Genomic DNA, 64,692 nt, shown 5'->3' with positions numbered 1-64,692 from the left:
CAGAATGCCGATTTTGTGGAGCATACATGCAAAGAATTTTAAGCCTGGGTTAAGTGGTGCCCACTCCAGACATCCTGTAAAATGGTGTTTTTCTCTAGTTTGTAGTTAGAGTCAAGTCTGACATAATCTTCTCTGTATATATTTTTAGATTTATTTATTTTATGTGTATGACTGTTCTGCCTACATGTATGTATGTATGTATGTATGTATGTATGTATGTATGTATGTATAACATGTGCATGCTTGGTGCCTGTGGAGATTGGAAGAGGGCATTAGATCTGGAAACTGGAGTTATAGACAGTTGGGAGGCAGCATGTGGGTACTGGGAACTGAACCCAGGTCTTTACAAGAGAGACAAGTGCTCTTAACCTCTGAGCCATCTCTCCAGCCTGGAAATTGACATAACTCTTGCTACTATATTATCTTGCACTGAAAATGGCCTTTAAGTTGTAACATTGTTTTTAGATGGCTTTAGTGATATTTTCTGAGCTCAGCTGTTATCCATGGCTGTTGTATAGGTGTGCAAAAGAGGCAACTCTCTCACTGTTTCCTGTGGACTTACTGATTTCATTGAATATGCCAGTAGAGATCTCATGGTGTATAGATACATGATACATGCAATATTCTTTCAAGTTTTTGCTTAACCAGCTTCCTTTGGCTGGAATTCTGAACCATTTTTGGGGGGGTCTGTAGGTTCGCTTTAGTTCACGTATTATTGTAAGTTAGAGGACGCAGAGAGAAAGAGAGTAACATGCAGAAGTAAATACTTTACCAAAGTTAATGTAGGAAAAGGGACACTGAGAGACAGTTATTTTTAAAATTATTTTATTTTACATGTATGAAACATTCTGCATGCATGTTTATCTACATATATCTGTGTACCAGGTCATGACTGGTGCCTGCAGAAGCCAAAAAGGCAGCATCAGATCTTCTGGAAATGAAATTACAGATGGTTGTAAGCCACCATGTGGGTGCTTGTAATTTAACCCAGGTCCTCTGGAAGAACATCCGGGGCTCTTTGGTTGTTGTAATTTGTTTGTTTGTTTGTTTGCTTTGAGACAAGTCTCTCTGTGTGGTGCTGAATGTCCTGGAACTTGATATGTGGACCAGGCTAGACTCACAGAGATTCTCCTGCCTCTACTTTTCAATGGATGGGATGAAAGGTGTGTGCCATTAGGCCTGGCCAGCAAGTACCTTTAGCTACTTAGACAACAAGTTAAAAATATAACGTTTAAGGTGCTGGAGAGATAGTTTAGCCCTTAAGAGCATACACTGTTTTGCAGAGGACCCGAGTTCAGGTCTCAATACCCAACTCCAGAGACTCTGTCACCCTATTCTGACATCCACAGGCATCTACAGTCACAGGTACACAAACATATATCCACATACAAACAATATGTGTGAGTGTGTGTGTGCACACACATGTAGTTTTTAAGGCTTCTATAGACTAATTATAAATGTAAATATCTCAATAATAGATTTCAATTTAGTAACTGGATAACGATTTTCCTCACTGTCAGGTCTATATTTAGAATGTTGTTGAACAGGAGTGGGGGAACCAGGGCTCTTTTATTACTTTTCCTGTCTCCTATGGGGAGCCTGAGGTAAAGTTGAGGTTTTAGCTCCGTGGTGTCTCATTTGTGGAAGGTCTTTATCAGTCTTCATCCAAACCTTTCAAGTCAGTGGAGGCCCTGCCTTCTCCAGAAGGGCTGATGTCTCTTTGCCTCACCCTGCTGGAGTCCTGTGATGTTACCTATGTGTGGACAGGTTAACCAGAAAGAAGCAGCTGGCTCCCATATTCTCTGTGAGCTTGACTACCACTTCTTCTCTGTGCTTCGGATGTCATTAACCCTTACGACTTATATAGAAAGGATGTCATTTCAATACACTTAGGCAATGTAGTTGGAGTATGAGAGAGACAGGAACTGTTCATATTCTAGTTGGTCAGTGAGAGGGAATTTGGCTTCTTGATTGGGTGTGAAGAAAGAAAAGAGAGGGAAGGAAGGAAGGAACACTGCGAGGAGAACGTTCCAGAGAACATTCCCACGAGTACTAGGAGTGGTGTGATTTTTTTTCCTTTGGAGATAAGGATTCACTCGGAATCCCAGGCTTGCCTTGGGCTGGTAGTGCCCATTCTTCAGCCTTGTGAGTATTGAGTGTTGGATTATAGGCTTGTGCCATCGTGCCTGGGTATGCGTTTGGTTTTTAGGAGTAGATTAATTGGATAAAGGGCCAATCACTCAGTGAGAAATTACTTGAGTTAATCTCCTTTCTTGTTGGCACAGCTATTTCTCACCCACACCCCAGTGTCTGGTGTCTTCTGTCCTCACAATACTCTAAAGAGTGGGTTTTTTTCTCCTCCAAAAGACATAGATTTGAATGAAGGAAGCAGAGAAAATAACCTACTGAGTATTTTAGTAGTACTCACAGTAGTTCTCGAGATATTGAACTCTCCCCAAACAATGGTTTAAAAATGGCTTCAGAGGATCTCTGAGACCCATCTACAGTCAGCCAGAGAGTAGATTTAAGGTTTGAACTTGGGATTTCTGATTCCTTTCATCGTCTACTTCTGTGTCCTGCCTACAGTGGAAACACCACTCAAGTTATTTGTTTCGCTTAGCACATGCCAACACATCAACGGAGACACCGGCATCCTCCCAAACCCAGCTTTACTCTCTCCCTGGCCCTTCTGCCATTTTCGTTTATCCAGGTCCTCTCTGCTCACTAAACAGTGAGTGTTTGAATAAGGTTTAAAAACACGAAGCTTGTACGTTCTGAGTGCTAGGTCAAACGTCTATCATTTTGTCTTTCTTGTCACCTCCGTCTTGAAGAACCTCGGACCCTGCCTGTCTGCTTTGCGCTCCTCTTAGCTGTCACTCCCACATGCTGTCACTTCTAGCTCTTCTCAAACTCCTTCATCATTCCTGATGCCAGCTTTGCTGGAGATCCCCTGTTACTTCTTCCTCCCACAGTATTGTTAACACACAATGGAGATTGTGCTTATAAATGAACAGGCCTTATGTGAAGTCACACTTATTGCTGTGGATCAGCATTTGTTACGCTTACATAAACGACTCTGCTTAGCTCTGAAATCCTTAGCTTCACCCAAAGCTTCCATGCTTCAGTGGATGTGATGATTCACAGTCTCTGCCTTCAGAATTCCCCAAATTGCTGCTCTATGTCTTTTGACTTCTAAAAATGATTTTTGCACGTTGGCATTTAAAGAGCAGAGTGGATTCTGGCTTCTTCTATTAGAGTTGTGGTTTGGGCATCTACAGAGGGTCTTCCTGGATATTATCCTCTTCCTATAAGAAAGTTTCTATAGAAATGGGGCGATTTCTTAGCTACCAAGTTCAGTGGGGCTGGCGATCTTTCTAGTGTCTAAACTAGATTCAGTATTGCCCGAATGTGATTCCCTAGGTGTTTTCTCTAAAGACTAATATGTTCCATGCTCCCCACAATCAGCTCTGATGAACAACCAAAAGGAGTGAGTGTAAGTCTGAGTGAATAGTTCACTAAATAATTTTTTAAAGGAGGCAAATGTAAGAGGGCTTAGTCAGGAGACATGAACTACACACATGATTCTCATTGAATTAATTTAAAACAATTTGTAACTAAGTTGTTGGTTAGGTGATGAAAAAAGGTTTAAAGAAACTCCTACGACATCACAAGTTTAGTAAATGCAGAACATGTGCATTTTAAAAGAAAGAAGGAAAAAAGAAAGAAAGAAAAAGAAAGCATACAGAGTTAGAGAGGGTGTTACCCTGAGAGTGAAACGCATTTTGGGAAAGGTGTGGCAGGCTTAGTTCATGCGATGGGCTGAGAAGAGCAGTGGAGTTAGTTCTATAGAGTGGAGAGAACTACACATGGAACCCAGGTACTGCCAGGGCAAGGATGCTTGCCTGCTGGAGCGAGGCAGCGAATCTGAGGTGATAACGCTGGCACCGGCTGGCAAAGGAGTAAGCAGAAAACAGTAAAGAGGAAGGGACAGGACCCTACTCTGCAGACGGCGCAGTTTTCCTCTCTTGCCACCTAGTGGTCAAGTCTAGCACAGCCACTGGCAGAGCAACAAAGAGGTTTACTGGGCATCACCGCAGGAATCTCAGAGATTGCCACAGAGATCAGAATGGAGGAGCTGAGAAATGTAATTTAACAATAGGCACATCTACACATTTCAAGACAGTCATCCTTAGGTATCCTGAATCTCCACACATCATTGACTTCTAGTTTCTTTCTCTAAATTACATCTATCTTCTACCTGTCTATCTGTCTTAGTCTCTCTCTCTCTCTCTCTCTCTCATCTATCCTGTTTATGTGTGTGTATGCACTTGTGGAGGTCAGAAGACAACTTTCAGGAGTCCATTTTCTCCTTCCACTGTGTGGCTTCTGGAGATCAAACACAGGTTGTCAAGCTTGGGTGTCAAGCACATGGTCTGCTGAGCTATCTCGCTGGCTCTCTGGCTTTCTTTTTGAGACAGGGTTTCACACTGTAGACCAGGATGGCCTGAAACTCAAAGCAGTTTTTCTGATTGAGCTTTTGGAGGACTGAGATGACAGGCCTGACTGTTTCTTACGTCATTGCCTCTTCCTGAAGTGGTACTCATGTTTGTATTGTATTGTATTGTATTGTATTGTATTTTTTTTACATATGCCTGTCTTGTGCATATGTACATATGTATAGATGTATGTGGAGACCAGATGTCAATGTGGAGTGTCTGCCTTTATCACACTTCATCTTATTTTTTGAGACAAAGGTCTCTTACTGAAAGTGAAACTCAAACAGACTGGCTGGCCAGTAAGCCTGTCCTATATTAGCCTCCCTATTATATATATATTTATACACATATATATACACATATATACACACATATATGTTATATATATATTATATATAACATATATTAAATATATAGCATATATGATATAATATATCTATGTAATATATTATACAACATTATATATAATAATACAATTATATAATATATCATATAACATTATATAATATATAATAATATAATTGTTATACACATACACACACACACATATATATACATACATATAAAAGAACTGAGGGTTCCAGAAACTGTGGCTTTTTGAAGATTGCTATGCTCAGCTTTTTATGGTGATGTTGAGAACCAATCTCAGGGCCGCATGCTTGGGCTGCAAGGATTTTACCAGGGGAAGCATGTACCTAAGCCTGTTCTTGAGCATTAAGGTTGGAGTTAGGTGGATATTTTCTCCCCCCCCCTTTTATAAACATGTGAGGGAAATCAAAATATTTACTCATCTGCAAAACCGTGATACCAGAATATTTCCTAAGATTGATCAATTAAGTAAAATTACATCCATGTGAAGTTAGTACCACAAAGGGAGGGGCAGAGGAGAAAAGCATGCAAAGACGGCAATATCCAAAGCATAACCTAGACTTTGTAAACAATGATTCCTTCAGTGCAGTACATCCCAAATGGTGCCACAGCAATCCTCAGCAAGCCACAGTTTCTGGAACCCACCGTCCTAACTAGTGATGGGTGGTGAGGATACGAATGGTATTTGTAATTCTTTTCTTCCAACACTCACTTTATTTCTTTATTTGGCTCTCAGATGGTTGGGTTTCTTAACCTGGGGGGTGATTTCAACTTTCATTCTTGAAGAGTCTGAATCCACAATGGGCCTACATTTTTGGCTTTTAATTTTCCATAATATTTTTTTTAACCAAGTTTCGGTTTAATAACCTGGCTTGCCCATTGAACCCTTTGTCACTGTAGTTGAGTGGCAGTAACCCAAAGTTCATTTTGAGGTTTAGGATCAAGGATAAAAGCCAGCAGAGTTACCCTGTCCTGTCCCCGAGAGTTCAGTGGCAGGAAGAGACCGAAATATCGAGATGGCAGTCTCCGTTTCTACTCATTATTCTGCCTCCTGGAGCAGGTGGTTGGTTTGCTTGTTTGTTTGTTTCCCTTCAGAACCAAGATCTGTAAAGCATCCGAGCTCACAGTTGTGGGACAAGAAACAAGGAAGAGTCTGCATTTAAAAGCTGTAGAGTCACTCTTGCTCCTCTTGTTCCAGAAGAACTAACTAGTTCCACAGGCATGGACTTATTCAAAACTGTATTTGCTTTGCTTTGAGACGAATTGTATGATCAGAATCAAGGTTGGGTGGGATAACACCACAGAAGAGAAAACCTTCTTTAAGAGTAGGCGTGGTGGGGTAGGCTCTACATGTCAAGATTACAGATCCTCTTCCACTTAAGTCGTTCTGAATATAACGGAAGGGATTGGATGCAGTAAGTTTGTCCTGAGTTGTGTAGTTGCTCACAACTAGCTGCCTTGTGGATGGTAATTAGATCAGGAGCTCATTGTTAAAGGTGTTTTTGACAGGTCAGGTATTCCCTAGTAGAAAGATCTAGTTTAATATTGGAGTGGGGGAAACTAGTGTTCTCAAGTCCAGTATTCCAGCACGTTCACCTGTAGGTTCCATTGTACCTGGTGCAAACACTGATACAGCTGAGGGAAAGAGCGGAACGGCACACTGAGAACACCTCATCATGTCCACCTGATTTTTGAGAGACTTCCCTGTTAGGGTCGTAAACACTTACGTTGGAGCTGGGTCTGGTGGTGCAGGTTTATAAGCCCAGTGGGCAGTGAATGAAGGAATCTTAGTCTTCAGCGGAAACACAGTGGTCTACGGACTGTCTCCTCAGTCTGTGGATGTTTAATGGAAATAACCACGTTTGACAACTGTGACAATTCCCACGTTTGTGCACAGACCTGAAGAACAAATTTCAGCCAAATGACAAGAAGTAGGAGCTGCTTGCTGTTCCCTCAGGTATTAGGATAATCGATCCAGAAATTTGACAGTTCAGAGGGCAATCCTTGAAGATGGATACCATTACGAAGGACATGAAACTAGCCAGGATGCTGGTACATTACCCATTTAGCTCACATTTTTTTTTCCTTCTGAGAAAGCAGACCAATTTGGGAGAGTAATAAAATAATTGTATACTATTATCTTAAAGTCATTCAGCTTGTGACCCCAATTGGTTCTGATATCCAAGATGTAGTATTTCTTTTTTTTTTTTTTTGATTTATTTATTTATTATATGTAGTTGTCTTCAGACACTCCAGAAGAGGGCGCCAGATCTCGTTACCGATGGTTGTTAGCCACCATGTAGTTGCTGGGATTTGAACTCTGGACCTTTGGAAGAGCAGTCGGGTGCTCTTACCCACTGAGCCATCTCACCAGCCCAAGATGTAGTATTTCTAATGGGATGAATTAACCCAGAGTGCAACTGAAAATGCTGTTTGGAAACATCCATCCTCACATCAACGTATAGCTTGTGTTGACCCAGTGCGATTAAACAGTAGTCTTCCTTTTTATTGCCTCAGGACTATACCAGCCCTCCTGCTCTGTCATAATGTACACTGCAGGAACTTAGTCACTGCAATCTTCCACTCACTCTATCAGTCTCTTAGCTGGATGACATCATGTTGACTACTTCTGATAAGCAGGAAGTAGAAATCAGTAGATCTCTTAGCAAAGAGGCAAATCCTCAAAAAAAATAACCCCAAACAAAAAACAAACAAACAAACAAATAAATAAACAAATAAAAAACAAAAGAGAAAGAAAGAAAGAAAGAAAGAAAGAAAGAAAGAAAGGAAGGAAGGAAGGAAGGAAGGAAGAAAGAAAGAAAGAAAGAAAGAAAGAAAGAAAGAAAGAAAGAAAGAAAGAAAGAAAGAAAGAAAGAAAACCATTACTGCAGTGGAGTTTCTTAGAGTTCAGTTGTACAGAGCATGCTGAGATCTCTAACACTGGAGACAAGTTGCTGTACTTGGAACTAACTTCAACTGGAAAAATACCCAACTCTTTACGAGATATTATGAAGTCAATGTCTACTATATTTGACCGTGATAGTCTTACCTGTTTAATGAAAACTCAAAATGCTACTGGAGCCTAGGCGATCAAGAGCAGTGGGAGGCATTGTAGTAAACTTCCATTTGCAATGCCGGTTGTTATTTTATTTAAACTTTACAAAGCAGCAGATCCAGCAGTGTCAGGGATGCACCGAGCAACACGACCACTGCGTGGAGCCTCTGGTGCAGCAGCAGGAGGGTTGAGAGTGGGCCTGTGGGGCTCAGTGAAAATGCACACCTCCCTCAGAAACTACGTACTTGCTGATAAACTTTTGGAATGCTTGTGAGCAAAACCTTTTTGAAGGCAACAAATGGCAGCACTTATAATGAAATCAGTGATATCTGGTCACTTAGCTGTAAGGTCGGGTACACACAGAAGTGATGCACAGAAATGGAAAGGGGACATGAGACTGCCCAAATGGTCCAAGTTAAGTTAAGTGAGCAATGGCCTGGACTTTTGATATATCATTGCCCATTCTCCTTCAGTCCATGTTCAGCCACATGGATAATTCTTCATGAGTAATCTGTTGAGAAGGAATCACGGGTTACAGGTGTTCCCAGATAACATTGGGGCGCAGCTGAACATAGATACTGTCAACATTCCCGAAAGGACAAGCTATCCTTTTTATGAAGAACAGCTCATCAGATGAGCCCTTCAAAAATAGAGCATCTTCTCCAGCTGGGAGCAGAGAGCAAGTTAGAGAGATGCTACCCAGCTGCTAGAGAGGTTCAAAGTGTAAAGAGGGACTTGTTGGCCATTTTTGGTTTGGCCGTGGAGGAGCTTTGAGAAAACGTGAAAAGGAAATGAATCCGAACAACTGTGAGCTATGGAAGAAGATCCCGGCTCTAGATGAGACTCATTTGACTGACTTCAGTTAGGCAACCGGATAAACTTTAGTCTTCAACTTTGGACAATGTCAGCTCTGTGGCTACAGGGAAGGAAAGACCTTTTAGACATCCTTTTGTTTGTTTGGTTTACATCTTTTATGGATCTCTGATAACAGCTTGGCTGGGTGTTGTGATCTCAAGTTAGTTATTTCTCTTCCTGAGAGCACCTGAGCACTGCCAGAGGACACTCTCTTCCTAGTGATCACCGCTGTCATCACCGTTGTCAAGGAGTCAAGAACAGCAGCCGGATGGAACCCCCCCCCCCAAGCCAATAGATTGAAGTAAAAATTGCGGTATGATTCTATTTCATTTCCTATCAACAAGAAATTTAACACAAAGTACAAGTTTAGGGATTCTGTTAAAGTAGCCACAAAATATGATTGTTGCTTTTTTTTTTCCTGGAATCACTCTTGATACCAACTTTTGTGTTAGCAAATACCTAATGAGGGGAAGAAGTGCTAGTTTACCCTTGACCTTGATAATTTAATATAAGCCATTATTAGTTAGCTATAGGAGGTAGCTTAGTAGTTAGAAAAGAAGACGGAAGAATAGTTTCTTATAGAAGAAGCAGCTATGGGAAGGGAAGAGTCAGAGAGCAATAAAATATACAAATCAAGGGGGATGTCCTGAAGGGATGCACTCATTGTGCATCTTCTTGATGTTTTCTAACGTCCTGAACTTGAAGGATGGCTCCAGTGGATTGGGAGCTCCAGGATGGGTGCTGGATGGCTTGAACAAAGTCTGTCATGGAAGCAGTGATGTGGTTTGCATAGTACCACCACCCAGCCTCCCCAAACAGAACATGGAAGGGGAGTGGCCAAGCTATAAGACGAGAGCCTATGTACCAGCATCTAGGAACTTCTACCAAAACTCGTGATTCCTAAAGTAAAAGTGTTTTCAATAAATAAATAAATAAATTAGGAATTTTATTCAGTTTACTATTTGCATTGTTATTAGTGTGTGTGTGTGTGTGTGTGTGTGTGTGTGGTTTGGGGACACACATGCTGTGACACACATGTGTAAGTCATAGTGTGTGGAGTAGCTGCTCTACTTGTACCTTTTTATTGGGTCCAGAGATTAAGCTCAAGTTGGTGGGCACCAAGCTCCATCACCAGCTGAGCCATCTTGCTGGCCCAGGCTTGTGAACCTTGACACACTCTCCATCCAATTTTTTTAGTTCCCTTTTAATGGAGTTTGGAGTTAGATAGAAGTGGATTCAGAAAGCAAGACATTTTACCGTTCTAGACCTAGTTATTCATGTACAAGCCAGGGTACACATGTCTATTTTGTAGGATACAAGGGTTACACAAATTAAGCCTAGCATGAAGTATCAATGCTAAGTACAAGGCCAGGTTGTTTCCATCTTTTCCTTTCCTGGGTATCTTTCTCAGGACTCTTTATTACCTCTGCCTCTTATCCCCCTTTCCTTCTTACTCAGATAAACTATTTTGTTCTTTTTTTCATCCTGTGATTCTTTCTCCATCCTTTATTTAATACCCTGTTTCCCGTCACTTGGTTGGGATGAGAAACATCAACCTTCCCATGGTGATTTTCCTCCTTTGAAGGAACATTCCTACTTCTGCTTTCGGATTTTAAACGTGTGTTCTTTTGCCATTACTTGACTGTTTATGGCCAGTAGATACTGTATGTAGGAAACTGCCACTTTTGAGAGATCATTACAGCCACTGGCACCATGTAACAGGAATATTCTAGACTTTCATGTTTGGAAATCCAAGAAGCATGGACTGGATGCAGGCATACTCACTCTCTTCAGGGGAGGGTAGCTGCTGGCATTTGTACAGACTCATCTACATAAGGACTAGGACTCTGACATTTCACGAGACTTTGTTCCAAGTATTAGGCACATGTTTCAAATAAGGAGAGTTGGCCGAGGTGGTGAGGAACACCTCAGGCACAGAACCATGCATGCTCCATTTATCTTAAAAAACAAAACAACACCAAAGCACTCACAAACTTAACCTACCACTTTGTAGGTTTCATTAGACAGCCCCCCGATTCTCTGTTTCTTTAACTTACTTTCTTTAGTCTTCCAGTGTTGGATCACAGATGACTCCACAGCACAGTATGCAGAACATTTAACTATTAATTGCTTCCGTGTCTTTGGAAGAATGATGTATAGTTGAATTACTTAGCATGTAACTTTCCCAGATTATCTTACTTCATTTATTTTATTATAAGCCAGATAGTATTGCATTGCATAGATGTCCCAGAGTTTGTCTATCCCGTTCACCTACAGAATCAACATTAGTGCTCAGAGTAGATATAAGGTTTTGTCTCATTTTTGGGTATATCTACAGGAGCACAATTTATGGATCCATTGGTAACAATATGTTGAGTTTTGTAATAAGGTACCAGACTTCCAAGGGCTTATGGCATTCTGCATCCCCATCAGCAACGGTGAGCTTTTCTCTTGCTCTACATCCTCATCAGCATTTAGTTGCATTGTTGCTTTGGATTTAGTTATTCTAAAAGATATGTAGGTTCTTTGTAATTTTTTTTTCCACTGGGAAGGGATTTCAAAGCTCTCTGTATGGACTCTCCTCTTTGTGCAGCCTCTCCTGCTGATGCCACCCCACCCAGACTGTGTTAGTCCCATGTTGAAGCAATTTCTTACGTTTTCCTGTCCTGTTGCTCACTTTCTGTCTTCTTTTCAGTCAAGAAACCCCAATATGTTATTTCCATTGTGGAGACCGTCTAGATCATTTCTGGGAGCTCTCGAGGCTTTATTTTCTTGTGGTTCCTTTGTTCAGTCAGCTCCTGGGTGACCTTTGTCTTCTTTTAAATTTACATGCAGAGGAAACCTAGTCCCTTTAATGCTTTTCATGGAAAGTCTCAAAGATTATCTGAGTTTGTTGGTTTAATGAGGAAGAGATCAGATAGCAAGAACCACGAGCTCCCAATGACATAATACTCTCTCTTTTTTTTCTCTATTTCTAGACCAAAAATTTCTTCCAGTCTCAGTTGTTATTATTCCACACCATTCTGGTGGGATTCTGGTGCTTCGTGGCCTGTAGGGAAACCTTATTGTTAATACCTTATTGTAAACAGGCATCTCTAGACATATTGGCCACAAACATGTCTGCCCACTAAGTTTACTTTTGTGAGCTGGGAAGAGGTTACAATTTATCACATTCCATAGTATTTGAGCTATGATTTTTGAGCATTATGATTTTTCTTTCTGTATAGCCATGTTGTCACAGGTAAGAATTGACTCTTCATCATCTGTCAAGTCTCTATCATCTCTTCCAACTTCCTGCCTTAAAGTGGCACTTAATACATTTTAATGGAATGAGTGATACATGAAACCTAAATGACTTCAGTCCCTCAGAGGGGAAAAATAGATTCATTTAAGTACATTTTCAAATACCATAAGCAGATGAAACACAAGTGGAAACAAACCATAGTTTCTTTGCCCAGGATATAAGCTTTATTAAGAAACATCAGAAGTCACAATGCTACAGATATAATGGAATGGCCAGCAGGCAAACTAATTATGATCCAAAAAAAAAAAAATAAGGAAAGGATCCAGTGGGAAATGTAGAATGGTCTGGCGTATTTCTTAGAAGCTGGAAGTTGGTTAAGGAACTTCCATTTTGCTCTGATGACATCTGAAGAATGTCTCTCAGCTGTAGGCTGGTGTCTTTGATGTTAGGAAAGCTTTAAGTAAACAGAAGATAAAAGTTGGTCACCAAGCAGGAAGAATAGGGTTACAGGCTGTTCTTAAGAAAATATTCTCCAAGATTTTGACAATTCTCAATTCTGCAAGAGTTTCAGATGCAATACATCCAGAACAATTTGGTGGTCAGCCTGTGGATTCTCAGCATTTCTGGATCCACTGTAGAGGGTCAAGGTATTGATTATAGAACAGACTCGGACAGGGCTGTGATGCGCTTGTATTCCGAGGCCTCATAAAAGACAACGAAGTAAAGGTTGGAGAACTTGTTACTGGTCCAGAGTTGGTTAAGGAGATGCACAATTCAAGAATACCATGATCTGGGCAATTGAAAAATTAGCTCTTAATAGGTGGATTAGCAGCAGTAGCAGCAACAGGCTGGGCGGCAGCAGGACTGTCCACAGTAGGATGGACGGCAGCAGGAGGCCTGGGCGTGGTGCAGCTGGCAGCAGGTTGGGGGTATACAGCTCACCACACAGCAGGGGGGCAGGCAGGTGCCCTCCACACGGCAGTCAGGGCGGCACCATCTAACACGGCAGCTCACGCCTCCAAAGCCACCCTCCTGGCCGCAGCCAATGCCACCCCCAATGCCATAGCCTGTCCCACAGCAGCTTGGCTGGAAGCAGCTGGTCCCACAACAGCTGGGCTGGCAGCAGCTGGAGCCACAGGTGCCACCAGTGGAGCAAGTGGGAAAGCCACAGAAGCTAGTAGCACAGCAGGCCATGTTGTCAGGAGTTGGTTGGATGTTGAGTAGGTTGGATGAGTTTCTGAGTTTGGGAGCAAACCTGAGCATGGGGCCTTTTATATAGTCAAGCAAGTTGCTGTTTATAAAATTCTTAACATATTTTTCTTGTTTTTGTTTAAATTTGTTCCTCAGTGGTCCTCTGATTGGCTTCCATTGAAATACTTGTGACATATTATGGGGATGGTTTTGTTTTATAAGGTCGCTGTGACTCGTTCTATTGGCCGCATACTCTTTGGAGTAGTGTTTGTGGTTTCCATGTTCAAAGAGTCTTCTCACTGTAGGTTAAGACAACACCCTTATTCTGAATAGTTGTCATTCCACTTGGCCGTCTAGCCAAACCTCGGAAGCAGAAGGCCATGAGATTGCCTTTCAAGCATTATTTTTCTCTCTTGCATAGATAGACTAAATTCTATTGAATTTAAAGCATCGGTGTATTTGCCAAATTGAGCACACCCCTGGTTACATCTAACATCTACCTCATTGACACTGTCACCATCGTCAAATGGTCTTTATAGCTCTTTCCATTTCAATAGATTGGAAATGTGTGAGCGTTATTTGTATTTCAGGCCAGAGAGTTCTTTCACTGTGAACTAAATGACTTTTTTTTTCTTTTTCCTTTTCAGAAAGTATCCAGACTGATTTTCGTATATTAAATATTATTGAATGTTATTTAATATATTTTGTATATTAAGTATTATTAAATGTTTACTGAATCTGATTCAGTGGTGATTAACCGAGGGGGGCGGAGTATAAGGTATGATTCACGAACGCCTGAACCACTCAAGAGTGAGTAAGGGCACTTTCAAGTTGTAGCGCCGCCCACGGAGACTTCTTTGCCGTGAAGACAGTAGGGAATGGTGAGGTATTTTTGTCTGAATTTAGTGGTTGGAAAAAGCTTGAGAAAAATATCTAGGAGCACAGTCATCCAATTCTCTCTTTTCTGGAATGTACCATTCTATTTGTAATCCATCGTTGCTGCCAATTTAATGAGAGAGGTAAGTGGTGGGGACTTGTAAATAACCTGAGAAAAATGTCTTAGGTCTTTATGTATTTTGTGTATTATAGTCAACTGCTTATATAAGAACTAAAATTACACGATAGACTCTACCTCCTTGTATTCTAGGTTTGTGTTAACTTCTTAAGAAAGGCATTTTTTTCAATTGGCTTGCAAATTATAAATTGTGATATTGCTGTTTGAGATTTCTAAGACATCTGTATGATGTGATGGTGGAATTCAGCAGTTATACCTCAAAGCTGCTTGCTCTACTCTTATCTAGTACAGATGTATCCCTCATACACCCAGCAAGTGCAGGTGAATACTGAGAGTTGAAGTTTATACAGCTGGAGATCAGCGGAATGGAGTTAGGCCAAGTTGTAGGAACTGAACCCAAGTTCTATTGGAAATGGTATTGGCAGATATTTACCAAAAGAGTTAGTAGATAATAATCTAGTTTCTTTATGTTGTGCATGGATAAAGAAAAATCATCTACTGTGTTAAATGGGACAAGGTTTGAGTTGGTATAAAAAGTCCATGCAGGGTAACTCTATTGGTCTGGGTTCTTTTTAATAAAACATTCACACATTTAAATAGCCATGAAGATTATTTAATGCACAGAACATTTTTATTAGCAGACGATTCAAACATAAGTTAATTTTCATACAACCATTTTGCTTTAGATTATGTGCCTATACCTGAAGATTACTATCATCTATAGATGGGCAGCTTAAAATTAGAAGGTGCACAGAAATCTATTCACTTGTGCATAAAACACTTTATTTGAGAGCATCAGGGTCTCTTCAAGTGGAAAGCTTGGTGGAAGATGTGTGGGGTCCGAGAACTAGGAAATAAAGTCCACGCCTCACTGGATGATGTACTGCTGCATCCTTGTGCATTATCTAAACAAAGAAGGGTCCCTGGAACATGCTGATTGAGTTGCGTGTTCAGTGGACTAATTCCAGCACGCCTGTGGGATCCTGATGAAGAGTTCCACCTCCATGAACAGGTTAACAACATGAAGATACTTAGCATCCACCACGCAGAACACATCCTCAGCAGTCCACACAATTCTTCAGTGCTTTCCGTTGCATTTCTAACTACTCAGAAACCTGGTTCTTAACAGCTGGGCTCAGAGCAGCTGGGCTTAGTGCAGCTGGGCTCGCAACAGTGGCAACAGCAGGCTGGGCGGCAGCAGGACTGTCCACAGTAGGATGGACGGCAGCAGGAGGCCTGGGCATGGTGCAGCTGGCAGCAGGTTGGGGGTGTGCAGCTCACCACACAGCAGGGGGGCAGGCAGGTACCCTCCACGCGGCAGTCAGGGCGGCACCATCTAACACGGCAGCTCACGCCTCCACTGCCACCCTCCTGGCCACTGCCAGTTCCACAGCAGCTGGTCTGGCAGCAGCTGGACTGGGTGCAGGTGGGCTGACAACAGCTGGACTGGGTGCAGGTGGGCTGACAACAGCTGGACTGGGTGCAGGTGGGCTGGCAGCAGCTGGACTGGGTGCAGCTGGATTGGGAGCAGCTGGGCTGGCAGCAGCTGGATTGGGAGCAGCTGGGCTGACAGCAGTTAGAACCACATGTGCCACCAGTGGAGCAAGTGGGAAAGCCACAGAAACTAGTAGCGCAGCAGGCCATGGTGTCTGGAGTCAATTTGGTTGTTCTGTGAGGAGAAGTTTCTGAGTTTGGTTTGTGTCTTCCTCACCTGGTCTTTTATATATTCCCTATAGCTGCGTATTCATCTAACATTTAGCATCTTCCCTTGACGCAAGTTGCAAAGTCAGTCTTTGATTGGTCAGTATCTGAGTAATTAGAAATGTATAAACAGTGCTTCCATCATCTGCTATAGTCAGTGATCAATTAAGTAGCCCCGTGCTTCCTCTTTCCCCTCTGGTCTAAGAGAAGGTATATTGCCTAACACAGCAGCCCTCTATAAAAGTCACATTACAAACACTACCCTGGCTTGCTTTGCGTCAGCTGACCTTTGATAACCTTAGGCACAAGTTTATCCAAACTGAAAATTTATTTCCTAAGCAGCCACTCAGCAACAATCATGATTTCATAAACAGTTTACTCAGACTCAGTAAGACTAATATTGATGTCATAAAAACATGAGCTATTAAACTGATCAGCATCCAAACAAAGTCTGCCTTCCTGGGATCAGTCTGAGCAGGTTAGAAGATCCTTAAGGCTCAATGCTACTTCCTTTTGGTCATCAATGCACACCTTACAAACCGAAGCTTTTAACGACTTTGTTCTACATTGTTTTCTGTCTTCATATATACTTATATATATGTGTGTGTGTATATACGTGTGTGTGTGTGTGTGTGTGTGTGTAAAATGATATCAATGGATATGTTTAACAAGGCAAAGAGTAATGGAGTCATACAGGAAAACTGATCTTCCCTTTCCCTAGTATCACAGACATACACATATGCAAATATCTCTTTCAAAACTAGTGTAACAGAGATAACCAATATCGGCAGTTGGTGTTTATTCTCTATTCATTCCTGCTTCTTGAAGTAATAATGTGTGTGTGTGTGTGTGTGCGTGCACATGTGTGTGTCTTCAATTTCAATAAAGTTTGGTTTTATGCATGTGTAAATTAAAATTTTAGTTGTGGCAAAGACTCACTGCATGAAATTCATGTCAATATTTTTAACATTATGTCAATCATTTTAACTAATTTTGTTCTTTAAGAAAGGATTGATCCTATTTTTAATTGTGTGTCTGCGTCTGGGTATGTACCCTGGCACCTGCAGAGGCCAGAGGGGATGGATCCCTCGAAGCTGGGGTACAGGCAGCAGTGAGCCGCTCAGTGTGGGTGCTGGGGAGCACTACAGGAGCACCATGGAGATTTCAATAGGATTGTCTACATCTGTAGATCTACCAGTAGTATGGTTATTCTAACAGTGTAAGTTTTGCAATTTGTGGACATTGGATATCGTTCCACTTATTTGTATCTTTTAAAATTTGTCTCAGTAATAGTTTGTTATTTCTGTTGTCCAAATATTTCCCTCAGTCAAGTTGATCCCTTCACAGCTGATTCTTTCTGTGGCCATTGTAAATTTAATTGTTCACATAGCTTTCCTTTTTGTATTGCTTACTGTTAGTGTATAGAAATTCAAGTGTGGTGTGTGTGTGTGTGTGTGTGTGCATGCATGCAAGCATAATATCCTATTATCTTTAGTCAGAGATAGTTCTATTTTATTTTATTTTTGCAATTTGGTGACATTTGTTTCTTCACTTTGCTGGATTTCTCTAGCTAGCACTTCTGGTGGTGTGATAAACAGCAGAGCAGAGTTGGCATCCTTGTCTCATTCCCAAGCTAACGGGAAACACTGTTTTCTGCTGCTGAGAATGTGGGCAATTGTCTTTTTAATTGAGGGTTTTTATTATACTGAGATAGTTTTGATTTTTGAGTGTTTTTTAAAGTCAAAATCTTGTTTATCTATCTATCTATCTATCTATCTATCTATCTATCTATCTATCCATCCATTCATCCATCCATCTACTTACTTACTTACTTGCTTACTTATTTGTGTGTGCACAGTTGTGTGTGCATGTATGGAGGTTCAAGGAAGACTTACAGGAGTCTGTTCTAGTCTTCTATCATGTGAGTCCAGGGAATGAACTCAGGTTGTCTGGGTTGGAAACAGGAACTTTTGTCTACCATGTCCTTAGTCCTACTGAGTGTTTTTTAAATGATGAAAGGGTTTTGGAATTTATATAAAAAATTTTTTTGCAACAGTTGAGATAACCATGTGTTTCACCCTTTATCTGTTAATGATTACAGTGATTTTTTTTAATATACTGGACAATTCCTGCATTGTAAGGTAAATTCTCCTTTGGTAATGTTCTTTAATCTTTTTCTTGTTCAGTTGATTTCTGTTGAATAATTGTTGATGGATGATTGTTATGCTGTTGTATGAATATTAGTCAGGAATATTATTCTGTGCTTTTCCTGTCTTTCCTGTCAGACTGATGCTGGTTTTATAGGCTAAGCTTGGAATTATTTTTTTATTTTCCTATTTTACCTCATATTTGCTAAAACAATGAACGTGTTTTTGAGATATTTCTTGGGAATTGTTAATTTTTTAAATATATATTTGATAGAATTTACTTGTGGACATGTCTGGTCTCTGGACTTTCCATGATGGGGAGTTTCTGATTACCGATTCAGTGTCCTCTGTAGTTAGAGGCATCCTCAGATTTTCAGATTTTTTTTATGACTGAGTATTGATAGGTTGTATGCTTGTAGGAATTTCTTCACAGATGTGTTTATATCTGCATATTATATATCTACATTATTCAATTTATTTGCATGTGTGGGGGCCAGAGGTTGACACTAGATGTCTTCCTCAACTGTTCTCCATTTCATCCTTTAGAGACAGGGTGACTAACCCTGGAGCTTGCTGCTGTATGTGACCACACTCACATTTCTTCCTTATGTAGGTGCTGAGGATCAAAGTTAGGCTCCTGTGCTTGAGTATAAGCAGTTATCAGCTGATCCCAGTTTCTTGTAGATGTCATGTGTATAACTCATTTTGAAAGCTGTATAATATTAGGGTCTGACCATAGCAGGGTTTATTTACTTATTTTATGAAATTTTCCTTAATTTTCATTTTTAAACCTTAAATGTAATTGCACAATGTCCCCCTTCCCTTTCTACTCCCTAGCTCTGCCTGGGTCACATGTCATTCCTCCTTTCCTCTCAAATTAGTGTCTTCTTTTTCTTTAATTATTACTGTTATGCACACACACACACACACACACACACACACACACACACATATACATATATATATTCACACACACGTACACATATACGTATATATAGACATAAATTTATAGATACAATCTGCAAAGTTTGCTTAGAGTTGCTTGTATGTATATGATTTCAGAGCTGACCACTTGGTATTGGATAATGAATTAAGAGGCTCACCCTTGAGGAAGACTAATTCTCCTTCTCTTAGCATTCTCTAATTGCCTGTAGTTCTTCATCTAGGGGTGGGGCCTATGAGAGGTCCCCCTTCTATGTTAGCTTGACTATTAGTCTTGTCCTTGTTCAGGTCTTGTTTAGACAGCCATAACATGGTTTATATTCTCTGTGATTTCTAGGAGACACGGTCTCAGCAGATTTCCTGGCCCTTTGTCTCTTATAGTCTTTCAGCACACAGAATGTTCTTCCACAATGTTCCTCAGACTTAGATGCAGGAGTTGTGTTGTAGACATAGCTCTTGGAACTGTGCATATGATCACTTGTTCTCTGCATTTTGACTATGGTTTTCTGTAATGATCTTCGTCTGTTGCAGAGGGAAGCCTCTTTGACGAGGGATGAGTGGTATATTTATCTGTAGGTATCAGGGTAAATATTTGGAATGCAATTAGGAATTATTCTTGTTTAGTAAAGTGTCAGTAGTTGGCTCTCCTCTAAGATTCATAACCTCAGTGGGGATAAAAAAAAACAAAACAAAATAATTGAAGAATGACTAACAGTCTATGCATGGCTGTGGCTGGAGTTCATTTGAAAGAGCACTTACCTAGCATAGATGAAGTCCTGGGCCCAATTCCCAGGGCTATAATAAACCACTTGTAGTGGCATATACCTTTAATAGCACTGGGGGGTGGAGGTAGGAAAAACAGAATTTCAAGGTTACATATTAGTCTTGGCTACATAGTAAATTTGAGGCTATCCAGGGATAAGTGAGGACCTGTTTTTAAACAAATAAAACTTCAAGCAAAAACATTATGTGGTAATGATGAAAGGCTGAATTTACACTGTACCTTATGTGTGTGATTGTATTTCATTTTCTTTTATAAGCATGGGCTGTTTAAGGGGTGAACATGGTTTCACTTAGATTTAAGGGGGCAGAAAGATGGAATAGGCCTTCTCCTTATAAGGTATCTCTGGATCGAAGCAGGTATCTAGACAGTCCATCAGAAAGTGAGCTGTTGGCAAGGATGTGGAGAAAGAGGAACACTCCTCCATTGTTGGTGTGATTACAAGCTTGTACAACCACTCTGGAAATCAGTCTGGCGGTTCCTCAGAAAATTGGACATAGTACTACCAGAGGATCCCGCAATACCTCTCCTGGGTATATATTCAGAAGATGTTCCAACCGGTAAGAAGGGCACATGCTCCACTATGTTCATAGCAGCCTTATTTATAATAGCCAGAAGCTGGGAAGAACCCGATGCCCCTCAACAGAAGAATGGATACAGAAAATGTGGTACATTTACTGAGTACTACCCAGCTATTAAAAAGAATGAATTTATGAAATTCCTAGGCAAATGGATGGACCTGGAGGGCATCATCCTGAGTGAGGTAACCGAATCACAAAAGAACTCACACAATATGTACTCACTGATAAGTGGATATTAGCCCAGAAACTTAGAATACCCAAGATATAAGATACAATTTGCTAAACACATGAAACTCAAGAAGAACAAAGACCAAAGTGTGGACACTTTGCCCCTTCTTAGAATTGGGAACAAAACACCCATGGAAGAAGTTAGAGACAAAGTTTGGAGCTGAGACAAAAGGATAGACTATCTAGAGACTGCCATACCCGGGGATCCATCCCATAATCAGCTTCCAACTGCTGACACCATTGCATACACTAGCAAGATTTTGCTGAAAGGACCCAGATAGAGCTGTCTCTTGTGAGACTATGCCAGGGCCTAGCAAACACAGAAGTGGATGCTCACAGTCAGCTATTGGATGGATCACAGGGCCCCCAATGGAGGAACTAGAGAAAGTACCCAAGGAGCTGGAGGGATCTGCAACCCTATAGGTGGAACAACAATATGAACTAACCAGTACTCCCTGGAGCTCGTGTCTCTAGCTGCATATGTATCAAAAGATGGCCTAGTCGGCCATCAGTGGAAAGAGAGGCCCATTGGTCGTGCAAACTTTATATGCCTCAGTACAGGGGAATGCCAGGGCCAAGAAGTGGAAGTGGGAGTGGGTGGGTGGGTGGGGGAGTGGGTGGGGGAGCGTGTGGGGGGACTTTTGGGATAGCATTGGAAATGTAAATGAAATAAATACCTAATTAAAAAAAAGAAAGTGAGCTGTTTGCTTATGCTTTTTTCTTTATGTATATCTTCAAATTTTCAGTTCTTTGTTAGTCTTTGAATGTATAAATTATAATCTAACCTGAAACAATCCTCATTAATTCTTCACACTAACTGATTTTGTGTGTATGTGTATGTCCAGTGGTCTGGATACTGCAGGGCTCATGTGGTACTGAGAGGATAACTTGAGGGAAGAAGTTATTCTCCTTCCGTTAGTGTAAGTCTCAAGAATAGAACTCAGCGTGTCAGTCTTTGTCACAAGCACCTTCAACCACTGAGTCATATTGATGGCCCAGTAATATTATATCTGTCTGTCTATCAGCCCATCTATCTATGTATCTATATGTGTATCTGTTTATCTGTCTGTCTATCATCTTCTGTACCCTCCAGTTCCAAGTTCAAGTTCATATTAGTTTGAAAAGCTGCCTAGATTTATGAAACATTTCCTGATACTTATGCCTAACTATATAAAAATATATTTAGATGTATATTACACAAAACACATTTGTGTATAACAAATATGTATTTTTCTATTAAGGTAGCACCTGAAACCCAAGAGTTTATCTTAATTTTAAATATTGAGCAAAAACTTGGTAATTCTTATTTTCCAGTTTAGCAACTGGAAAAAAATAGTTTTAAAATCTTCACCCGCTTGTGAGTTTGTTCTTGGGAGAGGCTGGCCGTCCTGATGTCCATCCTTCAAGACTCTAAGTGAACGGAAATGAGTGACTTATTAGCATGGTCTACCGCTGATTTAGATCACTTGAAATAGCATCTTTATCCAGTGGATGGAAAAGGAAGCCACATTTATGTTCTTTACTCAACAGTTCTGGCTTCTATGCATCTCATTATAAAAGCACTGGGTGAGATGCAGCACTTCTGGGTGTTCTAGCTCGTGATAGCTGTCAACAGGACACAGCCTGTGATAGCCCGAAAGGGACCCTCACCCAAGTGACTATCTCTATCCTTACAAGAGACTGTGTTGATTATGAATTGATTGAGGAGGGGCTGGCCTTATGAGAGAGCTAGCTAAAAATGATCCCACAAGGGAGCTAGAAAACAAGCCACCAAGTTCCCGACTCCGAGTTTCTGCCTTGACTTGCCTCAGTGATGAGCTGTGTTCTGGAAGCATAAGCCAAACAACCTCTTTGCTCCCCAAGTTTTTGGACACAATGTTTATTGACAGCAGCAAAATAAAACAAGACCAGGGCAATGCTGCAGCTTTTTATGGGGTCTAACCACTGTTGGAATTCATCCCCTTTCCTAACAGGTATAAGAAGAATATAAAGAACAGGGCTGACAAGGTAGCTCAGTGGGTAAAGGCACTTGCCTCTAAGCCTGATGAGTGGCGTTCAGTCCTCAGAATCATAAGTGGAAGGGGAGACTGATTCTCTACTTACCTGCCCCAATCCACACACAAAATGGATAAATGTATAGAATCCAACTCAGAAATCTTTTAGATGGATCTCCATGAAGTATCTATTATTTGCACACTAAATAAAAAGAAGCAAGTTTTGATATGCCAACAGATATAATTTATTATTTTGGATACATTAGCCTTCTTTTATAAGAGTAATTTACAGATTTACAGAACAATGGAAGAAGAATAAAAAATATCTTAGTGTAGAAGAATCTTCCATGGCCTTGACAGCACCAAGCCTTGGAAAATAGGGACAATCCCAAGGTAAATGGATTTTCTCATTTGGGGATCAAGTTTGTATTTTATTATTTTCATAGAGGATATCAAAGCCTTTCCAGTATTAGATGAAAAAAATGTTTAGTAAGGCCAAGTATTTGTGCCCCAAACACAAGCCATATCAAAGTTCAAGAATGCGTGGCCCAGGAGTTGAAAGCTGGTCCTTTGGGAATCAGCAACTTGGGTCTTAACAGGTAGGCTCACAGCAGTTAGACTCAGAGCAGCTGGGTGGGCAGCAGTAGCAGCAGCAGGCTGGGCGGCAGCAGGACTGTCCACAGTAGGATGGACGGCAGCAGGAGGCCTGGGCGTGGTGCAGCTGGCAGCAGGTTGGGGGTGTACAGCTCACCACACAGCAGGGGGGCAGGCAGGTACCCTCCACGCGGCAGTCAGGGCGGCACCATCTAACACGGCAGCTCACGGCTCCACTGCCACCCTCCTGGCCACTGCCAGTGCCACAGCAGCTGGGCTGGCAACAGCTGGGCTGGGAGCAGCAAGGTTGGCAGCAACTGGATTGGCAGCAGCTGGGCTGGCAACAGCTGGACTGGCAGCAGCTGGGCTGGCAGCAGCTGGACTGGGAGCAGCTAGGCTGGCAGCAGCTGGACTGGCAGCAGCTGGGCTGGCAGCAGCTGGGCTGGCAGCAGCTGGATTGGCAGCAGCTGGGCTGGCAGCAGCTGGAGCCACAGGTGCCACCAGTGGAACATGTGGGAAAGCCACAGAAGCTAGTAGCGCAGCAGGCCATGGTGTCAGAAGTTGATCTGTGCTGAAGGTTTGTTTGCTTAGAGAAGTTTTTTGAATTTGTGTGGTGAGTGCCACTCCAGTCTTTTTATAATCCCTGGCTGGCTGCTGTTTCCCTAATTTCCAAAGTGTCTTCCTTGTTTATGTTTATGTAGTTTTTCTCTAAATGATAATTGTTTGTTCCTGAGTTACTTGTTCAGACTTCTGAAAGCCCGTAAAAAGCTGATTTTATTTGGTGTTCAATTAGGCTTCTTGACTACAGTGAAGTAGTCATTAGCGTTCATTGGAAACATGAGCCTGGAACACCCATATTCGCTATAATCTTCCTACTGCCAACGACTAATTGACTAATGCTACTCCTATTTAAGGAGAGTCAAAAATTACTCAGTGTTGACATTTGTAGTTGGTTCTTGAATCTCACATGGAAGTTCAATATTTTTGCCTATTTCCTTTGACTGGGATGAAAGGTGGGTTCAACTGGACAGAAAAGATGCCTTCTCTGCACCTGGGAAATGTGAATCGTTCGTTATCACTAATGATTGTTGAGCACTTATCATGTACCTAGGTAACTGTCTATATCTTGTATAAATCCACTTCCTTTTCACATCAACCTTAAGGGTGGGCTCTATTGCTGCTGTCATAATTCAGGGGAAGAAACTGAGCTATTACCAACTAGCTTGGTGTGTTTATGGGACTCCTAACAGCAGGAATGGGGGTGTCTCTCTCTCTTTTTGGTTGCCCTTGGAACCCCTGTCCTGCTGTTGGGTTTCCTTATCCAATCCTGATATGAAGGTTTGTGCCTAGGCTTACTGTAACTTGCTATACCATCTTTTGTTGCTATTCCTAGGAGGCCCACTATTCCTGAAGGGAATGAAGGAAGTGTGGATCTAGAAGAGAGAGAAGGTGGGACAGCACTGGAAGGAGTGGAGGAAGGGAAAAACTGTAGGCAGGATGTATTGTATTAAAGAAAAAAAAAAGAAACAAAGAAAGAAAGAAGTTCCTCAAAGCCATAAAAAAACCAAGTGGTGAATCTGAAGTCTGAGCTTCTACCATCTGACTGCAAATTAAACGTGGCTTTCTTTTTCCATTGGTGTGTATAAGTGTGCATGTGCATGTGTGCTTGTGTGTGTGTCCACATTTATGTACATGAGCGAGTGTATGCATGTGCCATGGAGCTGTGGAGGTCAGAAGACAACTCCATGTGTGGGTTCTCACCTTCTACCTTGTCTGAAACAAGGCCTCTTGTTCTGCACTGCCTGGGCCAAGCTAGGTGTCCTGCAGGCTTCTGGCAATTCTCTTGTCCCCTGTTCCCATCTCTCCATAGAAGTTCTGAGATTACAGATACCCTGGGCTTTTATGTGGATTCTGCAGAGTCAAACTCAAGTCCTCCCACTTGTGTGGTGAGCCCTTTACCCATGGAACTATCCCCCCAGCTTCTTTGGTTGGGTATTTTTTCACTTTAAGTGCTTGAAATGTGCAGGTGGCCTGATAACAATCTCAGGGACTATTTCATTCATGATGAAAGTTGAATTCAGCAGGATGCTTGATACTACAGATACTGATCTCAGGTGTTTAAGATGTTGCAGTGCATTGCTGATAAAAGCCCTGGAGATAATGACATTATGTGTGGCATTATTGTTTCTGGACTTTTCTATTTGGCACCGTTTTTAACAGTACAAGATTTAAGTCAACTTTCATGATTATGGACTTCGGTAATTACTAACAATAAAACACCAAGCTCAAGGTGAGCTGGCTCAGCAGATGAAAGAGCATGCGACCAAGCCTACCAAGCCCGATGACCTGAGTTTGATCCCTGTGGTGGGAGGAGGAGCCAGCTCCTTACCTGACCTCGGCATCCATGGATGCACACACAATCAATTTCGTAAAAAAGTTGAAAACCTGTCACTCAAAATTTGAGAGCTCTCCTTCTCTGTCACAAGGTGAAGCTGAGCCTGAACATTCCTTCACCAGCCTTAAATAAATCAAGAACATCGGATGTAACCAGACTTCTTTTTTTTTCTTTCTACCACTAGAGTCTGTTTCATCTGTATTGATTTCCGTGGAAATCAAAACAGACCAAAAATATTCACAATGTTGCTCTTTGTAGATTTTCTATCCTTTTTGGATACCAGGAACTGGTGTCTATGGACTAAGGGGAAATGCAGGTGCCTGGACAATGATACCATAAACATTATCTTTCTTATTCTCTTTAGTTTCCACTACACAGACCACACCATTATATGAACAAGGTACTTTTTAAGCTGTTTGTTTGTTTTTGTTTCTTTTAAATTTGACTCTCTGTCTAAGAGTGTCCTAATGTTTTGAGTGGTTTCTGTTTAAGATAGCACAGTCCTATTTCTGAGAGTTCTGACTTTCTTCATGTTCATTTCACCAGGACTCTAAGCCAGTCTGATTTTAGATCTCTCAAGGATGTGGCTTGGTGGTTGATACACGAGCCACATGAGCACAGCATCCTTGCTTAGGGCATCTGTGCTCCTGTGCTTTGTAATTCGTCCCAGTGACCTCAATTGGGCAACAAATAAGCCTCAAGGACTTCCTCGCATCCCAGCTTTCTAGCCTTAATCAAGCAATGAGACCTTCCTTGAGTTTTTTTTCCTTTTTTTGTTTGTTTTTTTGTTTTTTTGAGACAGGGTTTCTCTGTATAGCCCTGGCTGTCCTGGAACTCACTTTGTAGACCAGGCTGGCCTCAAACTCAGAAATCTGCCTGCCTCTTTCTCCCAAGTGCTGGGATTAAAGGCGTGCGCCACCATGCTTGGTTCCTTGAGTTTTCTAAACACAAACCTATATCATTTTGATGCATGTGGGTTGACGTACTTCTAAGCAAAAGATGTCTCAAGCCCTTAACCTTTTAGTCCAGCTGGGAGTCAGGAGACCTATATGTTAGGATCTGGGATGTTGATGGGGTTGTAACCCCATCAAGCACAGGTTGTTTCTGGATGTGGGGCTGTGTTCACACAGAAGAAGGAACATATCATTCTTCATGCCAATGTACTGTAGGTCTGAAAAGCTGTGTTCCTTGGGTATATGTTAATGTCAAGATGGCGTTTTTTTTTTTTTTTTCTGATTGTTGTAAAGTTGTACTAGGGAGGCCTCACTCCTCTCCTTTTAATAAATTGAAGGAAAAAATCATATGATGTGAAATAACTATTTAAATGTGTACAATAAAGTGACATTTAGTGCATTTTGTGTATGTGTTTTGTGTAGTACGTGTACGCATGAGCATGTGAGTGCACATTCCTAGGCATGTGCCTACGGGGGAGGCCAGATGGCACTATGAGGACTCTTCATTATTGTCCTCTAGCTCCCTCCTCCTCTTCCTCTCCTCCTCCTCTTCCTCTCCTCCTCCTCTTCCTCTCCTCCTCCTCTTCCTCTCCTCCTCCTCACCCTCCTTCTCCTCCATGCTATTTATTATTATTAGTGTGTGTGCAGGGATGTGCACATGTTATGATGTACATGTAGTAGAGAGAACAATATTGTGGAGCCTGTTCTATCCTCCCATCTTTACATGGGTTCTGAGGATATCCAGAGATGACCAGATATTCATGACACCGAACCATCTTGGTGGCTCCTCCATCTTATTGTCTGAGAGAAGATCTCTCAGTGGATCTGAAGTTCTCCATGTTGATTAGGCTGGATGGCCAGCATGCTCCTGGGATCCTCCTGTCTCAACTCTCTCAGTGCTGGGCTTACCAGCAGGCATGGCTATACCTGGCTTTTTATGTGGATACTGGGGATTTGAACTCAGGTCTTCTTCCTTCTACAGCAAACACTCTCACCCACTGTGCTATCTTCTTAGTCTCATGGTGCATTTAATGTATGTTGTCAAAAGTGCTTTTTATTACCCCAGAAGAATACCCTATAACCTTCAAACAATCACTTGCTATACCTTGCTAACCATGACCTGTAGTTCACCATGATGATTCTATGACTAAAGATTTTAATCCTATGGCATAGAAGCTCCATTATGAATCTTCTGTTTCATGCTTTGCTCTAGAAGACTCTTTGGAGTTTAGGGCAAGAATGGTGACAGGATGTGACCAAGATTGTGTTCTGTATTCTGCCTCACGGGACTCGAGAGGATTGGATAGGTACAAAACTGCAGATTGGTAGCCTGATACTTCCTTTCATCATTTTCCAAAGTACATATCTAGGCACACTAGTTACAAGATGTTAACAAGTAAGATAAGAACAGTAAACATCCTGGCTTACTACTCAGTTTGGGCGCAATGGGTAGAAATGATCTTCTTGCAGGACAACATGACCTTGTTAAGGTTCTAAAGCAACTTCTTATAAAATCTTCAAGATGACAGTCGTCTTGGTTTGATTTGTTGCTACGATGAGAAAACATTCTGACCAAGGACAACATATGGAAGGCATAGTTTGTTTTATTTCAGTTTCCACTTCTAAGTCATTGTCCAGCACCGAGGGAAGGCAGGTGCAGAGATTAGAAAGGAACTAAGCAAGTGTGTTTCTGGCTAGAATTAAGCAAGTGTGCTTCTGGCTAACTCCCTGGCCTATGCTTAGCAAGCTTCATTTTCTTTTGGTCCTTGGTTGTTATTTTTTATTTAGGTATTTTTAGTTTTTGAGAAATTTCATCCCCCAACTTTTCTCACGCCTCCACTCCCTCTCAAATGCATGGTTCCTTCTTTTAAAAATAATATTTCTCTTACTGAGTTGAGTCTCTTTAGTGTTGCCAAACTGCACATGTGTATATGCTGACCCCTTGGGATTGGGTGACATATCAGGGAGCTGTCCCTAGAGAAAACTGATTCTGTCTCTGTCAGGAGCTATTGATTGCCTATTACAGCTCTCCATCTAGGGGTGAGAGCTCGAAAACTTATCCCTATCTAGAACCAATATCCATAATATTCTAAGAATTCAAAAGACAAACAACCAAGAAACCAAAGGATGCAGTTAAACATGGGCTACAGATCTGAACAGAATAGAATTTATTAAGAAATACCTATGAAAGTACGCCACATTCGTAGAAGTTAGGGAAATGCAAATTAAAACGACTTTGATCTTTCATCTCACCGCACTCAGAGTGGCTAAGATCAAGAAAATACCTGACAAGTGTTGGTGAGGATGAGGAGAAAGGGATCCTTAATACATTTTTTGGTGAGATTTCCACCTGGTTCAGCTTGCTTTCTTACATAGCTCAGAACGACCTGCCTAGGGATGGTATTGCCCACCGTGGGCTGAGTCCTCCTACATCAATCAACAATCAAGAGAATTCTTTGGACATGTATTTGCATGCCAATCAGATCTAGACATTTCTTCAGTTGAGGTTCCCTCTTCCCAGGTAACTCTCTGTTGCACAAAGCTGACAATACAAGCTAACCAGGACAACCATAAAGCTTGTGATATTATTGGATCATTGAGTACTTTTCCTATGTGGATGTCTGAGGATAATGGCAGCATGCTACTGTTTATTGATGATCTATATATCTCTCCATGGAAGGGATATAACACAGTTTCCAGATGAGAAGTAGTTGCCCAGGCCAAGTGAAGTGACTTCCTCAAGGAGTCAAGGATCATTGGACCGGCAGGTAGAAACATCTTATGTTATTATTTTGCCAGCCAGGGTTTCTGATCTTTCATTCTGTATCACACCTCAGAATCCCTTTGATGCTTCAAAGAATCAGATGTAGACTCACATTTGAGTGACGAGAGGGGTTTGGCAATGCCCTAGACACCAAAAAGACACAAAATTCCTCTTTGTAAAACTGACTTTGGAACACAGGGGCCACTCTGTTCAGGTGAGTGTCTTAACTATTGTTGTGTTTTGTGGGTGATGTATTTCAGTTGCAGAAATAAGGGGCCATTTAGGGAGAATCAAAGAAAGAGAATTATTAAAATGAAAAACTGTAGTGGCTTATTGATATTTTGAAAGAATCTAATACTCAGTATTATTAAAATATTCCAAGGAACAGAAAGCATTGACAATAACTTTTTACCATTGAAGAGACCAAATACTTTTTATTAAATACAAATCCCAATTGGCTATTGAAGACGTTCTGGTAATATTTATAGTAATGCAGTATCCTTTCCACACAGTGGGTCTTTTGTTGGTGTTCAAGCCAACAAAGATGTTGGCTCTTCCACCCCAAATGAATTTACCTCCTGGGAAATTATGTAGCCGAGTCAATAGCTGAGTTATCAATACTGAAGTTTAGAAGATTATTTTAAGGGTTGTAATTAGTTCATTTTGAAGTGTCATCTTCCTAGGATTCTTGCTAGAAGGCTTTCAACAGCTGGGCTCAGAGCAGCTGGGCTGGCAGCAGTAGCAGCAGCAGGCTGGGCGGCAGCAAGACTGTCCACAGTAGGATGGACGGCAGCAGGAGGCCTGGGCATGGTGTAGCTGGCAGCAGGATGGGGGTGTGCAGCTCACCACACAGCAGGGGGGCAGACAGGTGCCCTCCACGCGGCAGTCAGGGCGGCACCATCTAACCCGGCAGCTCACACCTCCGCTGCCACCCTCCTGGCCACAGCCAATGCCACCCCCAAAGCCAGTCTCGCAACAGCTTGGCTGGCAGCAGCTGGCCTCACAACAGCTGGGCTGGCAACAGCTGGACTGACTGCAGCTGGGCTGGCAGCAGCTGGAGCCACAGGTGCCACCTGTGGAGCAAGTGGGAAAGCCACAGAAGCTAGTAGCACAGCAGGCCATTGTGTTAGGCGGTGAGTTGAGAGCTGTGTAGTTGAGAGGAGTTTCTGGATTCTGGCTGCCTATCCCACCGAGAGCCTTTTATAATCCTTGGCCAGTCACTCTGCGACAGGTAACATATTTATCTTGTTACTCCTAAAACCAGACTTTCTGGCCCTCTGAGTTACTTTAAACATATCTGTAAGTGGGTGTGTCTTTGTTGCTCAGCTAATGCTCATTACGTATGCTCATCTGAGGTAGACATGTTAAATGCTTTAAGCCCAAACAGAGTTGTGATTTCCACTTGAGTCTTAGCCTCAGTTTTGTGTTTGTGGTCACAGCACCTGACAAGGTGACTCTCATTGGAATTATAATTATGGGGGCATACTCACCAAATCTCAAGTATTCAGGAAAGAGTTGTTGACCCTGGGTTGTACTTCAAAAAGACTGTCTTTATGCTTCTAGTTATATTTTATTGGTAAGATCACTGTTTCGACATTGTTGCTCAGAAAGTGATATATTACACATTAACAGGTATTCACAGATTTCTCCATATACATATACACTATACACACACACACACACATATATATGTATATATATACACACATATATATTTATGTATATATACACACACATATATATGTATATATATACACATATATGTATATATACACACACATATATATATACTCTTCTAAATATATTTATTTATATATTATATACATATATTTAGAAAAGTATATATATACTTTTCTACACTTAAGTCATTAATATTTGAGGAAACATTTGTCACTCAGGAAAGTATATGGAACAACTCCTGTTGTACTCCAATTCAATTTGAAGAAGAGGCTAAAATTTATAATTAGTAACTGGGGAAAAACACACACAAAATCTTCAAGTGAAATTTATACTTCTTTATGAGCATTGAAAATTAATGCTATGTGGATCATCTGGGCAGCATCCCAGGGTTGATTTCAATTTATGTCATTTTATGTTATTGTGCCATGTGTGCTGGCAGAGAGGGTACTGCATCAAAGAGGACAACAGGTCAATTTATAAAGAGGAACCAAGGAAACAAATGGAGTCAGGAAAATAGTATTTTTTTTTTCTGCTTCATAATGTTTGTAAGGGAGATTGAGAATGGTTTATCTATATGTGTTAGTGGTTACAAATGCAAAAACTTAAGGTAAATCTTAACAAACAATAAGTTAAAACAATTCCTGGTAGCCAACAGAAGGCAATGTGATATTTATTTCCACTAAGTGTTTAGGGTTACATGAGTGGACATGAAAAACATGTAGTGACCAAAAGTCACTTTTGCTGCCTGTAGTGTGTTTACGGACCCTGTACATGTGGCTAGAAACACAAAGTTGTCTTTTAGGAGATGGGGATACTGTTGCAAACAGTGCTAAGATTACACTGGAATAGCATGCATGCCAGTCTCAGTAAAGATGGATGCTCTCTGGTAGCCATGACTATAGACATGAAGTTGAAAATGGTTACATGTAACCACTGAATAATGCAAAGAAAAACTAATAAGTCATCTTTTTGACCATTTCATATTTTGGGTGCAGAAAGCAAAATGCTTTCATTAGAAGTATCACAAGCTTGTTTTGGTTTACAATGCACAGAACACTAAAGGCTATAAAGAAAGAGTACAATTGTCTGTTTCATTTTGCTTGGGTGAACAAGGTATCAGTGGAGTTCATTTTTAAAAAATGAATTAAATACAGAGCCAGTCTCAAAAATCCTAGATTGGAACATCTGTGTGCTGGTAGAGGTGACTTCTCATTTTCCCTCAGCCATCAATTGGGAGAACACTGTGATCTGGGATCAAATAAATTTGCAGAAGTTAAATGAGCACTGAACTCACATGGGGAAGAGCTGGCTTTGCTGACAGGAGCCTGATATAGCTGTCTCCTGAGAGGCTTTGCCATAGCCTGGCCAATACAGGTGTAGATGCTTGCAGCCAACCATTGGACTGAGAATGGGGACTAAAATAGAGGAGTTAGAAAAAGGACTGAAGGAGCTGAAACGGGTTGTCACCCCATAGGAAGGACAACAATATCAACCAACCAGATCCCCAGAGCTCCCAAAGACTACACCACCAACCAGGGAGTACACATGGAGGGACCCATGACTCCAGCTGCATATGTAGCAGAGGATTGCCTTATCTGGCATCAATGGGAGGGGACGCCTTTGGTCCTGTTAAGGCTCCATGTCCCAGCATAGGGGAATGCTAGGGAGGTGAGGTGGGAGTGGGTATGTGGTTGAGTAGAGGAACACCCTCATGGACGCAGAGGAAAGGGGGGATGGAATGGACAGTTTGTGGAGGGGAAACCGGGAAGGGGGACAGCATTTGAAATGTAAATAAATAAAATAACCAATAAAAAATTAAAAAATAAAGTCCCCTCTCCTGTCCTTAGCCAGTTCCTTTTCTTTTCTAGCCTGGCTGCTTTCCAGGTTCAGTGAGTATCAGTGAAACTCTTTTGTGTATCACCGTTATTTTAAATAGATTTTAGCAGTTCAAAAATATAGACATGAGGTGTTGGGTAGGATAAACTATGGAATAATAATGTGAAAGACACAGCAAAGATGTACAAACATGTTATAGCCCCTTTAAGCATTTTAAACCCAGAATTGAAAGAAGTCACATTTACCTTCTAGCAGATCCTTGACCCCCACTTTGAATTTAACGGACTTTCTGGTTTTCTGGGCTTGTCATCTTCATTGTGGATCTCTCTCTCTCTCTCTCTCTCTCTCTCTCTCTCTCTCTCTCTCTCTCTCTCTCTCTCTCTCTCTCTCCATATGTGTTCAGGTTTTTGTATGCATGTATATGGGAGCCAAAACTCAACCTGTGTGTCCTTTCTTCCTTCCTTCCTTCCTTCCTTCCTTCCTTCCTTCCTTCCTTCCTTCCTTCCTTCCTTCCTTCCTTTCTTTCTTTCTTTCTTTCTTTCTTTCTTTCTTTCTTGAGTCCCTCATGGAAACGTGGGGCTTGCTGATTAATCTGTGCCTGCCCTCTCTCCCTACTGGGGAATTACAAGCCTGTACTGCCATGTCCAACTTCTTCCATGGGTCCTGGGGCTTGAACTTCTCTCCTAATTCTTGCATGGCAAGCACTTTGCTGACTGAGTCATCTCCCTTTTGTCTTCACAAGAAACATCACAGATTATCGCAGCACCAACTCCTATTGTGCCATGTATGGACCTGAGGCTTTAGACAGCTCCTTATATCTTTCTTTCTGACTAGGCTGGCTGATAGGCAAAACGTATTAATTCTCTAAATGATCTTTCCTTGGTTGTTCTTCATATATCCAGTTCTCTAGTCAAATTGTATAGCTGGGCCTTGAGGTACTTCCCCCCATACCTCTGGCCATACTGTTTCCATGGATGAGGGCACCACTTTCCTTCCAATCTGGGTAACTAAATTTAACTCATATAAGATACTAACAGTTTTCAAACTTCCTTATTCTTTCTAAACAATAGTAACATCTTCTTGGATCCTATATGTATACTTCTATTCCTCATATTCATCTATGTAGTTGTGCCATGGTAGATATGACTCATCTTCCCAGAGGCTTTTAATAAAAGAAACATTTTGAGCTGGAGAGATGGCTCAGTGGTTAAGAGCACAGCTTCTCTTCCAGAAGACCTGGTTTCAATTCCCAACACTAACAGGGCAGATCATCACCCTCTGTCACTCCAGTTCCATGGGATCCCATACTCTTTTACAACCTCTGAAAGGACCAGGCACACACATGGTGAAGAGACATACATACAGGCAAAACACCCAAACATATGAAATCAAATAGTAAATAAAGAAAGAAATGGACATATTAAAATTTTTCTTTATGTTTATCACATGTATAGACACATCTAAATGCATAAACGCAGCTTCATGTCTTCCTCGTGTGTATATGTTTTAGAGCTGACCACTTGATATTGGAAAACCAATTAGGGGGCTCATCTATGGGTAAGATTCATTCTCCCCCTCTCAGTAGTCATTAATTTTATACAGCCTTTCACTTAGGGGTGGGGCTTTGTGCATTTTTGAGGGAAAAAATTTAAACCCTCAATTGAATGTTTCTTATAGTTTGTGCCGTCTGTGACTTGCAGGTGCTAAGCAATTAGCATTTTTGAGACCTAATTAAGAGAAGAGCATGAATAAACAGACTCCCTTCTTCTGGTAGGTTGTCCATGTTCCAGTGGATGGCTCTACAGTCATGCAAACAACGTAGCATTAATTGGACTCTGGGCAAACAAAACAGAGGTATGAAGTTGGGAGAGGGTCATGGTTGGTGGGGAGGAGAGGAAGTTCTCTGGAAGGAATTGAAGGGGGATTGTGGAAGACATATGTGATCAACATAACTTGTAGCATGTGTAGCAAATGCTCAAAGAATAAATTAAAAATATTTTAAAAGGCACACGGAAGAACAATCAAAGCAATGTCTTGTGAGGCCCAAGAACTGAAATTTATTTTTAAATGAATATGATCCAAGATTTTAGACCCAAGAGAGGAAGAAGGACACAGACAGCTATAAAGACTTGCACAAGTCTTCTGGGCCTCCATTCACAAGCTGGCTGATTTAGGATGGCTCAGGGCAGGAGTTTACAAGAAGAAACTGAAACATAACTATTTTCTAAAGGATGACTCTTGCCCCAGGTGCTCAGCTCACTGCTCAGCAGCAGGTGTTGCATGGGGAAGTCCTGCAGGTGGTGCGACAGGGAGCAGGCTGGCAGCAAGGGGGCCTGCAGCAGGGAGCCTGCACTGAGATGGGCTGGCAGCAGGTGGAGGCCCAGCAGCAGGGCCTGCAGACCACAGCTGTGCAAGAGGTGGGGCAGCAGGTGATGGGGCGACAGCAGCCCTGCTGCAGGCTGCAGGGGTCACAGCAGATGGGGCGGCGACAGGGCTCACAGATGGGCCTGGTGCAGTGGGGCACACAGGTCACAGGGCGACACACTGTGGTCTGGCAGGACACTGGGCGGCAGCAGCAGGGGTCCCTGCAGCAGCAGGGCTGGCAGCAGCAGGGCTGGCAGCAGCCTCCTCCACAGCTCTGGGAGGAGAAGGATCCACAGCAGGAGCCTGTCATGGTGGTGTCTGGGCTGGAGTGGGGCTGAGAAGTGAGGAGAGGTTGAGAGTTTTCAGGTGTGATGTCTCCTCTGGGTCGGGTCCCTTTATATACCTGTGCTGATGACACCTCTTGTTTATCTTTTGACTAATTAAGCCAACGTCTGTTTGGCTAATGGTTGAGTCATTGATTGCCCTCATTAAGTAATTCTCAGTGCATCTCTAAATATGAACATCTTACACTCACTGTTCGTTGTGGAAACTTGAAAATTACAGCCATGAGGTGACAAGAGTGCTATTTGACAGAAAAATTGAGGGTTTATGGAGTGGAGAGTGATGTTGGGGTCTACTTACCCACCATGTATTGATTGATTCCTGAGGCAAGTTACTATGATCTCAGACATTCATCACTCCTCAGTGATGAGGACACTCCAAATTCTGTCTTCTCATTTTGATTATGCAACATTGTGAACTGCAGTCACCCTTCATGTAATGGAACCCCAGGACTTTCTCTCTTATCTGACACGGAATTTAACCTGTGGACCAATCTCCCCCAGATCCTTCTACTATCTCTTGGGCTCATTTTGATTATCAACATTATGATAACCTGGATTTCAACATAATTATGTATAATAAGGTATGAGATGCATAGATCATGGACTGGATCCTTCTCCCTTAATGAGTAGCCTGGAAGCATGTGTCCATAAACCAAACAGGCACTAGACACATTGTTTTATATGGGTTTCTTTGACAATATATTTATTTACTGTTTGGTACAAGATAATACAAATTCCTCAGCTAGAACAGCAGCTCAAAGGCAGAAAATTAAAATGTATTTTAGATGTGTTTATTTTATTTTCTATGACTGTTTTGCCTATACATATGTGTATATACCATGTACGTGCCTCATCCTCTAAGAGGTCAACAGGGGGTATTGGATGCCCTGGACCTGGAATTACAGGTAGCTGAGAGTCACCACATGGATGCTGGAAATTAAACCTCGGGCTTTTGCTAGCAGCATGTACTCTTAGAAATATTCAGCCATCTCTCTAAGTCCTCCCAAGTTTATTTTTATAAATCATGTATGTATTAAATGATATAATCCAAGGTCACTGCTCTCTAGTTCTCCCAACTTTATTTTTATAAAATGTGTGTGTGTATTAAGTGAAATTATCTAAGGTCACTGAGCATCATCTTTTTTCCTGATTTCTGGTCACAGGGAACTGATTTTCATTTCGAAATCCTATTTTCTTTGTTGCTTGTTTGAGGCAGGGACTCACTGTGTATCCCAGGCTAGCCTTGAATTCATGATTCTCCTGCTTCAGATGCCCAAAGGTTGGAATTACAGATGTGCACATACCATCACGCCTAACTGGAAACATGGCTTTTCTATGTATGTGTTGGTGTATGTATGAGTACATTGCACATGCGTGCATGTGTGTGCATGTGCACGTGTGGAAGACGAAGGTCCCTGTCAGTGTTTTCTTCTTGGGCTTCACCTTACTTTTTTGAGACAGGATCTCTTGCCTGAACTTGAATTTAGCTCACTAATTTAGCCAATTTTTCTGGCCAATTAACTCCACCTGTCTCTTCCTCGCCTCATGGCTGGGGTTACAGATGCACACTGCTGTACCCAGCCTTTGCACTGGGGCTAAAGGTCCAAACTCAGATAGGGATGATTCTGTGGCAAGAACTTTACTCCTGAGCTATTTCCGCAGCATAGTTGCTGTGGGGAGATCCCCTCCCCCTGTTCCTTGATATCCTATGACTATCATCAAGTGGAAATGATACAAGGTTTCTAACCCTAGTCTGCCTAGGTGTTATTCAATCCATCTTCCATGGAAGGTAGGCAGGAAGGCTGCCCCACAGTTGTACAATACCGTGGCTCTGCTCAAAACACACTGGATGTGCTTCTTCAGGGTGGGTCTCCTTACTTTCCAGCTTTGCAAATCTTTCTATAACTTCTGAGGCAGCATCTAGTGATTTTAGAATGATCCCTGTCACAACACACACATATGTACAAGTGTGTCCCGGTTCCAGGATCTAAAGTCACCTCAGTAGTAACTAAAACATAATTTAACTACTTTTAAAGGAACTAGAGTGCAGTTGGTAAAATGCTTGCCTAACACCCACAAAATCCTGGTTTTGATCCCATATACTGGGCATAGTGGTACTCAGCTATAATCCCAGTATTTGGGAGGCAGAGACAAGAAGATCTGGAGTACAAGGTAATCTGCTACATAGCAAGTTCAAAGTCAGCATGGCCTATATGAGACATCACCCCAAAAGAAAAAACAATGTGAACTGACTGGATATACTGCCGCCACCAGAGATAGAGGAGGGAGAAATGTAGATAAGTCTTATGGCTTGACATGCTTTAAAAGCTCTCCTTTGTTCAAATACAGGAGGTGGCTTCTTCTTCTTCTTCTTCTTCTTCTTCTTCTTCTTCTTCTTCTTCTTCTTCTTCTTCTTCTTCTTCTTCTTCTTCTTCTTCTTCTTCTTCTTCTCCTCCTCCTCCTCCTCCTCCTCTTCCTCCTCTTCCTCCTCCTCCTCTTCCTCCTCCTCCTCCTTCTTCTCCTTCTTCTTCTTCTCCTCCTCCTCCTTCTCCTCCTTCTCCTTCTTCTTCTCCTCCTCCTCCTTCTCCTCCTTCTCCTCCTCCTTCTCCTCATCCTTCTTCTCCTCCTTCTCCTTCTTCTTCTCCTCCTCCTCCTTCTCCTCCTCCTTCTCCTCATCCTTCTTCTCCTTCTCCTCCTCCCTCTCCCTCTTCCTCTCCTTCCCCTCCTCTTCCTTCTTCATCTCCTCATCTTCATCTCCTTCTTCTCCTCCTCCTTGTTCCTCTTCCTTCTCCTCCTCTTCCTCTTCTTCCTCCCCCTTTTTCTCCTCCTTTTCTTCCTCCTCCTGCTTCTCTTTCCTTTTCTTTTCTCCTCCGCCTTCTCTTCTCCTCCCTCACCTTTCCCCCCCTCTCCCCCCCCCTTCCTTTTCAAACAGTAACATAAATAAAAACTTTTATGTTTGGTGCACATTAACAATCAGATTTCCTGTTGCTATGGAGTATCATAGTTATTTTTTTTTTCTTTTTGCACTGGGAGTCCCCTCTAAAGACACACAGCAGCAACTTCATAACACAAATTTTTGCTACATATACTTCTTATCAGTCACCCCATAGGGATCTTTTCTTCCTCTTATATAGCGATCTACAAGGAAAGAATCTGAGGATGGCTCAGCAAACTCTTCAGGCTCTTTTTGTTACTGTAGCATACTTACCCTGGTTTCCTAGCTCATCCTCATTGGATATATGGTTCATGTTCCCATCATCCATGATGCAGGGCTGAGAGGACTCAATGGCTTGCTCTCACATTGGCAGCCAGACAGGTGCTGTTTTCTGAAACCACTTATCCAGTAACACTCAACACTCACACAAAGCTGGGCCACTCACTGGCTTTGTGTCCTTGGGTCATGTAATTGTGCATATCTGGTTGTGATGGGGATTAAATGAGCAAATACTCACCAAGGACTAAGAGCAGAGTCAGGCATTTCGTGTCTCATCTTTATTAGATGAATGAATGCATTTTAGCTGGCGTTTAGCCTGTAATCCCAGTACTCAGGGTGCAGAAACAGGGACATTTCTAGTTTGAGGAATGCTTGAACTGTGTAGTGAGATGCTATCTAAAAAATGTATTTAAAAGATTACATTATTGGAAAGGGCGATAACTCAGGGTAAAGTGCTTTGGATTGTAAGCATCAGGACCTCAGTTAAACTCCCAGAACCCATGTTTTTGTTTTGTTTTAAAAGCAAGGTGTGGTAGCATATGATTATAATCCTGTGCTGGGGAGGAAGAGATAGGCAGATGCTCTGGGCTACTTGGACAGCCAGCCTACCTTAACCAGTGGTGATGACATCTAAGAAGTAACACCCAAGGGTCATGCCCCAAATAAACATGCATGTGCGTGAATACACCACACACACACACACACACACACACACACCCCGCACTTTAAAATTTGAATTCAGAACAAAGTCAGCATGTTTGATGTGAGCCAGTGCAGCCACCACAGGATGCCCACCAAATAAGATGAATATTTAATGGTGAGTTTTCTTAATATCATAAAGTAAAATTAATGTACCTAGAAAGAACAAACCATTTCCAGGGGAATTGGACTCCTGCTGAGTGAAGAGGCCAAGTATGTTCAGAGCTGTGGACGGTGTGTATTACCGCAAACACCACCACCCAACAACACAGTTTTTATTTTATTTTATTTTATTTTATTTTATTTTATTTTATTTTATTTTATTTTATTTTATTTTTTGTAAAGGTTTGTAAAGAATTTAGAAAGCTTCCTAGCGGTGGTGGGCAATATATTTTGATTATCAAATTATAGACCTCCATTCAATAACATTGTTGTGAATATATTTTGTGTGGAAAATATTCTTTTGTGATCTCAAACTCCTGATTGTTCATACAAGTGGAAGAACCATTGTATATATAACATGAATAGCTTGCAGCTTACAAAATTCTTAATTTGGAGCATAAACATGCTGATAGTTTTATACAATTGAGCAGCAATCTTCAAGTGTTAAAAGATAAATTAAATGTGTTATAATTTGGTTATATTTTTAAATACCAGAGAATCCCACTATATCTAGTGGCATACCAGAGAGAGAGAGAGAGAAAGAGAGAGAGAGAATTCTTTAGCAATACAAAACATTACTATAGGTTCAACGAGACTTTGATAAATAGGTAAGTTTTTGAAATCAAAAGATAATTAGAAGTGACTTAAGTGTTTTCTCCAGGATGGTAACAGTTTCTTTGAACTCTTAATTTTTTATTTTGATTTTGGTAAGCACACAAAGAAATTGGCCTCACTGGGACACTTTCAAATATATCCTATAGTTTTAATATTAATGATATCATCATATACTTATTTGCTCTAAATACTATCTTCCTGGATCTTCTGTCCCCATTTAAATAATTCCCTCTCTTGCTTTTATAATATATAAATTCTATTACCCTCTTTTTTTACCTCCAATAATAGCTTTTAGATACTATATTAATTCATAGTAGAAGCATGTGTTTACTTAAAAAATATAATTAAAATAAATATAATTAAAATCTAAAGAAGAAATTGAATATTAGCAACTATGACTAGGTTTTGTGTAATATTATAATTTAGGCATAAACAGATGTCGTTTATGGACAGTTGTGTGGCATTTCCTAGTAGGTTTATCATCTTCATCCATTTAAATCTACCCCCTTTCTCTCCTTTTTGCGCTGGAGACAAGGATGACAGTCTCTCTCTCTCATATATCCAGGCAGACCTCAAACCATGTAGCCATCATTGGCTTCAAACTCCTGGTCTCCCCTTGTCTGATTTCATAGTGATGGGCTTACAGGTGTGTGCCACCATGCCTGGTCTCTCTTTATCTCCCTCTCTTTTCCTCCATTCCTCTCTCTTGCAGGACCTTACTACATAGCTTAGGCTATCCTCAAAGTTTTAATGATTCTCCTGTGTCAACCTCCCAAGTTTTGGGATTATAAGTTTGGACCCCATGCTTAGCTAATTTTTAAAATGTTTATATTTATGTTGCTTATGGTATGCAGTTTGCTTAGTTTTTGCACATCGTCTTCCTACATAGAGTAAATACTCTCTCAAGCAGGATCTCATGCTTCATCCTCGGGAGTCTTCACTGCATGAGCACAGTGCCTCATTTGTAGTAATTGTACAATAAAAACATACCAATGAACAGGGATGGATGTACCTGAAAAATGTCATTGTCACACACTTTCTGAGCACAACGCTAAGCAGATATGGAAGGCCATTGCAGACTTAATATCCCTAAGAGATGGCACTGTCAGTCGCGTTCTAAATGTCTCCTCTGAAGCACATAGAAGGAGATTCATCGTTGAAAGCAGCAGTCACACTGGCAACAAGCTAAGGAGATGTAAGGACTTGGACAGGATGAATAAGCTTCTTTCATTTCTACCATATGGAGCACAAGTGTTGACTTCAAGGTGGAATTTTTGGGAATTCTCTATTCTCTGGGAGGTAATTTATTGACACCTATAACTATGATTACATTTGACCTCAATTAATAACCAATGTATTTTCTACCCATTAGCTATTTCTTTACTTCAAACTCAGAGATGATTCAACAGACGTAGCTTGGAGTTTCTCCCACCTCAGCTTTGAAGATTTTCATGATGCACCAACAGATAGCTGCTCAAGTGACAAGCTACCAGACTGGGCATGCAGATGCTGTCTGAACACTGCTTCCTAACAGGCTGGTCAATGCAGGCAGGTTCTCAGTTGGCTGGTGAGGGTGGAATTTGGATTATGTAATGAACAGATGGTGACTGGCTGTCACCATTCTCGTCATGTGCCATTTGCAGTGAGCCCAAAGAGAACAACTCAGACGTAAGTTGTTTTTCAGAACAATTGAAGGTTATTCTGAACCTTGTCTTGAAAAAAACCTCTCTGGTGATTGAGACAACAGACCAAAGGAAAACATCATAACACTCATGATATCTATGCTGAGAATGCTGAGTTTATTAGAAAACAGACAATACCACGGAAGAGTTAGGTCACAGTACAAAGAGGGAACAATGTTCTCTATCAGAAAGGGGCCCTAAAAGAAGATATCTTCCATGTATAGGTTGAAACAGTTTGAAGACTAGACTACTAAAGAGATTATATATATATATATATATATATATATATATATATATATATATATATATATAAAATCATGTCCTGAGTGACAGCAGGATGAACCTAGCCATCACCCAGGGATCCTTAGTGGTAATGTCCGTTGGCTCAGCAGCAGGTGTTGCAGGGGGAGGTCCTGCAGGTGGTGCGACAGGGAGCAGGCTGGCAGCAAGGGGGCCTGCAGCAGGGAGCCTGCACTGAGATGGGCTGGCAGCAGGTGGAGGCCCAGCAGCAAGGCCTGCAGACCACAGCTGTGCAAGAGGTGGGGCAGCAGGTGATGGGGCGACAGCAGCCCTGCTGCAGGCTGCAGGGGTCACAGCAGATGGGGCGGCGACAGGGCTCACAGATGGGCCTGGTGCAGTGGGGCACACAGGTCACAGGGCGACACACTGTGGTCTGGCAGGACACTGGGCGACAGCAGCAGGGGTCCCTGCAGCAGCAGGGCTGGCAGCAGGAGGGCTGGCAGCAGCCTCCTCCACAGCTCTGGGAGGAGAAGGATCCACAGCAGGAGCCTGTCATGGTGGTGTCTGGGCTGGAGTGGGGCTGAGAAGTGAGGAGAGGTTGGGAGTTCTCAGGTGTGATGTCTTCTCTGGGTCAGGTCCCTTTATATACCTGGGCAGTGCTGATGACCCCCCAGGACTGAGGACAATTTCCTTGTTTTGGGTTTGTCCCTTCTAGAAGGGCATTGGTGGATTGGTAAGTCCTCTGGGCGTGTTTCAAGTGCTCGGGACCTTGTAAAAGATTATTTGTGTCCCTTACTTAATGACAGCTCATTATATCTTGCTATTTATGGTTCAAATATGAACTTAATGGCTCTAACTTCAAAGTCGCCAATTACGTTCATAGTTTTGCTAGGTAGTATTTTGATGTCCCAAAAGAGCTCCCGTGCCACTGGGGTTACTTACTCACAGTGGAAGTGAATTCAGCAAATCATCTTGCTGTTCCTTCTCCATTGTTCAACTCTCTGCACAAAACAAAGCAAGAGTGTTCACAGAGTCTGCCAACATAGCTTAATACGAATTTTCTATCTCCTTCTGGAGCTCCAGGAACACACCCTAGCAGGCCTGTATTTTCAGTGGCCTTGGCTACACATTCGCTGATTTTCAGGGTCTTACTTTTCTAAGACAAAAGGAATTCCATTGTTTACTATTTTTATTTAATATTGCTCAATGCTATCTGTGTCAAACATCATGCTTAACTAAATGAGTGTATTAATTTATTCTTAATAAATCCCTACAAGGTCAGGATTATGATATCCTTTGGTTTCCCTATATCATACTCGGTAAGTGATTTTTCTCAATGTCAAACATTAGTAAATGCTACAGCCAATACTCAGCCCCCAAATATGTGCCGTGATATTGTTCATAAGTCCAATGAGCTGCAGAATTAATGATGAGGACTACATGACCAGGTCTAATGGAGTATTTGCTTTAATAATTTTAATGATGTATATACTTTTATAATTGTTATTTGTGACACCTTCAGAGTCATCTGTACACATTCTCTCTTACCAAGTATCTCCAGGAACTAGAAGAATTGAGTCTCACATAATTTGGGAATTCTCAAAATTCTAAAACATGCCTCCAAACAGAGTGTCACAATTGGGCATAGTTAATTGGTCATGAGACACTTTGAACAAAGCCACCAAACAGGTGAGGAAGTCAAAGACCCTGAGCCTATCCAGAGAGGCTTCCATCCCCGAGTAGAATAGTCCTAGCTAGTTTCAATAAAAGCAGTCTTAGTTTACCTTGTCTATATCTAGTATCTCCAACACCTCATGAAGTTCATTCCCACCCACAGAACCAACTGTGATGTTCAGTTGCCTCAAACTCTCAGGCCTTCTACAAAATTTATGTCATTATTTTATGGCTCCTGTGTCTGTCCTTTCTCTGCAATTATTTCTGCCTTAGATCTGTGGTTGAAGACTCCAGTTCACTCCTTGCCATCTGTCCTGCCACTTACACAGTTCTTTACAGGGTCACTCAGCATGCTAGCAGCCAGTGTAGCTGACACAGGCACAGGGTTACCACAGAGACAAATGAGTGATAGTAAAGATAGTGTGGAAGACAACACAACATCATCTGTCTGAGAAAGCACAGCAAGATAAAAGAAAGTTTCTATATGTCTAAGACTAAAAGTACTGAGGAGAATAAAGCAGAGGTATTTAGAGATTATTTTAAAGTGGTGAACTGTAATGGCTAGTCCCGGTTGTCAACTTGACTATGTCTGGAATGAACTACAATCCAGAATTGGAGGGATCACCTGTGATCCAGATCTTGAGGCTGGAAGACACAAGTTTCTGACCTAGATCTTGGCATGGAGACCTTGAGGCATAGTGGCTATGAAAGGCATAGGCCCAGCTAAGGTGGTACATGCCTTTAATCCCAGGAGACTGAGGCAAGCAGGTTCCTGAGTTCAAGGTCAGCCTGGAACAAAACAAGTCTCAGATCCAGGCATTGGTGGTACACACCTTTAATCTGGGTCATACCTTCTGCTGGAGACCTACATAAGGACATTGGAAGAAGGAAGATTTGATCTTCTTCACAGCTTGCACTTACTTGCCAGCAATCTGTTGGAACCTACTTCTACAGAAGACCAGCTGAAACAACTAGCCCTGTGGGACTGAGCAACTACTAGATCCTTGGACTTCCAATTCACAGCTGACTATTGCTGGGGAGTTGGATTACAGACTGTAAGTCATCATAATAAATTCCCTCAATATAGAAAGACATTCCATACATTCTGTGACTCTGGAAAATCCTGACTAATACATGAAGAAAGATATATAGAAAGAGATTTGACTTAGAGAGAGGGAGGTAGCTCAGCGATAGAACTCTTGCTTAGTGTTTGTAAGGCTCCAACTCCAGCACTGAGAGAATGATACAAAGAAATGGGATCTGTAAACCGAAGGCCTGCTGGGAAATAATTACCCTCAACAACAACAACAACAATAATAAACAAAAGATAATAGTAACAACCCATTGTACACATACTAAAATTTTATCAAATGGTTCCTAAAAGTTGCTAACCACAGAACACCCTGTACATATTACTTCTTGTTGCAACACTTTGTGGAGTAAGCCAGCTTAGCAGAATAAGAATACACGTATCAGAAAGAAGGAGAATGGGGCTAGGAAGGTGTCTTCCTCTCCTCTCACCTACTTAATGCTTACTTATTTTCAATATAATTTATTATTTTCTATGTGCCATGCATTGTGCAGATGAATCAAACTCCAGTCTTGACTGAAGCCAGCCCAGACCCTCCCCTCACAAAGCTTTCTTACTCGACTTCTCTCACTAATCAGTGCGTATGGCTAAGCGTACAAGCAGCACATTTCAAAAGATTCACTTATATTTGGTTCCAAAGACACAAAAGTTTTACATTGCTTTTTTTTTTAGCTCTTGTTTTGTAAATTGTTTGTGTCTGTTTTTTCTTTAGAATGACTTCTGTGGTAGATGCCCTTTTTTGTTTGTTTGTTTGTTTTTTTTTTCCAAGACAGAGTTGCTCTTTGTAAAAGCCCTGGCTGTCCTGGAAATCACTTTGGAGACCAGAGTGGCCTTGAACCCACAGAGATCCTCCTGCCTCTGTCTCCCAAGTGCTGGGGATAAAGGCATGTGCTACCCTGCTGAGTTAGTAGATGGCATTTTTTGAGTGGGGTGGGAAACCATAAATAAATAAATAAATAAATAAATAAATAAATAAATAAACCCAAAACCAGTGGTTAGCCTTCCTGACTGGTTTATCTGACAACAGTGAAACTGCCCCACAAAGGGTTAATGTAATCACCTGATTACATTAGTAATTAGTAATTAATATACCCCATATGAACCCATGTTGGCACTGTTTCAGTGACATGGTATGTGAGATTCTAACAAAGGCTGTATGATTCTGTTCTCATCAGCAGCTTCATCGGAAACCTAGCTGCTGTGGTGGTGCTGGCTGGGGAGATGAGAGAAAGTCTGACCCAGGAACTAAACAAGACCTCAGTGATGAGGGGTTCCTGGGTGAGATGACCATGGCATAGTTTTCTATGTTGGGAAGCGAGTGGGTCTGTAACTCGGGCTTTGTTCCTTTTCTTGTGTGTATGAACCACTCCCAAATCATACTCAGGATCGAAGATCTGTCTCACTGTTTTTGTCCTGTTACCACCGAAGTCTGTGTCTTTAAAGACGAAAGCCCATTGGCGAGATGATCTGAAATGTTCAAATTCTTTTCACCATCATGGACCATGCACCTCAAAGGCTCTTGGGGGTGGGGAGGGAAGGTCAAAATACAGCTGTTAAGAACATTTTTCCTTCTAGACATCCCATTCTGAACAGTGTAATTTACACATCAATGAGGTTTCAAACATCAAGAAAGAATACAGAAAGGATGTGTGTACTTCACCAAAAATAAAATTTTATTTTTTATCATGTAAAACCATAGCACAAGGATACCATGCTGAAAACATATCCCATCTGAACCTTGCAATTAAAAAAAAATACAGTGACTCAATGGGATGTATCTTCATGAAAAAACTTAAAATTTGCTTACATACGCTTTTGATGCCAAGAATTCTGCTGATGGGAGCTAGGGTATGTCTAGAGCTATGCAGATGACTAGCTGAATATGTATATGGGGAATTTGATAGGCCTTTACAGTTGGGTGAACTGGGGAAGTACAGATGGGATGCAAAAGTGGTGTCTCTCCGCTCCATCAGCAGTAGGAAGAGTTCTGTTCACCTGAAGAAACTGCCTATGTGATGGCTCAGCAGCAGGTGTTGCAGGGGGAGGTCCTGCAGGTGGTGCGACAGGGAGCAGGCTGGCAGCAAGGGGGCCTGCAGCAGGGAGCCTGCACTGAGATGGGCTGGCAGCAGGTGGAGGCCCAGCAGCAAGGCCTGCAGACCACAGCTGTGCAAGAGGTGGGGCAGCAGGTGATGGGGCGACAGCAGCCCTGCTGCAGGCTGCAGGGGTCACAGCAGATGGGGCGGCGACAGGGCTCACAGATGGGCCTGGTGCAGTGGGGCACACAGGTCACAGGGCGACACACTGTGGTCTGGCAGGACACTGGGCGACAGCAGCAGGGGTCCCTGCAGCAGCAGGGCTGGCAGCAGCCTCCTCCACAGCTCTGGGAGGAGAAGGATCCACAGCAGGAGCCTGTCATGGTGGTGTCTGGGATGGAGTGGGGCTGAGAAGTGAAGAGAGGTTGGGAGTTCTCAGGTATGATGTCTTGTCTGGGTCGGGTCCCTTTATATACCTGAAAAGTGCTGACCAAAGGCCATTTCCTGGACTTGTGGTTACCCAATGAAAAGAGAGCCCTGGATTCAGTTGCCTGGCAACAGTTCCAATATCTGCAAGGATGCTTTTCTTCCTAGCCTTCTCCTATTCCCTTGGAATGAACACTTGGTAATTTGTATCATCAGAACAATTGCTCACCTGTCAGTCAATCCTCCCAGGCTAGACCATTGTGACAGACTGAAAGTCCAGAGGACACACTGGTGATGTCACTTTCCCCTTGTTCACAGTCTCTGAGGCGGTGTGAGCCTACAATGCGCATGAGTCACCAGCCTGAGCTCTGAGTGACATCCAGACACAGTAACAATTCCTGAAGAGCCAAGATGGCTCATAAAAGTAGGTGTGTGTCTATGTTGTTATGGAAAATATGCCCCAGGGCTTCTGGAAAATGGATTATTACCTTGTTCCTGGAGACTGAGTCACCAAAGCATCAGAGTGGCATTTGAGAAAGGACTTGAATTGTCCCGTAACTGGAAACCTCTTGCGAGGTACTTAATATGTGGACAGGGCAATTTGGGGGATAGAGAAGAAAAAACTAGGCCTTGAAATTTCTTACCACAGAGCAGTGACAATTTGTAGGGAGACAAGCTAAAACTAAAAGCCATTTAAGGTGAAGAACTTTGTAAATAAGATCAAAACAAGTGATGGTTTTACTCATGCCTGTCTTCTGAATTTGTCTCTTGATTATTATATTTCTTGCTTCCTAAGTGCGACAGAGACATGGCACGTAAGTTCTTTAAAAATCTATTGTGGAGCTGGTGAGATGGCTCCTGCCACCAGGCCAGACAAATCCCAGAAGCCACATGGTGGAAAGAGAAAATGGACTCCTGCAAGTTGTCCTCTGACTTCCTCACTTACACCCTGACACAACTGCACCCACAGACATGCGTGTACATCCATACACAAAATAAAAAGCTTGAATAAAATCTATTGAACATATTTGAGGAGGAATCAATTATCTTACTGTAGTCAATATGTGGATTGGTGGCTGAGAATTGTGAGTGCCTATAAAATATGATATAAGATTATTAGAAGGACGAGACTTAGTGGAGTAGTGACTGCATAAAGAATTTTAGGTATCACCACTACAATAGACAGATACCAGAGATGAGTCAAGGTTTGGGAGGCTGCTGTATGCATTGGACAAGGATTGCTGAGGACTCTGGGATCAAGTTTGCCTCTGAGTGTGTGTGATGGCTAGTTTGGATTGTCAACTAGTCACAGTGGAGAATCAACCTGGGAACGAGTCACAATTGTCTAGATTAGGTCAGCCTGTGGCTATGCCTGTGTGTTGTTTCCTTAATTGAGTTAACTGAAGTGGGAAGCCAGACCCTGTCTGTGGGTAGACTGACCCTGTGTGGGGGTATCAATGTTTCGTGGCCTGGGCTCTGGAGTAAATGCAAGTGAGTGTGAGCTGAGTACCATGGAGCATGCACTAACTCATTGCTCTCTGATCTTGACTACAGATGTGCTGTGACCAGCTGCTCCAACCTCCTGCCACCTGGACTCCCCCATCATGATGTGCCAAGACCTGGAATTGCACTTTAAAATAAAAGCCTTGCTTCCTCCAATTGCCACAGTCAGGAATGTTGTCACAACAGATAGTGACTAATCCAAGACTCCAAATTTCAGGTAGGAGATGTGAAGTTGTAATACTGTTCTTTCCTTTCACCATATCATTTCCTCTGGAAGATGGGACATATGTTGGTTCCATAACCCACACTGACATTGGATGTTTTGTGTACCGTCGTGTTCAGCTTATCCAGATACAAATCCCTGCAAGGATACCAGAACGCTGCCACGGTCAGATCCTATGACCACTCTTGGTTCTTCTGCTCTAGAGCTCTTGCTGACACATAGTCAGGGATGGACTTGTTACACGGGGACTGTCCCTGAATTTTATGACATGATCTTTTTAATCTCATATTATTCTAGTTCCAAGCATTCTGCAAGAGTGTAATCACCAGTGGGAACATGCACATTTTAAGGATAATGATAATTAATCATGAGACTTGTCATTTGATTGGCAAAGAACATAATGATGGTGACTGTTGGTAGGCCGTGTCCTCATCTCAATAGTTTTATGATTGTGTCCTCTCAGGAACTAGGTTGGGGGGGGGCTTCTAGATGTCAGGGGGTGTCTACAATTCTGAAAACAGAGTATGTTTTTCATAGAGAATCCATTCATAGTAGCAATCTTTAAAATATCCTCTGGTCATAGGAGCCAGAAATGAGGATGGGGAGGGTTGAGGGAAGAGGGAACTGTGTATCTCAGGCAAATGACATCTTCCCAGCCACAGCTTCCTCATCTGTCAAGTGGAGTCATCACTGCCTGGAGTTCTTCACAGACTGATTTATTCACACAAACGGATGCATATGATTAACCAAACATGCATATAATTAACCAAAAAGAGAAGATGGTCAATTTCAAAATTCAGAAAAGCAATGGTTAGGAAACTCAGTGAATTTGTTTCTGTAGCATCTATATTTAAGTGTGTGTGTGTGTAATGTACATGTGTATATCACAGATTATAAAATTATATATAAACAATCTATCAACCATACATCTAACTAATCTTCCTTAAGTTTAAATATTCATCGGCCTGAAGTCAGGAAAATTAAACCAATCTTTTGGAATCTCATATTGCTTTTAGATTTTAAGTTCCCTTGAATGGGCAGGTACAAGAGAAAGGCTTTCAGATACACATAGTGCATAGTATTGCTCTTTGTTCTGGTTATTAAAGCCTTCTTGGAAGTCCTACATTCTAGGTCTTGTTTCTATTGATTTTAAAACTGTGACAGGTTTTAAAGATTTCCTTCATTCTGAGACCACAGTAATCTGCTATGAAGGTATATTGGCATTAATTAGAAAGTATATTTCTGCTGGACATGTGAAGTATCTCAGGAAAAAGAAATTGAAATAGGTGGGTACGATTTCTCCTGAATTCTGTCTGACCCTCCGTGCCTTGATTTGAACTGGAGAGCATTTTCTTTTAAGTTTATTTTGTCTAGAGATTCTCTGACACAGTCTACTAGCACAACTTATTGCACTGAACACTCGGTGTGTGACTGGTTGAAGTCGCTCAACTTTTCTGGAGAGCTATACTGAAAAGTTCTCAGTTTCCCATTTTACAATGCCATCCCTGGGTAGGTGGGTCTAGACTACAAAAGAAATCTAGCTGCCCGAGGGACCCAGCAGTAAGCAGCATTCCTCCAAGGCCTCTGCTTCAGATCTTGTCTGGAGCATCTGCCCTTAGCTCCTCTTGATGATGACTAACCTGAACAATGAAACGAACCCTTTCCTCTTCAATTTGCTTTTGGACACAGTGTTTGAAGGAAATTACAACAGAAACTAGAAGGTAGAGAAGTTAAGTTATATACAATGAAAAAAGTTTTGTTGTTGTTATTGTTTTTTTTTTTGGTTTGTTTTGTTTGCTTTTGATTTAAGTAAGTGTCTCTTGTTTTTATTCTTGTAAAGGCAGTTCCTTTGCAGTTTAATTTAACAAAGGGGAGGCAAACACTGGCCTTTTGCTAAGCACCCGAGCTACCTCTGTACAGACAAAGCTGATAAATCACAGTCTCTTCCACAGATGCAGAGAAATACGTAATCTCAGTATACGGCTTTATCGGGGAGTAGGATAGCTCAGGCTGCCACCAGAGTACACCAGGGCACATGATATAGCCTGACTTCACGAAAGTAGGTGTGCACATGCGCATATATGGTTTGCGATCTAGGACATGTCTTCTGGAGAGATGGAAATGACTCTTAGAAATGAATCAGAGCTAAGTAGATGAAAGGATATTGGAGACAAATGAAGTCAGTTTCCTTGGGCAGAGTCTAGACTCCTGCTCATCAGCACACACTAATAACACATACTAATGAATGAAGCAAGAGTGTGGCATTTGCTATGACAGGAAAATCATTTTATTGAAACAGTGAGCAACACATGGCAGAGACACTGGTGAAGATTTGATCTGCCTGAATAAAAAGGGCTCAAAATGGGCTTGTCCAGTCCATTTTGGGGATGTCTGAAGGTCATTTACCATCCACAGCAAATGATGTCCGCTGATAGAGATGTCTGGGAATTTGGAATAAGGCAGAGATGGCCATCTCCTTATTTCACATGGTATTCAGGCTGGAGGATGTTAAGCTGTTGCCACCTTTGGGGGGAAAATATTTTCTTTTAATTTGATTAAAAGCCCAAGTGAACAAGTGTGTAGGGGCATTTCCTGGTGGGGATGCCAGAAGCTCAGCAGCAGGTGTTGCAGGGGGAGGTCCTGCAGGTGGTGCGACAGGGAGCAGGCTGGCAACAGGGGGGCCTGCAGCAGGGAGCCTGCACTGAGATGGGCTGGCAGCAGGTGGAGGCCCAGCAGCAAGGCCTGCAGACCACAGCTGTGCAAGAGGTGGGGCAGCAGGTGATGGGGCGACAGCAGCCCTGCTGCAGGCTGCAGGGGTCACAGCAGATGGGGCGGCGACAGGGCTCACAGATGGGCCTGGTGCAGTGGGGCACACAGGTCACAGGGCGACACACTGTGGTCTGGCAGGACACTGGGCGGCAGCAGCAGGGGTCCCTGCAGCAGCAGGGCTGGCAGCAGGAGGGCTGGCAGCAGCCTCCTCCACAGCTCTGGGAGGAGAAGGATCCACAGCAGGAGCCTGTCATGGTGGTGTCTGGGCTGGAGTGGGGCTGAGAAGTGAAGAGAGGTTGGGAGTTCTCAGGTGTGAAGTCTCCTCTGGATTGGGTCCCTTTATATACCTGGACAGTGCTTATGACCCCCAGGCACATGATCATTCTTGTAAATCCTCTGGCTAATTAAGAGAAGAATTAGCATTGACTAATGGTATTTTTGTCCCCACCCCCTACATATCATGCATACACAACACAAATATCCCTTTATTTTCTTTTGTGGTTTATTCTTACTGACTCTAAACACTGGATTAAATTACGATGAGTTTGGAATATTTCTAAGTCATCAAAGAGGAAAGAATTTGTTTTCCAAACCAGATAAGATCTAACCACTCTCTCCTTGGCTCTGACATCATCATTTTGTCTTCAAAGCCTCCCCAGGTTGCCACCCAAGCAGTGACTTACCTCATTAGTACACATGGACATGACAGCAGTATATTAATACCACCACTATAAGCCTGACCATTCACATCTGCTTCCCAGAGAACTCCCAGGATGCATTTCTGGCAGGTTTGTGGTTTCACATGTGATGAAGGACCACACGGGCATTTATAGCCTGTCACACTGGCTTGATCACTCTCTCTGGCTGAGGATCAGGGCTTTCCAGTCCTGGCTGTTGTTTTCATATTGACCTGGAATGCCCTTCTTGTCCTCAGACCCTGAACTCAACTTCCACGTTGATCATAAAACCTGCTTCCGAGATTCCTCAAGATTTTTTTATCTTTGGGATTTATTTAGGATTAGTCACTGCATCAGTAGACTCTGGGAAAGGATTGTGGAGAGTCTATGGGTCCACATATCCCTTCCCTCTTGCGGCTGAAGTTTTAGGGTTTATTGAGGTCACACAGCAAGGGTGCAGTGTGAGATCTGAGTTCTGAGTCCCCTTACTTATCAGTAAATTGTATCTGCCCTAAGGTCTATGCTTACCGCTCTGTAAACCATCATTTTATCGAAGTGAGTAGGAAGTTCCCTTTTATGTTCATATAAGATTGCTAACTGCTGCCATCAGTGGAGTGGGGAAACTTTTGACCACAGAAACAGGTAACTCCTGGCTGAGGACCAAGCCCAGAAGGTTCTCTCTGAAGGTCATCAAAGGACAACATGTGTTGGCATCAGGCTGGCTCCATGATGGTAAACTCACACCTCCCCCCAGAGCATGCACACAAACATACGATACATGTTAACAATAAAAACAACCTGACTCCACTGCTCTTTAGATGTAATTTATCCTGAAATGACTCCTCTCAGGTTTTAATGGTGAGGACTTTTCTTGACATCATGGGGCCATTAGCTCTATTGTATGTGAACGACATCATGGAAATGCAGCTGTGACTTTTATCAAATCCATTATACCCGCAAAGATTTTTTCCCTTCGTTCCCTTCGTGCTTTATGATCTAGAAGAAGGAAAATAGTTCCCAGTTTGTTTACTAATAACCTTTGGACATTTTGTTGGTCTTAGTCATTTGAATGGGTGATTCACATCATACTACTGTAGGGAATCCCATTTTCTTTCATAACATGTTTGTATTAAAAGCTTCCACTCTTAAGAACAGCTTACCATGGTTCCCTCCCCCCCCCCCTCGAATGGATTCCATGCCCGAGTGTTAGGTTTCAGGGGCCTACCACATGGAAACTTTACGTTACCACTCAACAGACACTTTATCTGTTCCAAGGACTGTTTAACAGATATTTTAATAACTGATTAACTACCATAATAACCAGTGGAGGTGGCTACTATTACCTCCACCCTAGAGAAGAGTAACCTGAAGCTTATACAGGGTAACTAATTTTCCTGAGATCACATAGCTGTTTACTAATAGAGTCTGGATACAAAGTCAGCTGTGCCTCACTGGTAAATTTATGCTTAAACTAAGATGTTTACAAACAATGGAATCATTCTACAACTTAATGCTAATAAGTTGACTTTACACTGTCCATATTCACTGTTTTATCTATTAGCCTCCAGATTTATTAATTTATGATCACAAAACTTATTAAAATTCAAAATTTAACCTGGCACATATTCTTGGACATCATTTAATTTTTACTGTCTTTGTGGAAAACTATCTTCCTATCTTTGCACAATGTCTGGCATACTGAGTTAGATTATTATGACCGTGATTGAGTTAGTTGCATTCAAATGTGGTCTAAAATAAGCATCTGCAAACTCTCACCAAGTACAATAGTAAGTGTTTATTTCTGGGTTACCTGTCTGCAGGTTAGTTTGACTGATTTAAACCTGGGTGTGGCTTCTGGTCACAGGTTAGTGTGGGACTTCTTTAGGAATTAAGGGAGTCGTATTTCAGAAATGAAATTATCTATTTTCTAGACACATGCAAATATAGGATAAACAATGAATAACTGTATAATAATTGTATCTGCATGTAGATTACCCATATTTACATTTTCAAGGTATTTGTTGTTTATTTGGAGTTAAAAATCTAATGAGTTGTCCTGTGTTTTAGGTGACAGTCCTACTCCTGCAAGAGAGAGGAGCTCACAACACATTATTAGGTCTTTATTTGGATGGGAGAAGAGAGAGTGTAGAGATAATGCAGAATAATCTACTTACGTTAAGAATCAACTATTTTAGTAATTTCTGCTGGGCTGCTTACACAATGCCTTTTAGAGGGTGAGATTATGGCCTATATTCATATGTTCCTTTTTCTTCCTCCTGTTCCAGAGAGTCAAGACTCATCAGTTATCAAATAACCTGATTTCTGTTTAGAAGCTCACACTTTCTATTTCCTGCGAGTCTGTGATCCGAAAGACAGAACAAGGACCAAAATATTAAGGGCACAGTTTTATGAAAATAGATATTTTCCTAAGTGTATACGTGTGTGCCTGAGCATACACTCACACCTATGTGATGCCCATGCGTTAAGGCAGGAGGACAACCTTGAGGTGTCATCTGCCTTTTGCTCATTTGAGGTTCTCTCACTAGTCTAGAACGTATCGGACTGGATAGGTTGACTGGGCAGTGAGTACCAGGGTTCCTCCTTTCTCCGCCTGGTGCTGGGATTACACCCGGGTACCACTATGCTGAGCTTTTTCTCCATGGTTCTGGAGAGTGAACTCAGGTCTCTGTATGGCAAGCACTTTCCTGACTGAGCTTTCTCCCTAACCTGAGAAGTAGATGTCTTAATTAAACATTTCCTTTGAAATTCTATTTCATTTCTTAAATGGTTCCAATGACCGACAGGTAAAGTTTTCTCCTGGGAAAAGAGACCCATTGAGAGATGAGTTAATAAGTTCTGCTTGACAGCAGAGTTAAAGAAATTCAGTATATAACTTTTAAATTAATAAATTTCTGAACAGAAAGGAAAGAAAATCCAAAAGGCAGAAGAAAGTCAGCTGCTATTCTGTGGGATTTGTAAGCAACTGGAGACCAGACTGGTGAGCTGGTGTAACCTGGTGTGAACTGGTACTGCAACTTGCTGGTGTGAGTCATCCTCTCAGAGCTGGGATTTTACCATCTTCTTACAGAAGTCATGTGACTTTACTTCAAGCCCATTAAAAGCTGAGACTTTGATGGGAATCCCCTGACACAGATGTGAGAACTAGAAAAATTAGGTCCACTGATCAAGAGAAGTCCTGTTCTTGGGAGAGATTTAATGGGAGAAGAGTAAGCCCTGTGCTTACACTGAGATCTAAAAGCTAATGTGGGTTTCAAATCCAATTTTGGATGGTTATATCAGGATCCAAAGCTAAGACATTGAGTTGTCTCGGATCAGAGAGCTTGTAGGAAACTGGAAACCATTGTGAGAAATACTATAGGCCATCTATTTCCCCATCCCATGTACCATTATTTGTCATGATTTAATAGTCTACATGTTTTGTTCCACCTATAAGAAGTTTCATATTCCTTGACTCTAGGAATGTCCTTATTGTTTTTATTTTTGTTTTCTGGGTTTTGAGACAGGGTTTCTCTGTGTAGCCCTGGCTGTTCTGGAACTCACTCTGTAGACCAGGCTGGACTCAAACTCAGAAAGATCCATCTGCTTCTGCCTGCGCCTCTGCCTCTGCCTCTGCCTCTGCCTCTGCCTCTGCCTCTGCCTCTGCCTCTGCCTCTGCCTCTGCCTCTGCCTCTGCCTCTGCCTCTGCCTCTGCCTCTGCCTCTGCCTCTGCCTCTGCCTCTGCCTCTGCCTCAGTCTCAGCCTCAAGTGCGGTATTAACAGCGTGCGCCACCACCACCACCACTGCCCAGCTGATTGTTTTGCTTTTTATCAATCATAGAACTGGCGATGTCAATTATGTCTGAATTGTAGGACATCCCCTCTATTTAGTGTGTTCCGTGTTACAGTGATGGACATGACTTCCTCCTCAAAGCCACACAGGTTATGTAGGTGGCAGTGAAAATGGTGGCATCCTATGCCATGGCCTGGCACTCCTTAGTGAAAGGACCTTTTTGAGAGCAAAGGGTCCTACTAACCCATAGTAGCCCATGAGCTTTGGTGGAGGTCATGTGCAGGTTCAGTAAATCTCAGTTAAGTAGATATTTTCTTGCTGTGATCAAGGTAGCAGAGAAGACAGTGCATTTTTTTGTTTATTCATGATTATTTTGCATCTTACCACACCCTCTGCTTGTGGGGTGGTCCAGATTCTAACTATCAAGAAGTTTCTATCTTCCATGGGCAGCTGGTCTCGGGTGCTCAGATCCACAGGCAATCTGGAGCTCCCATCCTCCTCCTCATTTCACTTATTAAATGTGAAAAGCATTTGACACCTGCGATCTGTCCTTTGTGAACAGCCATGGCCACAATCTTCCAATCCTAACTTATGCATGAGAGGCTCCCACTTAGTCACTGTAAGCAAGACAGCAAGGCAAGGACCTAAAAGGGTTATCATCATCTTGTCACAGATTCTGTCTGCCTGAGTGCTAGTTGGCCAGAGGTGTCACATCTGCTGTGGTTTAACAGTTTGCTGGGACCAGAAGAACATGGTGGAACTTATGCTACACAACGGAACCTGAGCCTTAGGTGTTGATGTTTCATCCTTCTCTCTGGAATGATTTCAGCAACCTACAAAGAAGCTGGGGTAAGCCCATGAGGAGACGACAGACCAGGCATCCAGCTGACCAATGGTTTGGATGAGTGTCCCATGTGTGAAAGAATGCCACCTTTAAAAGGCTCCTGTGTTAGGACTTGGTTCTCAGCTGCGATGCAATTAAAGGGCAATTCGACCATGAGAATGATAACTGCACCTCTGGGTGTCTTAGTTAGGGTTTCTATTGCTGTGAAGAGACACCATGACCATTACAAGTCTTATAAAAGAAAACATTTAACTGGAACTGGTCTACAGTTCAGAGGTTTAGTCCATTATTGACATGGCTGGAAGCAGGGCAGCATGCAGGCAAACGTGGTGCTAGAGAAGAAGCCAAGAGTTCTACATCTGGATGGGCAAGCAGCAGGAAGAAAGAAAGCCACTGGGCTTGGCTTGAGCTTCTGAAACCTCAAAGCCCACCCCTAGTGTCACACTTCCTCCAACAAGGCCACACCTCCTAGTAGTGTCACGCCTTATGAGCCTATGGGGGTCATTTGAACCACCACATTGGGCTAACTCACTGATGAGCTAGCTTCGTGTCTTAAAGAGCTGTTAGAATAGGGTCTTTTTGAAATAGATGTGCATCCACACGTGGCTACTATGACCTAATTTTTAAACTCCTCAAAAAAGAGAAAAGGAGCTTAAGAATTCCAGTCTTGAAGGTATGTTTCTGATAAAATATTAAGACTGGAAATGCTTGAGGTACAAAGACTCCAAAAGACCACGTTCTGAAACATTCCACACTATCCAGATGAGTCACGGGCCCTTGAAAACGCAACAAAATACGCATTTCTTCAGAGTGCAATTCCATGAGTAATACAGGTCACTTTGTGATTATAAATTCTCACATGCTGCTTCTTTTATTGAAATAAGTTGAGGACATTGTTTTATATTAGTTTATTAATTAATTGAGACATGGCCTTGCCATCTAGCGCTGCCTGGCCTAATACTTATTATGTAGCTTGGTTACCTTCAACTTAAGATTCTTCTGTCTCAGCTTTTCTGAATAATGGAGTTAAAGGCATTCAGTACCACACCTGGTTCATTGCATTTTTAAAAGATTTTTTTTTTTTAATTTCACTGGCATGTACTTTTTTTCCCCTCAGAAATTTGCTTTTATGTTCTTCTACAAAATTGAACTGATTGGGATTAAAGGTATCATATACTAAAGGCATAAGTATTTTAATTAAGAACAAAGATGTGAGTTAAAATTTTCCCAATATTGAATATTAATACATACACATATAGACACATGTTATACAAATACACATTTCATGGGTTTATATCACATAGCATTTATCTTTTAAATGATTTACATATAATTAAATCTCCACTGTATTTATATAAAATGTAAATCTTCAATTTTGTGAAGATTTATCTTAGTTTTAATTTTATGTTTCCATGTGTATAACCATCCACTGAGGACAGAGGCATCAGATCCTCTGGAGATAGAGTTACAAATAGTTGTGAACCATCCAGTGTGTGTGCTGGGAACGAAACTCAGATCCTCTGGAAGAGAGCAGTAAAGTTATTTCTCCAGTCCCCTCAATCATGTTTTAAAGATTAATTTTTATTTTAAGGGATATGTGTGTGTGTGTGTGTGTGTGTGTGTGTGTGTGTGTATCTGTGTATATGTGTGGAGGGGTTGCATGTGCACATGAGTGCAGTTGCCCATGGAGGCCATAGGAGGGTAGTCAGTCCCCTGAGCCCAGGGCTGCAGTGAGTTTAAATAAGCTCAGGTCCTTTGCAAGAGCAGTGGCTGCTCATAACCAGCCAGTCCCAAGTCCTCTATGATTGAGTGCAATGGTTATGGAAGACACAGACAGTACCAATGAATTCTTATATGTAAGAAAGTTTATTAGAAAGAATAGAAACAACAGAATAAAAGAAATTCATTTTAGGGGGAAAACATACAGAATATACCCAGACCCTCAGGTCTGGGGTTGTAAAGTCAATGCTAAGACAAAGGCTGTAGAAAGTGTCTTATTTACTGGAAAGAATAATTTAGAGCTACAAAGTCAATTCATTTGGGGAACTAGGATGAATTCTTAGCTCACAACTTAGAGATTAATTTCAGCACAGTACAAACATTAGAAAGACATGGTAGCAAACCAGAGAATGTAATGTGAGCCAGGAAGTGTTGACTGATTCTGGGGAAGATGGTGGCTCACAAGAATTGTGTGGTCCATCCTGCTAAATGATGTCAAACAGATTCCATGTGTCCTACGAGTTCACGTGCAAGAATGGTACATATCTATCTGTACGAGCAGATGTGCCTAGATTAGGGATCTCAGCAGCAGCAGGGGGTGGCACAGCACATGGGGCGGGGACAGGTGGAGATGACACAGGTGGGGCGGTAGCAAGTGGTTTGGCAGCAGACCTGACCACAGACTGGTCTCAGACAGCAGCAGGGGCGGCAACAGGGGCGGCAGCAGGGACGGCAGCAGGGGCTGCAGCAAGGGCGGCAGCAGGGGCGGCAGCAAGGGCGGCAGCAGCTAGAACCACAGCAGCTGGAGCTACCACAGGAGGGTTGACAGCAGCTGGAAATGCAGCAGCTGGGGCGGCAGCAGGTGGGCTGGCAGCACACAGACTGGCAGCACTGGGGCCTGCAGCAGCTGGACACACAGCAGCTAGGCCTGCAGCAGCTGGACACACAGCAGCTGGGGCGGCAGCAAGTGGTCCTACAGCAGGTGGTCTGGCAGCAGCTGGGCTGGCAGCAGCCTTGGCCACAGCTCTCCTCAGAGCAGACAGAGCCACAACAAGAGTTGACCATGGTGTCAGAAGTGGAGATTCTGGGTGGGTTTCTGAGAGAGTGAAGGTGTTGGGTTTGGAAGTCTCCTTGCCCCACACCCCCTTTTATACCTCGCTGAACACCTCATATGACTACATCATTATTTCCTTGTTAGTATTTTCCTCCTTGGAAAAGTTAATCATTTAATTACATAATTGTAATGTTTCTAGTTAAATACTCCAAAAGAAAGAAAACACAACATTTCTTTTTCCTGATGGCTCCTGTGTTTGCAACTGAAACACTGTTCGCATTTTTTTCCATAGTGGGTCACCTGTTGCTACAAGTAACTTGTCACAGGACTCTCTGGCATTTTGTTTTTTAAACGTGGCATTCCCTTCCATCTGTACATTCCTTGCAAATCATGGAAATGCTCTTCCACAAATTCCAGTATGCCTTTTGCTATCAAGGAGTGTTCCTTCCAGGTGAGATTAGAAGGAGTTAGAAGGAAAGGCCATTTTAGAAGGAGACTGTCCATCTTTCATGAGAATGATGGTGATTTTGTGTGTCTATTAGAGGATCTGGGAAATGTGCAGACCTGAGAACATTCTAAATTATCAGATCTCATTCCAGTCTCTTAAGTCTAAGAGCTTGGCAGTGGTGCAACTACCTAGAAATAATAGAAACTCAGTTTTTTTGTATGTCTTTCTGAAGAATGATTAAGAGTGGGGAAATTTTATTCATCTTTTAATCATGAAACCTCACAGTAGATTTTATTGCTCACCAAGTATTGCCCGCGCTTTTGTCCCCACTGGCAAGAACACGCTCAGGGCAACTGGAATCTTCTGCAGCACAAGCTTTATTGCTTACCCCATCAGGAGCCAGTGGAGAAGAGAGCCAGAGAGAGCGAGAGAGAAATGGCGGAGCCCTCTCCCTTTTATGGAGGACTGTCCTCCGCCTCGGACGTGTCGCTCCCTGATTGGCTGCAGCCCATCGGCCGGAGTTGTCCTCACGGGAAGGGAGAGCACATGGGGTGGAAAGCTACCCCGGCACATGCGCAGCTTGCTTGTTTACTACTTAGAACACGGGTGTCAGTGCCATCAGCGCCATCTTGTAATGGCGAATGTGAGGGCGGCTCCTTACATCTCCCCCTTTTCTTTTATTTAAGAGCAATAGGCCACCCATTCTAATGAGAGTGGAGATAGAGGTCAAGTCCCCAGTGTGCAAAATAGGGGCTTTACACAAAACCTCCTCCCAGGCTCATCACCCGAAGGGGTCTTGGTCCACTCCCGTGTCGTTTTTCCTGGGGGAAGGACACTTGGACACTCAACCTTCTTGAAAGATGTCATGTCTCCCTAGAATAGGCTCATAAATGCCGCAGAGCCCTTCTACTGCAGTGCTTAGCTGTGCAACTCTCTTGGGCTGCTGAAGCACACTCACTCTATCCCGTGCAATGAGACTAGCCTCGTGGGGTGCAAGAGCTGAGTGGCCAGCGACCTATTGCTTAAGCATAGATAACCATATATCAGGGGAAGCACCATGTTCTAGTGCTGCAAGCGCCTGGGAAATAACCACCTTGTCTCTCCTAGTTTGGGCCTTAAGCTTACAGACCAATCAGAGAAGCAACACTAATCCACAGCAAAGAACAGCTCCAAATAATTCCACCCCCACCCATTCTTTAAAGAAGGAAAATGTTGGGGAGATAATCCTTTGGTCAGGGACAGGTCCAAGTGTGTGGGGCAAGTTTCAATTTTCTAAGGGTCTGTTCAAATTTAGCCGTCCAATTCTGTATCTCCCAATGCTGCTTTCCCTTTGTTGTTGTCGCCCTGGGTATCACCACGATGAGGGACATCAGGATTCCCTTGGTCAGTCTGGATTTTTCGGGTGAGTCTTTCTGGTATCCAAAATGGGTTGTTTTCATTCTTGTAAAGCTGTAAAGCACGTCCCATCCCCACAGTTCTGGTTCCGCTCCGTTCCCCAGCTGAAGAGTTCTGAACCCATACCGGATCCTTCTCAACAGTCTGTTTTGCGGGAACACTTCATTACCACAGTTCCCCAGCTGAAGAGTTCTGTATCCACACCAGATCCTTCTCAACAGTCTGTTTTGCGGGAACACTTCATTACCACAGTTCCCCAGCTGAAGAGTTCTGAATCCACACCGGATCCTTCTCAACAGTCTGTTTTGCGGGAACACTTCATTAACCGCTCCTTCCCCGTGATGCAGTAGCTCCCGGGTTTCGGCGCCATTTATTGCTCTGTCTTTTGTTCCCCCTGGTAAGAACACGCTCAGGGCAACCGGAATCTTCTGCAGCACAAGCTTTATTGCTTACCCCATCAGGAGCCAGTGGAGAAGAGAGCCAGAGAGAGAGCGAGAGGCGGAAACCATCCCTTTTATGGAGGACTGTCCTCCGCCTCGGACGTGTCGCTCCCTGATTGGCTGCAGCCCATCGGCCGGAGTTGTCCTCACGGGAAGGGAGAGCACATGGGGTGGAAAGCTACCCCGGCACATGCGCAGCTTGCTTGTTTACTACTTAGAACACGGGTGTCAGTGCCATCAGCGCCATCTTGTAATGGCGAATGTGAGGGCGGCTCCTTACAACCAAGATATTAAAAAATGTACAGAGTAGGTACTATATTTTATTAGCATTTTATCACATTTATCTACCTATCCACCTATTTATTTATTGTGTGTGGGTACACGCACCATGTGGATCCTGGGGTTGAAATTCAGGTCATCAGGCTTGACAGCACATGCCTTTATCTGCTGAGTCTCATTACTGGTCTGAAATATATACATTCATACACACACACGCACACACATACACACACACACATACACAAATATATATATACATATATATACATATATGCATTTGTATATGCATATGTATGTGCATGTGCATATACATGTACATATTTTATATAATATTTATACATTTATAAATACATATTATGTAGACTTATCAGGTCTATATGCTGCCAAGTCTGATGATCTGAATTCCAAATCTGGAATCCACATGGTACATGTACCCACACTCACACACATAATAAATATATAAATAATAAATAGATGAATAAATAAATAGGTAGAAAGATAGATAGATAGATAAGTAGGTAGGTAGATAAATGTGACAAAATGTTACTAAAGTATAGTACCTACTCTCTACGTTTTTTTAATGACTTGGTGAGTGAAAAACTTACTGTTCAGTTTCACGATTTAAAGATAAATAAAATTTCCCAACTCTTAATCCTTCTCCAGAAAGACATACAGAAATATTATATACAATATATAATATAAAATACAACATTATATTTTATTAATATGTAATATATTTCATATAATATTATTAATAATATATTTTATATCATAAGGCTGTAATGCATACCAAAGGATCTTAAATGAGATAAGCAATGACTCATAAAGGGGAATTTACTTTTGGTCAGAGACTGTTGTGGTGTGTGTGTGTGTGTGTGTGTGTGTGTGTGTGTGTGTGAGAGAGAGAGAGAGAGAGAGAGAGAGAGAGAGAGAGAGAGAGAGAGAGAGAGAGACTTTGGCAATATATATGAAAGAGTTTTTGCTGACTGTTCTTAGCATAGAACCAGTAGCCCTTACTCCTTTCTGTGAGTGGCTGGATAGGACACAGGCAGAGGGAACCATTTGGCACAAGATTAAGAATTGCAATGACTTAAATGAAACAACTAAAACCAAAATATGCAGTATATGAATGTGTCCCATGTACCCTTGGTGGGAGTGTAGTTTGTAAAATGTTCCTACATATTAGACACTGTGTGGGTTGTGTCTAGGGGGATAAATTGTAAAGTGTCACCATGACTCAGACATTGTGTGATTATATTTTTCCTGTTTTTGACAGATCTATGAAGTCTACTCATTCTTCTTTTGATAGAGGAGCTCAAAGAAGCACAGAGAGGCTAAAATTAAAACATCTGCCCAAGAGGAAACACAATGTGAGCTGCACCTGCCTCTGAGTAGCAGAAGGAGAATGAAGAATGAAGAAAACACCTCCTTTGCTGGAGGTGTTTTATCTTCTTGGAATGCTGCTCACCCATCAAGGCTCAACAGAGATGTTTCCTCCTGCATGGTGTCTGTCCTGCTAAATGGCCCTCTCACATGTCATGACCCTCGTGTCAAGTGGTTTGTGGAATGGATGGAGGCATAGTATCAGGGCATTGTATAGACTGGAGAAAAGACAGGAAATAGTTCAAAAGTGACTGTTTATTTATCTAATCCATTAGCCAGATATTCATACTGCTTATGAGGCGTTCATAGTGCTGTGTTACCACATAAAGGCTATGTGCAGAAAGCTGCAGAAAACTTGATTTGCAGGGGAAGACTTGTTTACAGATGTCCATCAACAAACACACTGCTCAACTCACTTGTCTACAGCCATGGGGCAGGGGTAGGAAGGGAGGCACTAACCAAATCATAACACATTTTTTTTTTTGCTCCAGACTTCCCAGTTTTACTCTTACTGCTAGGAAAACTATCAATTAGCCGAAAATATTTCTGAACGCCCCCTGACTTTGCTTGAATTTTACACACTATAGAACCTTGGACAAAGGCTCCATCCCAGAAAGTTCAAGAGAGGAAATGGGGAAAATGGTCCAAAGAGGAAGGAACAACCCAAAGCATTTGTATTAATGGTGGGATTATACTGTGGGCAGAGGCTAGGTGTGTGAGTGAGTGATGTTTGCTCACTACACGTATGGATGGGTTTAATAAGGCTGCACTGCATTCCAGTGGATCCTGAATGAGATTAGCAAT

The 64,692-nt window shown here is 42.2% G+C and overlaps 7 protein-coding genes across 7 annotated transcripts; all 7 read right to left on the bottom strand.

Moving 5' to 3' along the window:
• Nucleotides 1-12,844: 12,844 nt before the first annotated feature.
• LOC110305232 (keratin-associated protein 1-3-like) lies at nt 12,845-13,213 on the bottom strand. Its single transcript, XM_021177078.2, has one exon. The coding sequence runs from the start codon at nt 13,211-13,213 to the stop codon at nt 12,845-12,847; it is 369 nt and encodes a 122-aa protein (XP_021032737.1).
• Nucleotides 13,214-15,347: 2,134 nt separating this feature from the next.
• LOC110305229 (keratin-associated protein 9-3-like) lies at nt 15,348-15,869 on the bottom strand. The gene has a single exon (XM_021177075.1). The coding sequence runs from the start codon at nt 15,867-15,869 to the stop codon at nt 15,348-15,350; it is 522 nt and encodes a 173-aa protein (XP_021032734.1).
• A 14,138-nt stretch (nt 15,870-30,007) lies between these two features.
• Nucleotides 30,008-30,427, bottom strand: LOC110305230 (keratin-associated protein 9-3). Its single transcript, XM_021177076.2, has one exon. It carries the CDS (start codon nt 30,425-30,427, stop codon nt 30,008-30,010), a length of 420 nt encoding a protein of 139 aa, XP_021032735.1.
• A 4,657-nt stretch (nt 30,428-35,084) lies between these two features.
• On the bottom strand, nt 35,085-35,495 carry LOC110305231 (keratin-associated protein 2-1-like). The gene has a single exon (XM_021177077.2). The coding sequence runs from the start codon at nt 35,493-35,495 to the stop codon at nt 35,085-35,087; it is 411 nt and encodes a 136-aa protein (XP_021032736.2).
• A 6,791-nt stretch (nt 35,496-42,286) lies between these two features.
• Nucleotides 42,287-42,697, bottom strand: LOC110304133 (keratin-associated protein 2-1-like). Its single transcript, XM_021175367.1, has one exon. The coding sequence runs from the start codon at nt 42,695-42,697 to the stop codon at nt 42,287-42,289; it is 411 nt and encodes a 136-aa protein (XP_021031026.1).
• A 4,228-nt stretch (nt 42,698-46,925) lies between these two features.
• Nucleotides 46,926-47,321, bottom strand: LOC110306303 (keratin-associated protein 2-1). Its single transcript, XM_021178467.3, has one exon. The coding sequence runs from the start codon at nt 47,319-47,321 to the stop codon at nt 46,926-46,928; it is 396 nt and encodes a 131-aa protein (XP_021034126.1).
• A 4,381-nt stretch (nt 47,322-51,702) lies between these two features.
• LOC110306348 (keratin-associated protein 2-1-like) lies at nt 51,703-52,113 on the bottom strand. The gene has a single exon (XM_021178510.2). The coding sequence runs from the start codon at nt 52,111-52,113 to the stop codon at nt 51,703-51,705; it is 411 nt and encodes a 136-aa protein (XP_021034169.1).
• Nucleotides 52,114-64,692: the final 12,579 nt, after the last annotated feature.

The sequence above is a fragment of the Mus caroli genome, unplaced genomic scaffold (assembly GCF_978045245.1).
Source record: "Mus caroli unplaced genomic scaffold, Mus_caroli_1 scaffold_13, whole genome shotgun sequence".
Classification (NCBI taxonomy): domain Eukaryota; kingdom Metazoa; phylum Chordata; class Mammalia; order Rodentia; family Muridae; genus Mus; species Mus caroli.
The sequence above is the reverse complement of the archived record's forward strand: the minus strand, read 5'-3'. Positions and strand labels throughout refer to the sequence as shown.

Excerpts from the sequence above, each read along its gene's own strand:
- LOC110305229 (XM_021177075.1), bottom strand. The coding sequence starts at position 15,869 with ATGGCCTGCTGCGCTACTAGTTTCTGTGGCTTTCCCACTTGCTCCACT.
- LOC110304133 (XM_021175367.1), bottom strand. The coding sequence starts at position 42,697 with ATGACAGGCTCCTGCTGTGGATCCTTCTCCTCCCAGAGCTGTGGAGGA.
- LOC110306348 (XM_021178510.2), bottom strand. The coding sequence starts at position 52,113 with ATGACAGGCTCCTGCTGTGGATCCTTCTCCTCCCAGAGCTGTGGAGGA.
- LOC110305231 (XM_021177077.2), bottom strand. The coding sequence starts at position 35,495 with ATGACAGGCTCCTGCTGTGGATCCTTCTCCTCCCAGAGCTGTGGAGGA.
- LOC110305232 (XM_021177078.2), bottom strand. The coding sequence starts at position 13,213 with ATGGCCTGCTGTGCTACTAGCTTCTGTGGCTTTCCCACTTGCTCCACT.
- LOC110305230 (XM_021177076.2), bottom strand. The coding sequence starts at position 30,427 with ATGGCCTGCTGTGCTACTAGCTTCTGTGGCTTTCCCACTTGCTCCACA.
- LOC110306303 (XM_021178467.3), bottom strand. The coding sequence starts at position 47,321 with ATGACAGGCTCCTGCTGTGGATCCTTCTCCTCCCAGAGCTGTGGAGGA.